This window comes from Helianthus annuus, chromosome 3 (genome assembly GCF_002127325.2).
Source record: "Helianthus annuus cultivar XRQ/B chromosome 3, HanXRQr2.0-SUNRISE, whole genome shotgun sequence".
NCBI classification, from domain to species: domain Eukaryota; kingdom Viridiplantae; phylum Streptophyta; class Magnoliopsida; order Asterales; family Asteraceae; genus Helianthus; species Helianthus annuus.
The window spans coordinates 172,434,472-172,495,419 of record NC_035435.2 but is presented as its reverse complement, the minus strand read 5'-3'; the positions used below and the strand labels follow the sequence as shown (position 1 = coordinate 172,495,419).

At 38.1% G+C, this 60,948-nt stretch overlaps 4 protein-coding genes and 2 long non-coding RNA genes across 9 annotated transcripts; 2 read left to right on the top strand and 4 right to left on the bottom strand.

Moving 5' to 3' along the window:
* The first annotated feature begins 381 nt into the window (after positions 1 to 381).
* On the top strand, positions 382 to 1,307 carry LOC110930883 (protein LIGHT-DEPENDENT SHORT HYPOCOTYLS 4). Its single transcript, XM_022174275.2, has one exon. It carries the CDS (start codon positions 585 to 587, stop codon positions 1,170 to 1,172), a length of 588 nt encoding a protein of 195 aa, XP_022029967.1. The 5' UTR covers positions 382 to 584; the 3' UTR covers positions 1,173 to 1,307.
* A 12,016-nt stretch (positions 1,308 to 13,323) lies between these two features.
* LOC110930885 lies at positions 13,324 to 15,071 on the bottom strand. The gene is made up of 3 exons (XR_002588109.2): positions 14,983 to 15,071; positions 14,406 to 14,472; positions 13,324 to 13,451 (listed from the first exon to the last, which is right to left on the bottom strand). It is a non-coding gene; the product is annotated as an uncharacterized LOC110930885 (long non-coding RNA).
* A 3,595-nt stretch (positions 15,072 to 18,666) lies between these two features.
* On the bottom strand, positions 18,667 to 19,803 carry LOC110932621. Its single transcript, XM_022175945.1, has 2 exons — positions 19,186 to 19,803; positions 18,667 to 19,143 (listed from the first exon to the last, which is right to left on the bottom strand). Exons 1-2 carry the CDS (start codon positions 19,801 to 19,803, stop codon positions 18,667 to 18,669), a joined length of 1,095 nt encoding a protein of 364 aa, XP_022031637.1.
* A 475-nt stretch (positions 19,804 to 20,278) lies between these two features.
* Positions 20,279 to 22,072, bottom strand: LOC110930884. Its single transcript, XR_002588108.2, has 3 exons — positions 21,938 to 22,072; positions 21,361 to 21,427; positions 20,279 to 20,406 (listed from the first exon to the last, which is right to left on the bottom strand). It is a non-coding gene; the product is annotated as an uncharacterized LOC110930884 (long non-coding RNA).
* Positions 22,073 to 27,184: 5,112 nt separating this feature from the next.
* LOC110930882 (bifunctional nitrilase/nitrile hydratase NIT4B) lies at positions 27,185 to 33,074 on the top strand. Of its 4 annotated transcripts, none has more exons than XM_022174273.2 (6): positions 27,185 to 27,300; positions 28,724 to 28,940; positions 29,029 to 29,208; positions 30,242 to 30,535; positions 31,201 to 31,485; positions 32,768 to 33,074. In XM_022174273.2, the coding sequence occupies exons 2-6, from the start codon at positions 28,802 to 28,804 to the stop codon at positions 32,902 to 32,904; spliced, it is 1,035 nt and encodes a 344-aa protein (XP_022029965.1). In that variant the 5' UTR covers positions 27,185 to 27,300; positions 28,724 to 28,801; the 3' UTR covers positions 32,905 to 33,074. The 4 variants fall into 4 exon arrangements, with proteins under 4 accessions (XP_022029965.1, XP_022029966.1, XP_035843670.1 ...); XM_022174274.2 differs by having other exon boundaries at positions 27,198 to 27,300; positions 28,769 to 28,940; XM_035987777.1 differs by lacking the exon at positions 27,185 to 27,300 and adding an exon at positions 27,553 to 27,605 and having other exon boundaries at positions 28,769 to 28,940.
* An 865-nt stretch (positions 33,075 to 33,939) lies between these two features.
* Positions 33,940 to 37,580, bottom strand: LOC110930880. Its single transcript, XM_022174271.2, has 3 exons — positions 37,183 to 37,580; positions 36,072 to 36,167; positions 33,940 to 35,330 (listed from the first exon to the last, which is right to left on the bottom strand). The coding sequence occupies exons 1-3, from the start codon at positions 37,456 to 37,458 to the stop codon at positions 34,149 to 34,151; spliced, it is 1,554 nt and encodes a 517-aa protein (XP_022029963.1). The 5' UTR covers positions 37,459 to 37,580; the 3' UTR covers positions 33,940 to 34,148.
* Between the last annotated feature and the right edge of the window lie 23,368 nt (positions 37,581 to 60,948).

Below are 60,948 nucleotides of genomic sequence, written 5' to 3'. Positions count from 1 at the left end.
AAAAAGGAAGCAAATCACTATTTGCATGAAATCTCTAAATCACAGGTTAGAAATATCTATATCTATATCATGGACATAAAAAGAATCAATTAAATTCTTATTATTTTATAGTTGTAGCAAGCATATTTTGTTAAGTCCACTTCTTTTTCCAACCACCATCCATCATCTCCCTTCAATCTTTTTCATTTCCACAAAATCCCTAATTTCAACCCTTCCTTTTCATCATCTCCCTAAGGTATACTTGCATTTATATACATACCTTTTCTTGGTATGTAAAAAAAAAATTTAAATTCACACTTGATGATCCTCCATTGTGTTCTAGCTTTTTTCATGCTTAAAGATCATTCATCACAAATCTTGAAATCTTGACCCCCCCCCCCCCCCCACCCTACCACCACCTCATCTTGATCTTAAGTTGTTAACTACTTCAAGAATCTTGAAACAAAACCCTAGAAATCTTTAGGGTTTGTTGTTTCTTGAATATTTTTCTTTTTGTACTTGCAACAACTTAGAAAACCACTTGAAACCCTAGATTTGTTTCAAACTAGATCTCTCTCTTTTTTTGTACTCAATTATACACCAAAATGGAAAAAAATTACCCTTTTGCCATGGATGTTGACTCAATGATCACAACAAACCCTAATAACACAAACATGTTGAGTCCAACATCTTCTTCATCTTCCTCATCCACTTCTCCGGCCACCACTCTCAGCCGCTACGAGAACCAGAAACGCCGTGACTGGAACACGTTCGGGCAGTACCTCCGCAACCACCGGCCACCGTTAACTCTTTCCCGGTGTAGTGGTGCACATGTTCTTGAATTTTTAAGGTATCTTGACCAGTTTGGAAAAACAAAAGTTCACACACAACTTTGTCCATTCTTTGGTCAACCTAATCCTCCTGCACCCTGCCCGTGCCCGCTCCGGCAGGCGTGGGGCAGCCTTGATGCACTCATCGGCCGGTTACGGGCAGCTTATGAGGAAAACGGCGGGCAGCCGGAGACTAACCCGTTTGGAGCTCGTGCAGTTAGGCTTTATTTACGTGAAGTTAGGGATTCACAAGCGAAAGCAAGAGGGGTTAGTTATGAGAAGAAGAAGAAGAGAAAACGGCCACCACAACTACCACCGTCGGAAACACCATCAACACCACCACCGACGCAGCCGCTTTCTTGAAAACAAACATGCTGACCGATTCAGAAACTACCTCTTCATCGGTCAGGCCTCTTAGTGGCTCAGCGGTTGCTAAACAACCCCTCAAACCTTGATATATATATTTTGAATTAGATATCACTTAAGTGTCATTATATATTATTATTATTATTGTTATTATTAATATTATTGTTGTTATCATCTTGTTAATTGTCTATATATTAGGACCCATATTATGATGATGAGTCAAATAATTGAGACTACTGTTGATGAGAGAAAAGAAGAGAAAAGAAGAGGAAAGAAGCAGTGATTTCAGTGGTAGTTTTGTTAGTGTTATTGGTTTTAAAAATAGTTTTCGAGATCATATATATCAATGATCTGTGGGACTTTGTTGGTTTCCAATGATCTGTGCCGGCTCAGTATAAGAGTAATGAACTAAAGGGTGTGTGAGTGAGAGAGAAACATTAGGAATTCAATGACTGAAGAGAGAAACACAGGGATTTTAGAGAGGGAGAGAGAGAGAGAGAGAGAGAGAGAGTTAAATTTTTTTTTAAACGGCCAACGAATCCTCCAAATGGGCTACTGGCGAAATTCACCACATCGGGATACACTCGCCTTCCGAACCGGGGAAAACCCTCACCTAGGGCCGAAGCCCGTGAACACTCGCCCGAAGGCACGACAGTGCGGTGAGTTAAATTAATTTGATAAAATGAAAGTTTATGATTTTTAGGAATTCTTCTAACGTTTGTGGTTTTTCTTTCTGATTTGCACCAGTAATTCAGTGTATGTATGACACATACAAATAATGTTATTATATAGAATTTTATATTTGTTTTTCCAGGGATTGTAGAAGAATGTAAATAAAATTGGGTTGCTAAATAGGTATTATTATATATATTAAAGTGTATTTCGTATGAATTCATGGGAAAAAAACGTGGCATCAGCTAATAATCATAATCAACTTAAATTATAATTTGTTGTTAAATAGTATGAATTCATGGGAAAAAAAAATGTGGCATCAGCTAGTACTATATGATCGATATTAGCTAGGTTAATTCATTTGTACCTTGATAGATAATTTCTCAAAAGTCATAAAACAATAATTACAAATGTGTTTCTGTTTATTACAATGATTATAATGTAAGGGTTGAGATCATGTACAAACAGTGCTAATTATAAGAACCGTAAGAACAGATCTGAACCATTGTTAATTTAAATCAAGGGTTGATATTGATTATAAATAAAACTCTTATAATTAAAAATTACTACTAACAAATTAGGGGTAATTTTGTAAAATTGCTAGTCATTTGACCATTTTCTATTAAATACAAATTCCACCAAGGTTTTTTAAACTAAAATAACTTTTATATACTTCATTATTTTTTTTAAAAATATATACCATAAAATCAAGTATTTTTTTATCTTTAATATGAGTACCATATTGCTATACTTTTTTTGTATTTATAAAAGTGTTTTTTAAAAAAAGTTAACAAAAGGTGTTTTATATTTGTGCTAATAAGGTGCTGATTATGTGTTAATTACAAAATAATACAAACAAACACCAAAAGTAGATATAATCAGCACATCTGGTGTGCTGATAATGGAGAACGATTGAAGATGTTGTGCTAATGTCGTTTATGTTGATAATGGAGAACGATTCGAGGACGATGTGCTGATAATGAAGAACGATTAATGATGTTGTGCTAATTATATAGTGTTGTGCTGATTATATTTTTTGTAATTATTTTTAATTAGTTATAAATAAATATGGTCAAAAAGTCTAAATTACCCCTAAACTAATTTTTTATTGATGGGCACTTGTCAATTATGTATTGGTTCTTATGGTTCTTACAAACTTAAGTGTTTGTATTTGATCCCATTCCTATAATGTAATGACTCTTATGACATATGTGATTTTGTTGTTATATATAAGTTTCATAGATTATAATTTACAATGATTATAATGTAATGACTCTTTATGACATGTGTGATTTTGTTGTTATATATAAATTTCATAGATTATAATGTGACTTTTTAAATCATGTACAGGAATGATTTTATGTTTACTTGTGAGAAAGTTTTGTTGTCTTGTAGTAAACAAGATTGGTTTTTGTTTTGATTTTGGTTTTGGTTTTGGTTTTGGTTTTCAAACGCTATAGGATTTAGGGTTCAGTCTTGCTCATCACAGTTGATTTTTAACCTTCATGTTTGTGAGTATGACATCACATCTTTTAAATTAGATTGATTTAACGTTAAGTTTTACAAGCTATATGTTGTTGAGATGTATCGATGAATGTCATATCATTTTTATATTTCTTCTAAATCCTTGTAAATGACACACTTGACAAAGTCATATTTATATCCGGAGGTGGCTTAGCTTCTAACCTTTGTATCTTACAAAGGATTGGTATAGTTATAATAACTAGAGTCTAGAGGAAACATTCGCCCCGCTTGCGGTATGCGCATATAATATATATATGTGTGGGCGTTCGGGGAGCAAAAGTGAAAGTGCACTAAGTTTAATGTTATTTTACTAATTTCATGCAAATAACATTAAAAGAGGGGATGGTTAATCATGCATCACGTGGTGGCGTTGATAGCCCAAAAACAAGGGGGTACATGCACTAATCGGCAGTTGTCTCAATTGCTGAGTGTTATGTCTTATGTCCAATGCTTGATGCAAAACTACTATCGAGTCGTGGGTCTCACTGAAAGCAACATCTCTATTCCTACGGGGTAGAGGTAAAGCTGTCTACATCTTACCCTCCTCAGACCCTACCTTAACTTTGTTGTTGGTGGGATTTACTAGGTATGATGATGATGAGTCTAGAGGAAACATTATTAACCTTTGCAACTCAATTTCCAATTCTCCGCCGTCACCATTCAAAAAATTCTCTGACATTGATCCCACATGGTTCACACAATCAAAACTTCCCAAATCGCCTTCATTATGTCCCAACACATAAACCAATTCAAATTCTCCAGCATAACGATTTAAGGAAGGCGATCATGATCTAGTGTTTTGTAACCGATAAGATGACGACAACATCAACATGGCGGTTCTCTGATGGGCAACGATTAACCGGAACTTACGAGTGAACAATAATGATCAAAGGAATCAACATCATGAATTGGTTAACAACAAGTATAGTTATCAAGTTTCAACTCACAGTTTAGGGCTTTACAAAAAGAACACACGGATTCTAAAAAAGATCAGGATAATTTTAAATTCGTTTCACAGCTTTATGTTACTAATTTATTTAACCATGTGAATGAATCGAGGCTTAAGAAACATTGTAATCATTTGGGATATGTGTCTCACGTCTATATTGTGAAAAGGTTGTCCAATTTGGGGAAACGATTCGAATTTATTCGCATCATTCGAGTTGAGGATCCTATGAGCTTGGTGAGAAACTGACATACAACATGGTTTGAAGATCACCATTTGAACATTGATATGGCTAGAATTGTTATACGAGAATCAAAATTGGATGATGTCATCAAGGGTAACATGAAATTGAAGCCTAATTCTACTTCTAATCAGACCCAACAACATACTAATCCTTGGAACGAAACTTCTAAGATGGGTATGCAGGTGTCTTATGCTTCAGTGGTTAAAGAGGATTAAGTGGCAACAGAATGTAGTAAATCTGATACGAAGGCCGAAGGGCTGCTCACCCTACCAACGAACGATTAAGATGATGGCAAATGATCTTATTTGATTGAACGAGTCAGATAACATGTTGTTGGTTCAGGGTAGAGAAGCTAATATATTGAACAATTTGTTTATGAAATGTCATAAAGAAGGATTCTATAATGTTGTATTTAACTAAAGTTGATATTTCTTGTAGTGTTAACTAAAAAGAAATGTAGGTCCAGATTATAATCTTAAACAAAGAGTTTCTTTTTGTAAATATGTATACGAGTGTGGAATCCAAGTATACACACCAAACCGAAGAAATATAAGATCAATATATGCAATAGATATACTCAAAAGTTCTCATTACATGAAATGCTCTCAAACTCTCTGTGTGGGTGTTAGCCAAATGTGAATGATAAGCTGTGTATTTATACTAACATACACAACTCATCAAACGACATCCAAAATGATCGGTATCGTTTGAATGACACCCCGGTATCGTTTTCATAGTTCAAACGATACCGATTAATCAAATGACAACATATACTTTCCAAACTACATCGACATATCATTTGGAACATAAATGTCGTTTGGTTGTGTTGGACAAGTCAAACGACAGGAGGATGTCATTTGACTTTGGTCAACTTACACAAAGTCAAACATTTAACAACATAAACTGTTTTATACAAAGACCATAATTAATACATCAAAACTAATACAAACTGTAACACCCGTCTAATTTTACTTGATTTTAATAGTAAATCATACCATTTCAAATAAAATATTACTTAAATAACATAACTTTCATTAAAGAAGTTCATAAGTGGTATCCACCTTAGTCAACTAACGACTAAGTTAAAAACGTTCCAAAAGTAGTTTAGAAATTGTTTACAACCCATACACAAAGTCTATTAAAGATTTAAAACATTGCGGAAGCTTCAAAATGTAGTGTTCGGTTCTTGAAAAGATGCTTGATCGCCATCCGGATTAGGTCCATCGTCACCTATGGTCAAAATCACACAAAAGATTAGTTTTGACACCTTAAATATAAGTCCGGTTAAGTTCCAAACTCAAAAATATGCAAAAACAACAAAATCCAAACACCCTGGATGGTCGCGCCGCGCGACGAGGACCACCCAAGGTGGTCGCGTAGCGCCACCACCCGTCGCGTAGCGCGACGAGTTTTGTTCTCAGCCGTGGCGTAGCGCGACGACCTAATTTCGACAGAAGGTTGTTGCTGGTTGCTGTATATCAATTCAGCATCACTAATCTCAGTTTACAACCTTAAAACTATCATATCTTTTGACTCGTAAGCCCGTTTTAGGTGATTCTTTTTCCTATGAGTCTGTAAATTCAATATCTACGTAACTATTATAAATTTGATACCCAAGAATTTAAATTTTACGGACCGAAAGATCAAATATCACTATGTAATTATTCGACCCATTCTATCCTTACACATTTTTCAACCATCTATCTAATAAACCTATGGCGCCTTATGCCCAACAACCGAGGCTTGTTATCACCCGCATTTCTTACCAATTTCATGGTTTAAATGCCATTGTGATTGTTGTCGCCATTGCCGACTACTAGAACGCTTAAAACTACAATTTCTCAACTAATAGAACCGTTGGCTCATCTTGTGGAACCATCCACTTATGATGACTACCAATTTGGTTCGTTGACTACACTAAGTCTATTAAATCATATGACTACCATAACCAACATAAATTCAACGCAAATTTCGATTCAACGATAAGATTTTACGAAGCTTATCAATAACTCATTTAATGTAACTAATCAAGTTACGTACCTTCAAAGTAGACCTTTCAAACGTGCGTCCACACTGGTTTGCCCGCTAGGTGCTCCGGCCTCCTTTCCTATAGAGTTCAATCACCTTATGTTTAGAACTCTTGGTTTCACATATATAACGCACATTTTGTCATACATCATAACTATGCGTTTTTAACTTAACAATTCAGTTTCAAGCCCTCGTTGAGGCATTTCAACAAACACTATAGAGGCAGAATTTTTATATCTTTTGTATTCAAATTCATGGCTTGCTAATTAGCTAACTTAACATCAATAAAGTCCCCATATAGCATTTAAACATCATACTTTTCTGAAATCACTTTCTGTAATCAAATTACACTAGGATAATTATTCTAAACCCTAATGTTCATCATTATCTTGTAAAACCCACAACCCACCTTTAAGGTGTTCATGAATTTTCTGAATTTGAGCATGATTTCACATGTATTTGTCTAGGTTTCATTTCTAGACACTATATTATCCCTAATCTAACCAAATAACATACATGCAACTAACAATCCAGATTTTTCCCAATTACATGAGAAATTCAAGTTGAGGGTTTTCATGAAATTTTACATACCTTGTAACCCCCTTGTGATGAGGATCACGAATCTATATTCAGATTTTGATTTGGAACAAGGATTAGCCTTCAATTGATCAATTTTGTGAGGTTAGGGTTTTTGAGAGAGTGGGGATCGCCCCCTGTGGTTCTTGTACGATCAGGCACCCTCTTTTGGGGGTGTTTGGTTTATTTTAGTGACTTAATTAACATTAAGTTTCAATTTGTACAACTTAAGCCCCTCACTTTGATTAACATTAAGTTAGTTGCATTTTTAACCCTACTATAAGTTATTTCTAGACTTGTAACTAACTAGGTTAAAATTCCTGGTTAGTAATTTCTTCGTTTATTTATACTTTATAATTCTAATATAAAGTTTTATATTTTCGGGGTGTTACACAAACTACATACATTAATTTCGTATTGTTAGACAAAACTGCACAAGTCAAAACTCAAAAGTTATTTAGGTTCAATAAATGCTTATTGTTTAGATAAAACTACAAGTGTTTGGTAATTAATTGATCATTCTAACTATGGTTTGATTTTTAGATTCAATTTATATCAAAACCATATATTATTTTGAGATTTAAATTAGGGTTTTGATTATTATATAGTGAAAATCAATTGGTCCTAACAGCTATATACACACAAATATAAAGCAGGCCGATGTTTTTTAAGACTCTAAGCGAATTAAAAAGTCAGGAGGCTTTTTAAAAAACTCTTTCACATAAATCCTCGTTCTTTGCTTGGGCTTTGGGACCGCCAATAATGAAATAAGATGTTTATAGTTGGCGGAGCTGAATTCTTTTCTTAAAGTTATATATAAATAAGTTTGGTGACGTGGCCGTGTCGTCCCGATCAGTCAAAAACCCAATTAAACCTAGGTAGCTAGGGTAAGTCGGGTATCGTATCCACAAAGAGCATGTGGTCAGTATCGCACGACCTGATCGATTGGTTATACTATTTATAAAAATGTACAAATTACTTATGAAGCTTGCTAATTTTAATTGTTTGTTTGGTTTGAAAAGAAATCGGAGTGGACCGACAAATTGCTATTATCGAAAACAATGATTTATTAACTAAGATTGCAAAACTAGTTACTTAATTGAAAACAAGAATTGGGACTACGGATCAGACCTGGTTCGATAATTGTAAGACCTAGGGTTCCTACATGTTTTAACTTGATTCAATTGCATATAGTGATTAACGAATTTCTATCACGAAGCTTAGGTGCCAATTGCTATCAACGTCATAGACAACAGACCGTAATGCACTTCGTTACCTCGGACATGTAAATCCTAACCTAAGATAAGGCATAAGTACACAAATTCATTTCGCAAAGTCAAATTTTATAATCATTCGACAATTCACAAATTCAATTCAAATGCACGACAATTATCAAAGGGTTCAAATACTAAACAACTTGTCACAAAATCAAATCAAAATACAAATGCATAAACCCTAGAATTCTTACAATAATCTACACCGGGGAAAACCCGACGAGACTAGCCGCTCATGGTTGAAGGGACGCGATCACCGGATGACGAGCACGAACATGGCGCCATGACCTTGAGTCTTGGAGGAATGATGGAGGGTAGGTGTTAGGGTTTGCTGGAGAATCGATTGGGGATGATGGTAGAGGGTTTGATGATGATGGTGAAGGTGATTCGGTTAGGGTTAGAGGTGAAGGAGAGTAGTGGTGATGTTAGAGATGGGTTAGGGATGAAAAAGATGATCAAGAATGGTTCCAAGATGGTGTTTTCAGCTTCCCCAACTCGTAACCCCCGAAAATTGGTCAAAACCCTACCTAAAAACCGTCCCCAGCTCATTAAACAACAAAATTCGCGACAAACATACAGGGAGGACGTCGCCGACGGCCATTTAGGGCGTCCCCGACACCCCCTGTAGGTGCGGATTTCCTGATTTCTTCATAACTTCTTCGTTATAGCTCCGTTTTACTCACCGTTTTAGCCAACATACTCGTAATTCAGCCCTCTATCATTCCATCTTCCAATATATTCATTTTAAATCCATTAACATCCCCCAAAACACATCCAATCTTCGTTATTAACCAGGTTTTGTTCATTTCACATCCCCGGTTGATCCTGTTCGCTCCCGGTGCTCCGTAAAGTTCCCAAATAGCTCCTTAAACTCCGTAAGACCTGCAAAACACAAATCCCATTTAAAGTAGGCTATTCGAGATTAAAAGTTAAGCAAATACATGAACTTAAACATTAACGAACACCGGTTTTCGACCATGTATCATTTGGATTAAACACTCTTTTCTAGCTTTACTTGATACAAAATGTTTTCGCTATAGTGGCTAGTTAAGCAGCCCTAAATATTACATATAATATTTCTTTTGTTAAAAAAGGGGGGCTCCAAAAATCCTAAGCCCTAGCTTCATTTACTACAATAAAGAGCCCGCCCATACACATATATATCCTTAATTTTTCCTCATCGTTATGGAAGTCCTGTCTCGATGTTTTGATAAGGCTATTGACTTGGGTTTGGTTTCGGGGGTTAGTCTCCCCAACAATGGGCCGAACCTGTTTCATCTCTTTTTCGCGGATGACGCGCTGGTGTTGGGGGATTGGTCGAGAGAGTCTCTGTTGAATGTTATTAGGATTCTTAGGGGGTTCCATATCTGCTCGAGGCTTAAAATCAACTTGTCTAAATCGAGTTTGTTTGGTTTGGGTGTTGAGGAGTCAGATGTTGAGGACATGGCTCTGTTGGTAGGTTGCAGGACGGAGCGGTTGCCGTTTAAGTACCTGGGCCTTCCAGTGGGGGCTAATATGAATCGAATCGCCAACTGGAAACCGGTTTGTGATATTTTTGAGAACCGGCTCGCTCGTTGGAAGTCCTCGATGCTGTCTCTGGGGGGATGGTCATTCTTATTAAGTCGGTTCTGGAAGGACTTCCGTCCTATTTCTTCTCGTTGTACAAAGCGCCCGTTGGGGTTATTAAAAATCTTGAATCTATTATTCGGAAATTTCTTTGGGGAGGTTCGGGAAATGTAAAGAAAATGCACTGGGTTTCGTGGGAATGGGCTGCGTCTCCTGTCGGTTGTGGCGGTCTAGGCCTGAGGAGCCTTAGCTCCATTAATAATTCTCTTTTGATGAAGTGGGCTTGGAGGTTTAAGTCTGAGAAGGAAAACTTATGGGTCCAAGTGATTTCGGTTCTTCATGCTCATAGAAGGTCTTGGGAGTTTCTCCCAGTCAGGTCATCGCTGAACGGGGTTTGGGGTAGTATTGCCAAAGTCGTTTCGAGTCCTATTGCGTATGGGAAGAAGTTCAGGAATTTTGTGAAAGGAGTTATTGGTGATGGGTCGGAGGTTGCTTTTTGGTTAGATCCTTGGTTATGTGATGACCCGCGGAAGGTTCGGTTGCCTAATCTCTTCCGATTAGAAACTGAGAAAAAGTGTGTGGTTCGGGAACGGATTGTGAGGCATATTAACAATCCCGGGGCTAGTTGGAAGTGGTCTCGTTCTCCGTCGTCGAATGAGGAACTGGCTGAATGGAGCTTTCTGTGTACGAAGCTAAATAATGTCTTCTTGTCAGGGGATAAAGATAAGTGGCGATGGAACGGAGATGACCCGGGTATGTTCAGTGTTGGTTCTGTCAAAAGGTTAATGGATAGTAATAAAGATTTCAGTGATAGGTTTGTGTGGGATAGGTGTAAGTGGGTCCCGCTAAAGTGTAATTTGTTCGCATAGAGAGCTGAGTTGGAAAGTATCCCAACGAGAGTGGAGCTTCGAAAACGGAACATCTCGGTGTCGAATGATGGCTGCCCGTTGTGTTCCGATGGTAGGGAGACTGCCATGCACCTATTTACCGGTTGTGGCTTTGCTTCGGCGGTCTGGAGCATGGTTTGCAGGTGGTGTAAAGTTTCCCCGTTAGTTGCTTTTTCGGTCAGAGATGTCCTGAACTTTCATAGCTGTTGCGGGTTGGGAGGGGTTGCTCGGGTCAAGTTTCATGGGGTGGTGCTAATTACTTATTGGCAGATCTGGTTGGCCAGGAATGACCTTGTGTTCAACGGGAAGAGTCCCAAGCCGGAGATGGTTTTTAATTTGGTCAAGTCGAACGGGTTTCTTTGGTTCAGAAGTAGGTCCAAATGTAAAGATTTATCATGGAGTGACTGGTGCAAGTTTGTATAGTTGGTTGTTGTTTGGTTGGTCGCCGGTGTTTTCGGTTGGCCTGTTTTAATAAAGTTCTCCTTTAAAAAAAAATCTTGTATTAACTTAATCTTGTAAGATTAAATATATTTGATATATTATATTTAATCATGTAGCCATTATAATCATTTATATTAAATTGCACTTTTCGTCCTTTATGTTTCAGGGTTTCTACAGGCGCTGTCCTTTAAGTTTAAAAATTACACTCTGTGTCCCTTATGTTTGCAACCTATAACAGGCGGTGTCCTTTCTTGTCAACCCAGTTAACTTTTGGTGTTAAAACCCCTCTTTGTAAAACTCTTTAACAACAGGGACCATATGTGTAATTTTTAAAACCCCACATCTTCTCCTTAATATATCTGGTAAAGCACCGTTCCTCTGTTCCACCTTCTTCTTCGCCACACAAACCAGATCCCGTTAAACCCCTGTTCTGATCAAGCCAACAACAGCCAACTTCACGATGTAGATCACGCTCTCTCTGATTTATCACAAATTCTGGCCAGCCAATAGCTTGGTTCTAGATCGGTTCGCGCAGGAACTTCGTCTTCGTCTTTGAGTCGGAACCCGGAACCTGGAAATTCACTTTCACACCCTTTCTTCTTCATATATATACACCACCATAAACCCTAGATAATTAAACTTTATCTCGCAGATCCATGTGAGTTCCACAATAAACCCTAAATTTCAAGTAATTAAAAATATAACTGAAAACAAACGGAGGTAGTAATAGATTACCGATTAAGATGAGAAGAAGCTGTGTGAAAAAGAGCCGCCGGAAGTGGATCTCCGGGACGGAATGCGAAGACCACGTGATACGCACCGCCACATATTTGTCTATGTGTGTATCAAAGTGTGTATCTATGTGTATATATGTTATATATAGGCTGCTATTGGTGAACAGTGATAGGAAGAGAAAGGAGAAAAGGAGTGAGTGCGGCTTGCTATAATGAAGAAGATGGATTGGTACAATTGTTGGGTATTATGCCTAAATTGCCATTGCTTTGATGTATATTTTTCTGGAAAAAGAAAGAAAATGGAAAAGGGGAAGGATAAATTCTGTATTTTGATCCATTTAATCAAAGACTGAATCATGAACTTCTCAAATTATTGTTTAATTCGATTAACTATAACTATTTACATAAAAGGTCCCTCATGTTTGAAGTTGAGAGAGACAAGAGATTTTAACATTAAAAGGTAACTGGGTTTATGAGAAAGGACACCGCCTGTTATAGGTTGCAAACATAAAGGACATAGAGTGTAATTTTTAAACTTAAAGGACAGCGCCTGTAGAAACCCTGAAACATAAAGGACGAAAAGTGCAATTTAGCCTTTATATTATATAGATTAAAATATATTATACATGTAATATAATTGGTTGGTAATTGTTGATGGACCATATTACATTTATTAACTAATTAGGTTTCCTCTTGGGTGTATATAAAGAGATTACTAGAGAAGGGATAAGGTTAGACTCTCATAACACCAACACACAAATTTGTCTCCCCTCCCTATCCATTCACGAAATCCTAACCCTAGATATCAGTACTACCATCAAGAATATATATCCTAAATAGGAACCAGATCAAGCTGACAATCATGTCAAACTTTGTGGTTGTATCTGTATATGGATTCTCTGTTGGTCTGTCTGCTATAACAAGTATGATTTACATGTTTTTTTATTATGTTTAAACAAAACACATCAAGAGACAGGGGAGGAACCAGAGGGGGTCAAGAGGGTCCGTTGACCCTCCGATCACCGGAACTTTTTGAATATTTATTTATAAATTTTGAGTTTTGTAACACCCTAAATATTTAACATAATTTAACTAATATTTCATGAAATTTTATAAAAATCAGAGTTTACAAAAGCATTTTGTATTTTAAACCATACATATGAGTAAAATTTTCCCAAACATGTTCAAGATAGGGCATAATTCATTTAAAGGCAAACCTTACTAGTCACTAACAACTAATTTAAAGGATTCAAAACACCATTAACAAAATCTTTATGACATGTTTAAAGTTTAGACAGAATCATATTCAGTGCGGAAGCTTCGATTTGCGTGTTCGGTTCTTGACAAAGTGCTTGATCGTCATCCGGGAGAGATTCATTCATACCTAGAGTCAAACACTAAAAACCGTTAGTTTTGACTTTAATATATATTGTATAAACAGGTTTTAATAACACAAGTGACTACAAAATATAAATTTTTACTGGGTTCCACCGTAATTTACGGTATCACCGTAAATTACGGTGAACCTGGGAATGTTATGGTTCTGCCGTAAGACAGTAGCAAAACACCGTAACACATTGTTGTCCACCGTAAATTACGGTGGAACCGTAATTTACGGTGGATTCTGCACATTTGCAACTTGGCTATTTTTCAACTTTAGAAGCTCATATTTCTTTACTCATTGATCCGATTCAACCAATTCTTATTGCTATGAGTCCGTAATAAAACTTCGGACTTAACCGTGTAAATTTTATATTGCGAAAACCGTGATACCACAAATTGGTTCACGAATTTCCTTATTACCATTATTCGACCCATTAGTGTGAGTGCATAGCACCTCTTTTCATTCTTAAACCCTTTTTAACATATTTACCCAATTACCCGGGCTCACATACTTGGTGTTTTCACGCCAATTTCATGGCTTTGAAATTCCTCTATGACTATTACTTGGTTATTCGGAATTCAAGCATTCCGTTTCAAACAATCCTTTTTCCTTTAACATTATTGTTCGACCCATATCCCGGGTTCTTATACTTAGATTCACCATTACCAAATCATTAGTATGGTAAAATTTATCATTTAACAAGATATAAGACTTTCAAGTCGCAACTCTCGTGACTCCTTTGAAAACAACATATTGACCCGTTTTGCCAATTAGTGAAAACCATCACTTCAATGACTAACCCAACTAAATACCGAGTTCTTATTTTGACCCGTTTGATAGTCGAGTGCACTTCGTCACTTATCGACACATCAAACGCATCCTTTACACTACGACATCAATTACATTTTAAACCAAAGCAATTAAACTTAATTCGACGAGACTAAAGTCGCGTACCTTCAAAGCACACCTTTTCCGCGGGTATCACCTCCGGCGTGTCCACTTGACGTCCCGGATTCCTTGCCTAAAGAGTCCAATTCATAAAAGATTAGAACTCTTTTTCATAAGCTTTAACGCATTCATTCATTACATATGTAAATCTGCGTTTTTAGCAATCTTTAACATTTTAATCCTCATTTAGGCGTTTTATCAAACACCTTGCGGGTCAGATTTTTACATGATCTAAACCAAGTTCATAACTTGAATTTATCACTCAAATCAACTTCAATTAAACATTATACACATATTTTAACATCAACAATTTCAGAGATTATCTCACAATTTCAATTTTCACTAGAACAAGAGTCTTAATCCTAGTGTTTATCAAGTTCTACTAACTTACTAATCACCCATTATAGTGATTTTGATTTCTACAACTAACATGCAAGATTTTAACAAGAAATCATCTAGGGTTTGTCCCTAGACTTCACATTACTTCCAATTTCATGTTTTACAACACATAATCAAGCTCAACCTTCGATTTCAATCTCATGCAAGAATTTGAATTGTATCAAAATAACCTAATTTGACATACCTTATGACCTTCTTGACGAGGAGATCACAATTCTATGTTCAGATTTTGATTACAACATGATTTGAGCCTTCAATTTAGAGTTTTTGTTGATGTTAGAGTTTTGGAGATGTGGGTGTCGCCCCTCTCTGTTGTTGATCGACCAGAACCTCAGTTTGAGGTGTTTGGTTTGTTTTAATTAAACAAATAATAACAATAGTTTCAAAGTTATCAACATTAGTCCCTCCACTTTGTTTTAATATTTTGTTTTGGTTAATCTAACCTTATTTCTAGTTATTTATAGACTCATAGTTAACTAGCTTATAATTTCCTAGTTGGATAAATCCTTGTTTGTTTAAACTTTATAATTTTAAATATAAAGTTTTGTATTTTCGGGATGTTACAAGTCCACCCCCCTTAAAGAGGGTTTCGTCCCCGAAACCAAATTACGTACCGAATGGCGTAGGATAAAGCCGTTGCATTTCTTCTTCGGACTCCCACGTAGTATCCGCACCCTTCCGGTGTTCCCATTTAACTTTCACTTGGTTGATCCTTTTGTTTCTCAAACTTTTCACTTTACGATCTAGGATTGCAATTGGCCTTACCGCGTAGTTAAGGCTGTTATCCACCTCGATATCGTTGTAGTGGACACGAGCAGTTTCGTCCGCTAAACATTTACGGAGATGTGACACGTGGAATGTGCTGTGTACTCCGCTCAACTCCTCAGGTTGCTCAAGGCGGTATGCTACCTTTCCAACCCGTTCGACGATTTCGAATGGCCCAATAAATCTTGGGCTCAACTTTCCTCTTTTTCTAAATCGAATTATCCCCTTCCACGGCGATACTTTCAACATTACCTTATCGCCCGCTTGAAATTCTATTGGCCTCATTCGTTTATCCGCATACGACTTTTGTCGATCCTGAGCTGCTTTTAAGTGGGTGCGGATCAAGTCGATCTTACAATTTGTAGCTCGGATTATATCAGTCTGAGCTAACCCCCGTGGACCAACTTCTCCCCAACAAACCGGGGTTCGGCACTTTCTACCATATAACATCTCGTATGGAGCCATTTTAATACTCGCGTGATAACTGTTGTTATATGAGAATTCGACTAAGGGTAAATGGACATCCCAACTGCCCCCAAAGTCGATAATGCAAGCGCGCAACATATCTTCTAACGTTTGGATTGTTCTCTCACTTTGCCCATCTGTTTGGGGATGGTAAGCAGTACTAATGAATAGCTTGGTTCCCATTTGCTCTTGGAAACCACGCCAAAAATCAGACGTAAACCGAGTATCTCTGTCAGACACTATGGATATCGGTACTCCGTGACGCGTCACAATCTCATTGGTGTACACTTCGGACATCTTTTCTGATGTATAAGTCTCCCGAATCGGAATGAAGTGTGCACTTTTTGTCAATCGATCCACAACTACCCATATGGTGTCAAAACCACGGCTGGTTTTTGGAAGTTTAGTCAGCAGGTCCATCGTAATTTGTTCCCACTTACAAACTGGAATGTCTAATGGCTGTAGCTTACCGTATGGTTTTTGATGCTCTGCTTTGACTTGTAAACAAGTCAGACACTTCTCCACGTACTTCACGATATCTCTTTTCATTCCGGGCCACCAATAATTTTGTTTTAAATCATTATACATCTTGGTCGCCCCCGGATGTATCGAATAACGAGATTTATGGGCCTCGTCTAGTAAAAGTGCTTTGGCTCCACATGTATTGGGAACCCAGATTCTCCCAAATCGAGTTTTTAATCCTTGGTTGCCGTCCTCCAAGTCTTTTAACTGCCCTACTATTCTTTCATTTTTCACATTCTCTTCTTTTATTGCTTCACTTTGAGATTTTCGAATTTGGTCGAGTAATCCCGATGTCACTATTAGTTGCATCGATCGGACTCGAATAGGCGCATAATCTGTCTTTCGGCTTAACGCGTCCGCTACTACATTAGCCTTCCCGGGATGGTAATGTATATCACAATCAAAGTCTTTGACCGTCTCCAACCACCGCCTTTGCCTCATATTTAATTCCTTCTGATCGAAGAAATACTTTAGGCTTTTGTGGTCGGTAAAAATAGTGAAATTTACCCCGTATAGATAATGCCTCCATATTTTCAAGGCGAACACTACCGCCGCTAGCTCGAGGTCATGAGTAGGATATCTCTTTTCATGAGTTTTCAGCTGCCTTGAGGCATAGGCTATAACCTTGCCTCGTTGCATCAGAACGCAACCAAGCCCCGAATGCGAGGCATCCGAGTAAACTATCATATCATCTGTTCCATCCGGTAATGACAATACCGGTGCTTGTGTCAATTTTTCCTTAAGCGTTTGAAACGCCTTTTCTTGGTCCTCACCCCAAATAAATTTCTCCTCCTTGCGGGTTAGTTTGGTCAGTGACATGGCAATTTTGGAGAAGTCTTGTATGAACCTCCGATAATAACCCGCAAGCCCCAAAAAGCTTCTGATTTCCGAAGGATTCCTCGGTGGATTCCATTTCGCCACAGCTTCTATTTTTGACGGGTCTACTAATACCCCGTTTGCGTTGATGACGTGCCCAAGAAATTGCACCTCTCGCAACCAGAAGGCGCATTTTGAAAATTTTGCATACAACTTTTCCCTTCTGAGCGTCTCCAAGACTTCGTACAAATGTCTTGCGTGTTCCGCTTCGTCCTTTGAGTATATTAAAATGTCGTCAATAAAAACTATTACCGACTTATCTAACATGGACTTGCAGACCCGGTTCATGAGGTCCATGAAGGTCGCGGGCGCATTTGTTAACCCAAAGGACATCACCAAGAATTCGTAATGTCCGTATCGCGTACGGAAAGCCGTCTTCGGTATATCTTCCTCCTTGACTCTCAACTGGTGGTACCCCGATCTAAGGTCGATTTTGGAGAACCATTTTGCACCTTGCAATTGATCGAATAAGTCGTCAATCCTTGGAAGTGGATATCGATTTTTCACCGTGAGTTTGTTCAACTCGCGGTAATCGATGCACATACGCATACTCCCATCCTTTTTCTTAACAAACAACACCGGCGCGCCCCACGGTGACACACTCGGGCGAATAAAGCCTTTGTCAAGGAGATCTTGAATTTGAGACATTAACTCTTGCAATTCGGAGGGTGCGAGCCGATACGGTGCCTTGGCCACGGGTTTCGCGCCCGGAATCAATTCGATCCCGAACTCTATCTCCCGTTCCGGCGGTATTCCCGGTAGGTCTTCCGGGAACACATCGGCGTATTCGCGCACTACCGGCACGTCTTCAATCCTTAACGACCCTTTGTTTGGTTCATTCGCGTATATCATGAATGCTCTACATCCGTGCTTCATGAGCTTGTAAGCTTTCATCATCGAGCACATAACAGGTTTTCCTTCCTTCTCACCACGTATGATAATCGATTTCCCACTTGGAGATTTTAACTTTATCTCCTTGCGGAAACACATGACTTTCGCATTATGTCGGGATAGCCAATCCATTCCGACCACTACTTGGAACTCTCCCATGGACATAGGAATTAAATCTATCGGGTATTCCTCATCATCTATGCTTATCTTACAATCTCGACATATATCACATACAAGGAAACTTTTGTTGTCACCTATTTCTACCTCTAAAGGCATAGGTAATTTTGTTAGTACAAAGGAAGGATGTCGAATAAGTCCATGTGAAATAAAGGACTTATTCGCACCCGTGTCAAATAGCACATGAGTAGGAATTGAATTTATGGCAAATATACCTGAGACCACATCGGGCTCCGTTTTCGCCTCCACTGCCGTTAACTTCAGTGTGCGCACCCTTGTCTTCCTTCTTTCCGGACAATTCCGGACACTCGGATTTCTTGTGACCCGGCTGATAGCATTTGTAGCATACCGAAACTTTCCCCGGGCACAATACAGCCGTGTGCCCTGTCTTCCCGCATATAGGACACGGCTTGTCCTTAAACCGGCACTCACCCTTGTGCCCTTTCCCACACACTTTACAGCTTGGCGAACTACTTTTTCCTTCTTGCTTCTTTGATGAGTCATTTACGCGTGCCTTTTTCGTGGGACTTGGATTAACCACTTGCGTCCTTCTTTCACCCCTCTCAATTTGTTTCTTCAACTCTATCTCTCTTTCCCGAGCGGCGTTGATGATTTCGGTGAGGGTTTCGTATTTTGAGGGAGTCATGAACTCCCGATACTCCGCGCTTAGCATATTATAATAATAATACACCTTATGTTCTTCGGTCGTCACCAATTCATCACAAAACCTTAATTTGTCAAGAAAGGTTCCCGTGATTTTATCAATGGATTCGCCCTTTTGCCTAAGCTGGATAAATTCCTCTTTGATTCGATTAATAACCGCCTTGGGACTGTGATGTTTAAGGAAGGGTACCTTAAACTCATCCCATGTCATCGCCTTCGCTTCTTCGCTACCGATTTCCTTTTTCTTATTATCCCACCAGTCTTTTGCTTGACCTCTCAGTTGACCCGTGCCATACGCCACGAAGTCATTCGCGTCACAGTGGGTTCTCTCAAATACCCCTTCTATATCACTTAACCACCTTTGGCACACTATCGGATCCACTTCTCCGTTGTAGAGTGGTGGTTTGCATGCCATAAATTCTTTGTACGAGCAACCCTTACGCTCTACCAATTTCTCCTTAGCTAAACTTGCATTATCCTCCAATTTCTTTATCCTTTCATCCACCACTGATAACACCGTGGTTTGGATTTTATCGATGAAACCCGACAAACTGTTCTCGATTGCTTTTCCTACCTCTTCAGCAATCACTTCTCTCATTTGTTCGGTGACTCTTGGCACCGCTTCGTCATTTCCCTTATCCATCATCTTTGAAACTGAAATGTTTACATTTAAACGTTAAACATTTCATTTATAACGTTGCTTCTTTTGTTTTGGTTTAGTCAAGTTCTCAACTTGCTTTAACCGTTTAAATTTAGTGCACTTCCCGGGTTTAAGTGTGTCAACACACTCTCCCCATGCACTTTAATTTCCTTCTCATTCATATATAAGACATAATTTGTTAACATGATAAGTTAATTCTTACCGGACGATCGATCAAGCTTGAACCGAACACTTTTGTTGACAACCTTAAGCTCTGATACCAACTTGTAACACCCTAAATATTTAACATAATTTAACTAATATTTCATGAAATTTTATAAAAATCAGAGTTTACAAAAGCATTTTGTATTTTAAACCATACATATGAGTAAAATTTTCCCAAACATGTTCAAGATAGGGCATAATTCATTTAAAGGCAAACCTTACTAGTCACTAACAACTAGTTTAAAGGATTCAAAACACCATTAACAAAATCTTTATGACATGTTTAAAGTTTAGACAGAATCATATTCAGTGCGGAAGCTTCGATTTGCGTGTTCGGTTCTTGACAAAGTGCTTGATCGTCATCCGGGAGAGATTCATTCATACCTAGAGTCAAACACTAAAAACCGTTAGTTTTGACTTTAATATATATTGTATAAACAGGTTTTAATAACACAAGTGGCTACAAAATATAAATTTTTACTGGGTTCCACCGTAATTTACGGTATCACCGTAAATTACGGTGAACCTGGGAATGTTATGGTTCTGCCGTAAGACAGTAGCAAAACACCGTAACACATTGTTGTCCACCGTAAATTACGGTGGAACCGTAATTTACGGTGGGTTCTGCACATTTGCAACTTGGCTATTTTTCAACTTTAGAAGCTCATATTTCTTTACTCATTGATCCGATTCAACCAATTCTTATTGCTATGAGTCCGTAATAAAACTTCGGACTTAACCGTGTAAATTTTATATTGCGGAAACCGTGATACCACAAATTGGTTCACGAATTTCCTTATTACCATTATTCGACCCATTAGTGTGAGTGCATAGCACCTCTTTTCATTCTTAAACCCTTTTTAACATATTTACCCAATTACCCGGGCTCACATACTTGGTGTTTTCACGCCAATTTCATGGCTTTGAAATTCCTCTATGACTATTACTTGGTTATTCGGAATTCAAGCATTCCGTTTCAAACAATCCTTTTTCCTTTAACATTATTGTTCGACCCATATCCCGGGTTCTTATACTTAGATTCACCATTACCAAATCATTAGTATGGTAAAATTTATCATTTAACAAGATATAAGACTTTCAAGTCGCAACTCTCGTGACTCCTTTGAAAACAACATATTGACCCGTTTTGCCAATTAGTGAAAACCATCACTTCAATGACTAACCCAACTAAATACCGAGTTCTTATTTTGACCCGTTTGATAGTCGAGTGCACTTCGTCACTTATCGACACATCAAACGCATCCTTTACACTACGACATCAATTACATTTTAAACCAAAGCAATTAAACTTAATTCGACGAGACTAAAGTCGCGTACCTTCAAAGCACACCTTTTCCGCGGGTATCACCTCCGGCGTGTCCACTTGACGTCCCGGATTCCTTGCCTAAAGAGTCCAATTCATAAAAGATTAGAACTCTTTTTCATAAGCTTTAACGCATTCATTCATTACATATGTAAATCTGCGTTTTTAGCAATCTTTAACATTTTAATCCTCATTTAGGCGTTTTATCAAACACCTTGCGGGTCAGATTTTTACATGATCTAAACCAAGTTCATAACTTGAATTTATCACTCAAATCAACTTCAATTAAACATTATACACATATTTTAACATCAACAATTTCAGAGATTATCTCACAATTTCAATTTTCACTAGAACAAGAGTCTTAATCCTAGTGTTTATCAAGTTCTACTAACTTACTAATCACCCATTATAGTGATTTTGATTTTTACAACTAACATGCAAGATTTTAACAAGAAATCATCTAGGGTTTGTCCCTAGACTTCACATTACTTCCAATTTCATGTTTTACAACACATAATCAAGCTCAACCTTCGATTTCAATCTCATGCAAGAATTTGAATTGTATCAAAATAACCTAATTTGACATACCTTATGACCTTCTTGACGAGGAGATCACAATTCTATGTTCAGATTTTGATTACAACATGATTTGAGCCTTCAATTTAGAGTTTTTGTTGATGTTAGGGTTTTGGAGATGTGGGTGTCGCCCCTCTCTGTTGTTGATCGACCAGAACCTCAGTTTGAGGTGTTTGGTTTGTTTTAATTAAACAAATAATAACAATAGTTTCAAAGTTATCAACATTAGTCCCTCCACTTTGTTTTAATATTTTGTTTTGGTTAATCTAACCTTATTTCTAGTTATTTATAGACTCATAGTTAACTAGGTTATAATTTCCTAGTTGGATAAATCCTTGTTTGTTTAAACTTTATAATTTTAAATATAAAGTTTTGTATTTTCGGGATAATACAGGTACTCTCTATAGATCATCCTATAGAGAGGACATGTTGTGTCTATAGGGTTTTCGTGTTTTTTAAGATATGTTATCTTATATGACAACATATCTCTCTATAAGGTGAAAATATTTTTATGTTTGTTTTTATTCTCTAGTTTGATGAATTATAGAAACCCTAAAAAAGATTTTAACTTATAGAGACGATGTCGTCTCTACAACTTTAAATATTTTTTCTTTTAATTTTATTTTATTAATAATCAATATTTATGAAAATTAAAAAAAAATAAAGTTTAACTTATAGAGATGACAAGTCCTCTCTATAGGCTTAAAAAATGTTGTCCCTACAAGGTTTTTTTTTTTTTTTTTTTTTTAGTGCGCCTTAAAGCTTATATGCTATAATATTTTTTTTAAAAAGTGGAGGGGCAGTGGGCACATTACTCTAACGGAGCGAGTAGTTGTGGGTTAGGTGTGTACTTGTCAGTAAGCCGTTGTAAACCCAGCAAGTAAGGGAGTGGGTACTTATGGGTTCCTTTTTGCAAGTTCTCCTATTCAGGAGACAGACGAGGAGAGTGGGTAATTGATAGTGGGTTAAGGTGTCACAATCTTATTGGATTGATGACTGTCGTAAGGGTCGTGCAAAAACCTAATTATACTAAGTAGATAGCGTATATAGGGTATTGTATCCACGAGTAATTTGTGGTCAATGTAGAAGACTTTTTAATTAATTACTACTATTAACCTAATTGGGGGTTTGTTTGTTTGTTTGTTTTAGAGTAAAGTCCTTTTTGAGTCCCTGTGGTTTGTGCATTTTAACTATTTGAATCCAAAAACTAAACTTGTGTTAATTTGAGTCCCTGCGGTTTGTATTTTTAACCCTTTGAATCCAAAATGAAACCTCATCCAACCCTTTGAGTCCCTGTGGTTTGTATTTTTAACCCTTTGAATCCAACCCTTTTAGTCCATGATTTGGATGATGTTTGCGTCTTGGATTCAAAGGGTTAAAAATACAAACCACAGGGACTCAAATCAAGACATGTTTAGTTTTTGGATTCAAATAGTTAAAATGCACAAACCACAGGGACTCAAAAAGGACTTTACTCTTTGTTTTAAAGAAACGAAAATTAATTAAGAAAGTTGTTATCAAAATGAGAAAAAGTAACATCCATCCGGAATCCCGATTGCTTGTTTTAACACAAAAACTCGTTCATAATACCACATAGACATGGCTTTGGAATTAATGATATTGATTAATTATTAGGGATAGTTTTTAAGACTCACCATACAACCTAATAACCCATTTAATTATACCTAATTACCCACCAATTTTACAACCCGCTAGCAATGCAAGGAAATTGCCAATACGCTTGATAAACGACAAACAATTCAAATATAATAAACGTTTCACAAAATCAACACAAATGGTCAAGATTTACTAGTTAACAAGAATCTGAAAAACAAAGTTTAATGCAAATCAAAGCCAACATTCATTCGGGTGGAAGCCACAAGCGTTTAGCCGCGCATGATTCTCATCCCGTGTCACGAACTCCAAAAATCTGCGTCCCTCAGTTGTCTTATTAATATCAACTAGTTATAAAAAGAGTTGCCGCGTTGCGGCGAACTTCTTTTGTTATTTAGTCTGTATTTATATGTGTTTGAAATCACTACGAGCTTGTTGCACATGAAACCGCTGACAAAAATAAAAAGAAAATGTAGAAAAAAACACTAAAAAATATCCGAAAGAAAATCAACTAAAAAAGTTGTATGGTAATGATGTTGTTCGGTAGAAACCAGTAGTCAGAGATGAGCAAATAGTAATGGGTACCGGTACCGAATTTCGTGAACCGAAAGAACCTAAGTATCAGGGATGGGCAAATGGTAATGGGTAGCAGTACCAAAGTTATCGAACTAAAAGACTATCAAACTCAATCAGGTACCGACTTTTGGCGTTTTATGTATTAGGCTGGTGCTGGTTTTAACTTCATGTACCGATAACGAACTGGTATTTTTGATACAAGTACTGGGTGACACCAAACTTATAAGCTTAAAAAGTAAAGAAAATAACAATTTTATAATATTAAAACTATAATTATATTATAATATTTTAAAAACACTATTCATTACGTTTTATTTTTAATATATAGACAATATATAGACAATTGCAACTTAAAAAGTAAAGAAAATAACAATTTTATAATATTAAAATTATTATTATATTATAATATTTTAAAAACACTATTCATGACGTTTTATTTTTAATAGAGTTAATTGCCATTTTAGTCCCTGTGGTTTGGGCAATTTTGTCAGTTTAGTTCAAAGGTTTCATTTTTAACATCTGGATCCAAAAAGGTTTTATCGTTGCCATTTTGGTCCAACTGACTTAACTCCATCCATATCTGTTAAAGCTGCCAAGGGCATTTTTGTTAGATATGGATGGAGTTAAGTCATTTGGACCAAAATGAAATGACAAAAATGCCCTTGGCAGCTTTAAAAGATATGGATGGAGTTAAGTCAGTTGGACCAAAATGGCAACGATGAAACCTTTTTGGATCCAGATGTTAAAAATGAAACCTTTGGATTAAACTGGCAAAATGACCCAAACCACAGGGACTAAAATGGCAATTTACTCTTTTTAATATATAGACAATTTTTAATATATAGACAATTTCTTTTAATCCATTCCTACAGTTCAAATAAAAGCCCATCACAATTCTGTGTGTCCACCCTCTAATCGGCCACACACCAATATGATTTCAGCCCAATAAGACACTAATCCACATGACCATGTTTCTAATTAAATTCATTCATTGGCCCATTCACCATCCTTTTGTAATATTTCTGTTGTTTTCAATCTCCAAAAACTATATATATTTTCCTTGATCTTTCTTATGCTGCTATAATATCCAACATCAAAATAAACTTAATTTCGTTTTCTTTTCATTTAATGCAATACGATATCACAACAATGTCACCATTTAATTTAATTAGGATCACTACACAAAGTATCAAATTATAAATGTAGTCTAATTCAATTAATATAAACAAAAATGTATCTAATATCGATGCATTTATATCATAATTGATATAAACAAGAGTGTACGTAAAATGCAAGACTATGGATAGTGGGTAGTTGGTTGATAGAGTCGTTTATGAGAATTTAAGTGGCTCGTACGAGCAGAAAAAATACCCTTAGGCTTAACGAATTATATAAACTATTTTTTTAAACAGCGATTAACTTTGTATAAAAAACCCTGAGGATTGAAGTCCCTTATTTGTGGGCCGATATTTGAAATTAATGGTAAAATTACAAGTGTTCAACAATTAACAAAAAATGAAGAGTGTTAGCCAAACTAGAGTGGAAAAGAATTAGAAGAAGTGAAACGGACAAAATGGACTCGAACCCGCGACAAACAAGCAAGGGTGCAAGGCTTTTAACCACCGGGCCACATCATATTTTCCATATGGTTTATTTCTCTATATTTATATATACAATTTATAAAAGAAAAAAAATCAAAATTTAGGTTCCCGAGAAAAAATAGGCCTCGGCTGGGGTGCGCTCGCCCACCCCTAAGGTCGGCCCTCTTGGTTGAGCTATGTGGTTGCCCTTTCCTATATAGGTTGAATTGGATTGTACTGGTTCAATGAGATGACACAATTCTCTTGGATGATGGTGTTGGTACTTGTGGATTGCTAGGTAAGTGTCTCCTCCACCCTTAGTAGTATTAGTATAACAACATTTTACAGGATTTAAAACATATAGGGTTACATGTTTAATGTATGTTCAGTTTGTGTTAATAATTGAATCGTTTTTTGTATGTTACATGGAAATTATAGTTTTAAGAAAAAAATTGAGCCAATGATCTCTAGATTAAGTGGTGGAAGACTTGCATTTCTCTATTAAGACCAAGCGTACTGGGGCGTGTTCCCCCTGATACCGCCAGAAAACGCCGGAAAACGCCTGGCCCCCACTACGCTAGGCATTTTGGGGCGTTTTTTTTTTTGAAAAAAAATGAGTTTGGCGTTTTATTTAAAACGTTGTGCACCCATTTCATTATCCAATCAGATGGAGACACCTGTAAATTGTGCCGGAAGGAGACGATTGTGCCGGAAATGGCTGTGTGGTTAGCCGGAAAATGTTGCCGGAAAACCTGCAACTTTGGTCCCTGTAGCCGTTTTATTATAAACGAAGAAGAAGATGGGGTTTAAAAGGTTTGGTTTTGACAACTTTGGTCCCTATAGTTTAGATATGGTTTTAAAGATGGAGATAACTTTTGAATTCTTTTTTAAGAAATTATGTGAAATGAAATTAGAAAAAATGAAAACTAGTGTTTTTTTTTTAATTTAATCGGATTTTAATTTTTTTATTTCTAGTATTGTATTTTTTTTTAATTTAATGAAGTATTTAAAGTTTAAAAAAAATAATAATTGGGAAATGATTGCATGGGCGTTATTGGAATAATGCCCCACTACACCACTTTATGCTATAATGTCTCATGCTGACTGGGATGACACGTGTCGAATAATGCCCCATGGTGGGGGCATTATAACAATTTACCACTACACATGGTCTAAGAGATGTAGGTTCAACTCTCACTTGGTGCAGAGTGAGGCATTGGTGGGCAATGCTAAGAGATCCATAGATACCTGGGTTGGATCCTTGAGCCAAACAGGTTTTACTGGTAATTTCACGGTCGTGCTTATAAGCGGGTGGGTTACTGGGTTTTCCCCGGAATTGGTGGTGGACTCGGGTTACTCTCGGAGTACTCCGTTTGTTCAGTGGGTATCCCGAGAGTGTTCAGGATTGATTATGTTGGTCGTTCAAAATAAAAAAAAAGAAAAGAAAAAATTTGAAATTGTAACACACATGAGTCAAAAAGTCCTTCGTTTGACAACTCAAAAGTCAAAATTGCTTCTCTACATCCTTCTAGTTCTAGACGACTCTTTTACAAGTGTCTTTTGCAGGAAATTCTCATAATAATCAAAGCCGTTGGCGAGTATCTTGTAAGTCTAAATGTCTGTTCCAGTATAGCCATTTAGGGGTTTCATCGAATTCTTTAAATAGTTTTCGCTATCAAACATTGTTTATGCCAATTTCAACATCTGGGTATTTTTATTTTTTAATTTTATTATTTTGTTTAACTTTCAAAACATTCGATTGGATTAATTTTGTGACAAAAAAGATTTTTACCTGATTTTGATAGTTTTGATATTTAGGGGCAGTTGATTACAATAGGCTTTAGCCATACAAACACAGCACTATCTAGACATCGTTGACCCGGTCATACAGCCCGTATTACAGGGAAACGGTCAGTGGCGGAGCTTAAACGAAAACTCAGTGGGGGCCGGTCTCTCAAAATCCAAACTGATTAGGGCCCGACTCTTAAAAATCCAACATTTTACACTACAAAAAAAAAAAAAAAAAAAAAAAACCGGAATTTTTTGGTAAAATTAATAGCGATAAATCGGTGGGGCACCCCCCCGGCCCCAATAAAGCTTCGCCAATGGAAATGGTGACATGCGAAAAAATGATCATACGGCCCCGCATCTTGTGTTTGGCCGACAAAAAAAATGACTGTTGTGATCATTGATAAAGTCAACCATGTTTTGCCGTATCATACGGCCTGTATGATATGACCGGCTCTGGTGTGTAGACTTGATTTGATATCATACGGGTCGTATGACGTGACAGACACGCTTCCTCGTTGGTGTAGTACCCTTTTGGGGGTGATTTTTGTATAGCGTCACCCTATTCAGTTTTTCATCCAAAGTTGATGTGGATTTTGTCAATCATATGCTTGGTTTAAAAAAAGCGCGCTTAAGCGCAAAGCGACCCTACGAGCTCTGTACAAAAAGCGAGCTTTTTTGGAAAAAAAATCCCACTGAGGCGCGCGTTTCTTGTACAGAAGGTGTTTTTGTGCTTTAAACTGTTATACATGTAGCTAAAATGGTTGTACATTTAAGTGCATTATACATTAATCATATTTAAACCGTATTTATAAGTTATAACTATATTTTGGGTAAGGGATGCTAAAAACCTATAGGATATATAAAAAAATATATAACCACCTTGCGCCTCATGTACGAAAAGCCCGCCGCTTTTGCGATTTGCGCTTTGATTTTAGACCCTGTCGCTTCTGCGCGCTTCGTGCTTTTTTAAACCAAGGTCATATGTTACCAACATGCTTAGTTTATGATCCTTACAATTGTTGATGTAACAATGCACAAACAGTGGCGGATCCAGGGGTGTTTTGGAGGTTCCCGGGAACCCCCTCGATTTGGAAAAAATGAAAAAAATAGTGGAAATTTTATATGATTTAAAAAAAAATAGTGAGAATTAGTGAAAATCTAGCAAAAGGAACCCGGTGAAAAAAAATCCTGAATCCGCCACTGTGCACAAAATCTTGAAACTCTAACATGATATTAGGTTTTATTGTTTGAATATTGGTGGCATCTTGAGCTGTTTTACTAGTGCTAAAAGACGCAAAACACTTGAAGAAAACCAATGGCATTAGTTCCAACAACCGAGACAGATGGTGCTGTGTTCACCGAAGTCGACATGGGTTCCTCTGATTCTAGCTCAACGGTTCGAGCCACTGTTGTCCAGGCTTCAACCATCTTCTACGACACCCCTGCTACTCTTGGTTTGGTTCACTTCATATAATAAGTTCAATCAAGCTTGTGTTTATTTATCCAGCTCGTGTTGACCAAGCAATTGTTTTATACCTTCAGATAAGGCTGAGAGATTATTAGCTGAGGCCGCTTCACTTGGATCACAGTTAGTTGTCTTTCCGGAAGCATTTATTGGTGGATATCCTCGCGGGTCAAATTTTGGCATGACTATTGGTAATCGCACGCTTAAGGGTAAAGAGGATTTCCGGAAATACCATGCTGCAGCTATCAATGTACCTGGTAAAACCATGCTTTTAGTGCTAAAAGCTGCAAATGAACCGAACGTTCAGCGAACAGTTCGTGAACCGTGCGGCGGGAAGTTCGGCTGTGTTCGTTCGTTTATTAAACGAACGAACACGAACAAGAATTTCCGTTCGTTTAGTTAAATGAACGAACATGAACAGAAGCCGCGTTCCTTAATTTATATTCGTGAACATTCGGTAACGTGTTCGTTTGTGTTTGATAGTTCATTAGTGTTTTTAGTTTTTAAATTTTACTTAAATACTTCAAAGTTCTGACAAATAAAATATTTAATAAGTATCAGTGTATTATATATTTTACTCATGAACGCTTGTTTGTGTTCGTTTGTTTCCATTTGTGTTCATGAACGTTCGTTGCCTAAAATTAGCAAACGAACACAAACACATACACATGCATTACCTTAACGAACGAACATGAACATAAAATCTCGTTCGGTAAGTGTTCATGAACAGTTCGTGAACACATAAATTTTCTTAACAAACGAACGTTCGTTTGCAGCCCTAAAAAAACTATGTTGTCAAAGTTTCAGGCGATCAGGCGTGTTTACCGGCCAAAAATCGTCTAAACCTGTTTGGAACATGTCTAAAACCCCTAAACAAGCGTGAAATTAACCCAAAATAGCCTAAACAATCCTAAAATACATGTATAAAACCCTAAAAAATTATATTTTGTGCCTCGCTTTTTTTGCGCCTTGCGACTAGGATCTGGGCGAGGCCCGTGTGCCTTGCATCTTTGACAAGATAGCTATTAATTAAATATAGGCAAAATTGCACTTTTCGTCCTTTATGTTTCAGGGTTTCTGCAGGCGCTGTCCTTTAAGTTTAAAAATTACACTCTATGTCCTTTATGAGAAAGGACACCGCCTGTAACAGGTTGCAAACATAAAGGACATTTTAAACTTAAAGGACAGCGCCTGCAAAAACCCTGAAACATAAAGGACGAAAAGTGCAATTTTGCCTTAAATATATAAAAATACTATTTTTTATTTATGTGTTTTTGGTGATAAATGCAGGTCCTGAAGTTGATCGATTGGCAGCAATGGCGGGAAAATATAAAGTTTTTTTGGTGACAGGAGTTATCGAAAGAGATGGCTATACCCTTTACTGTACTGTTCTATTTTTCGATAATCAAGGATGTTATCTTGGGAAGCACAGGAAACTCATGCCTACGGCATTGGAGCGCATAATATGGGGCTTCGGTGATGGATCACACATACCCGTTTTCGATACTCCAGTTGGGAAAATCGGTGCTGCTATCTGTTGGGAGAATAAAATGCCACTATTAAGGACAGCAATGTATGCTAAAGGTTTGTTCTACATCCTAAACTACAACCCGTTTATTTAGGGTAAATTGCATTTTACGTCCTTTAAGTTTCAACAAAATTTCAGGCGTTGTCCTTTAACTAACGAAATACAACGGATGTCCTTTATGTATTAATTTCTTTACCGCAGATGTCCTTTATGTTTCAATTTTGAGCTAATTACTGTTTTCGTCCATGTGGTTTGTCAAAAATCACTATTTCAATCCATTAGTTTAAAAATTGCGATTTCAGTCCCTGTGGTTTCACTTTCGTAACCATTTCAACGGATGTCATGTGGGGTCCATTTGGTTAGATTTAACCACAAAAAATTAACCGAGTTAGGGCTAAAGGACATAACTTGCAAGGGTTTGCAAACATCGAGTACGTTTTCTGTAATTATTGAAGATAAAGGACACAGTTTGCAATAAGTGACATACATAAAGGACGATTTTTGTAATTTACTCTTTTTTTTGTAATCTTTGTAGGGAGAAAGGCCACTGCCTATAAAGAAGTTAGAACATAAAGGACACCCGCTGTAGTTTCGTTAGTTAAAGGACAGCGCCTGAAATTTTGTTGAAACTTAAAGGTTGTAAAATGAAATTTACCCGTTTGTTTATGAACGGGTCGATTTGGATAATGACTTATCCGAAATAGGTTTATGGGTGGAACAGGAATAGAAATATATTGCGCACCGACAGCTGATTCGAGGGATGTTTGGCAAGCATCAATGACACATATAGCATTGGAGGGTGGATGTTTTGTTTTATCGGCAAACCAGTTTTGTAGAAGAAAAGATTACCCTGCTCCCCCGGAATATGTTTTTAGTGGAACCGATGAAGAAGAACTCACACCGGAATCTGTCGTTTGTGCGGGTGGTAGTGTTATTATTTCACCATCAGGGGCTGTTCTTGCAGGACCTAATTATGACGGTGAAGCACTTATTACCGCTGACTTAGGTATGCATGTCAACCTCTCGTTTTGCCTAAAATGTTTTTTTAGTTTCACTTACGCATTAGAGGTGGCAAAATGTATGGGTCGGGTGGGTTTGGTATGTGGTTCGTGTCAAAAATGGGTCACTCTAGTTTAGTGCTGTTCAAAAAGCTCACGGCTCGCAGCTCGGCTCGTAGCTCGCTCGAAAGAAGCTCGAGAAAAACTAGATAAAAAAATCAATTTGAGATGACGTGAACCAAGCTGGCTCATTTTGTAACCAAGCCCAGCTCGAGCTATGCTCGGCTCGTTGGCTCGTTCTTAGGATCGTTTAACTCCGACGTAAAGCTCAAGCCGAGTTTAGCCGCCTGAATTAATTTCGAGTCAAGCCAATCCATAAGCGCTTTTATACATTTTCGTGAATTTAATAATTATTTAGTGTTCTCTATGTGATTACAAATAGGGGTGTAAATGAGACGAGCTCCGCTAGTTTCGAGCTCTATTTCTAAAGCTCGAACTTGGTTCATGACTTCATGAGTAGTTTTTCAAGCTTAAGATCGCCTCATTTATATTTATTAATTAATTTATATTCATTTATAGAGAAAGTATAATGTACTTCAAGGCTTAACCTACATTAACATACATGACAAAAAATATAACGTGCGTTATTATCATAGAACGTGCGTGATTATAGTCCCATGCGTGATTATGTGGTCCCATGCGTGATCATGTGGTCCCATGCGTGATTATACCCCTAATCCAACGGTTACCATTGTCTCCTACGTGATGTATGATAAGGCTTTTTGTATGTTAACCTTACTCTTCATTTATAATAGGTTTTATGTACATTTATTATGGTTATATATAATTTAGTTATTTTATCATCATTTTATATATAGTAATATTTATTATATAAATTTACACTTAATATATTAATTAAAGATCATATTAATAGGCTCATTTAGGCTCGTGAGGCAGCTCAAAGTTCGATAAGTGAACCTCGGGCTCGTTTATTAAACAAGCTTATTTTTAGGCTCAAGCTTGGCGATCTCGAGTAGCTCACGAATGGCTTGGCTCGTTTGCATCCCTAATTACAAAACAATACTATTATCCAACATTTTTATTAAATAAGGGTTTTAAGAGGTTTTATGCATCCTTTGACCTGTTTCCTTTTTTTATTAAATTATTTATCTTGACCCATTTGACCCGTTAGAGATTAAACATAGCCCAAATCAACTTATACGAATTTGGCCCATTAAACGCTCCGTTTTAAAGATTCTTGACGGTTTTAATTGCTAAAATTTGTTATAGATCTTGGGGAAATTACTCGGGCAAAGTTTGATTTCGATGTGGTCGGGCATTATGCAAGACCCGAAGTGCTTAGCTTGATTGTGAGGAATGAACCAACAACTCCAGTTTCTTTCACATCAGATGGCTCTCACAAATAACTTTTTTAAAGATGGATCGGCCCTTGTTGTACGCTAACTTACGATACCTCCCTTCGGATAAAATCTAATCGACCTTGTTTTCGGTGGTATTTGTTTGTTTGTTTGTTTCTTCTCCCCTTGTGTAATCAACTTGATAATTTGATGGAAAATGGATGTGTCTATTGATGAAAGTTTTGAATATGACTATACCATACAAACATGTCACATGACAAAAATTAAACTATGTTTTCAGAAAGACAAAAGTATTTTTTTAGAAGGTGGTAAAATTGTTGGTGAAAAAAATTTACATTATTTTTATAATTTTGCAGGTTTGTTTTATCAAAGATGATACAAATAACACAAGATACTTTGCTGACTGGTGACTTATAAAAAAAAAAGTTTTAATATTTCGGACAATATTTGTAATTGATGGTTATATATATGAAAACTAGGTTATAATCTTGTGTATTACACGGGTTGAATAAAGAAAAAAATTAAATGGTTAATATTAAAGATTTAAGAATTATAAAACAATTAGGACCCGCACGTTATGTTGAACCAGTCAAACGGGAAAAAACAGACGACGTAAAAATGTTGAACCACACTCGCATGTTGCGTCGTGTTAACTCGCAAAATTTAGAACGAAACGTAAAACGAAAAAATTGCGAAAGATGAAAAGTATAGGGGAACAAAGTTGAAAGTTAAAAAGCTGTGAGGTTAAATTTGAAAAGATAAAAAGTTTGGGTTAAAGTAAAAAACAAATAGTTTTGAGGTTTTAAAGTAAAATATCATTTTTTTAAACTCCCTAATCATTAGATACAACACATATATATATACACAAATAGGTTGCTAATTTATATTTTTTAAATATTTGTAGAGGCTTTTTAAATGTCTGAATACATTTTGTGTAGCATATGATAAAATGAAATTTGGTTTGAAACTTTGAATCACTAAACCTTTTTACTAATAGTAAGGCACAACAATTTTTTATTTTCATAAATAAATACTGTCATATCTACAACATCAAAACCTATGTATGCCATATTTTTTAGTAAATTAAGTTAAAAGATTTGTTACATTTAAATACACTTGATGATATTGTTTGTCACAAACCACCCTTTAATCTTGATTTTCTTTCAATAAATCAATCATACATTTACAAACGACCAGCTCATGTTGCTTAAACCTTGTTCACATTATTTTTCACACTTTTAAGGATTGCCGGCGAAAATCCATCGATTGATCAATCAACGACACATGGCAACTTACATATACGATCCAAACTCGATAGTGTCTCGAGAGAGGTCGGAGCCACCGGACACTATACGATCCCTTAGATCTTTAATCATTTTGTATCTCTCCATTTCATCTTCGTACTCTTTCATCGACGCCAACCCTGGAGAAACTTTCTCTTCTGTTTCGTGTTTCATGTCGAGTCCAAATTCCCACTCGATGCAATCGGAGTTACGTCCCATAAGTACCTCTACCTCATTTTGTGTGTTTATCATTTGATCATTTACAACTTCACCCTTGTTCTCAAACCATGACAAACCTCGCGTTTCCACGCCAAGGGCATTTTCGTCATTTACCACTTTACCCTTTTCACTCTCATGCCATAATGTACGTGTAGCTTCGTCCCAGGTGGTTCTTCCATTTTTGTTTCCGTCCTTGTAGTTATGGCTCTGATACCATGATAAAACTCTAGGTGTTATATGATCTATGCCGTTATCCGCTTCTAAAAGTTCCTCGAGGTCTCGTACTAGAATATTCAGTTGTTCATGTTTATTCTCGTACTCGTATTTTGCATCTATGAGCTTCATGTGGACCCGTTCTTCACGTAACATATCAGCAACACGAAGCATTTCTCTCTCTTCTTCCATTTCTTTTCGAACTCTTTCGGATTCTTTTTTCAACTCTTCGAGCTCGACTCTATCTTCTTCGATACTTTGCGCCATTTTTTCACATAACTGCTCCAAAACCTCGGTCGCTTGCTTTTCCGACTCAGCTTTTTTTACGGCTTTCGCTAAAACCGCCTTCGTATTTGCAAGTTCCCGACCTAATTTCTTGTTCATTCGTTCAGATTGTCGTCTGAGTTTCCTTTCGGTCTCTAGTTCTCGTGATATGGTCTTGACCGCGAAACGGATCTTATCTTGGTCTTTGGACTCTTGTGCACTTGTCGGGTTGGCTCGTTGTTGTTGGATTAACTTGTTGACATGATACCTAGCCTTGTTGAGCTCGTGGTTCAGCGTTGAGGCTAGCGAAATGCTCGTTGGATGGCGGTGATCATGGTTTGTGTCCGCGGTCCAAACGTGAGTTAAAAGTTTGAGTAGTTCTCTTGATACCGTTAGCGAATGCTTAATTTCATCCAAACCATGAGTCGGTTTTAGCGTCGATTGCCCATCGGCTTTAGTAACGCTTTGGATCTCGCCACAAGGTTGTGATTTTCCCTGACACACACAATGTGACAATATACTTGTGAGTACAATACATTGTGTGATATATGTTATAGAATATAATTTACAATATATAAAATATAGATGAATTGTAACTAGAAAAAAAACATCATAAGGAAACTACTATTAAAACCCAATTCATTAGTACTGGCTAATAATTCAACAAAGAAAATATACATGTGACCCCACTTATTGTCTTTCTGACCTATAGGACAATGAATATTACAAAAACATCAAATAATTGATACATATGTTTAAAAATAAATAAAGATTCTCATTATGTTTAAAAAATTCCCTGTAACCATATTATTTTTATTGGCTACACTTGCATGTATGTTTTCATATAATGCTAGAGAGAATAGAGTGGGAGAGATGGTTAAATAATTATTGTCATGTTAAAACAAAATTTACAAATGTTTATGTTGTTTGAACTTTCCTTTATTTAAGGTATGTTGTGTATTATATATAAAATCCATGTAAAACATTTGTTTCTTTTAAATTTGGAGAATTTTGGGTATTTCATGTTTCGCTAAAAAGCCGATACGAATTATGTGATTGAAAAACTTAATTGGAAAGATTAATAATCATTTAATTTATGTAAAACTGAACATAATATGTTCGATTTTAAATAAATTAAATTGAAAAGAAAGAATGAAATTGAATTAAATAAGAAAAATGATGTAATTACTTAAAATGATATAAATTTTGACATATGAAAACAAAAGTCAGTATTACCTCAAATGGTTTTGCAACATAAGTCAAGGGCATTCCCACAAAGCTATTATCTTTCTCCATAAAGCTTGAAGACTGTCTGTAATGTGGATTTATTACCTGCAAAAAAAAAAAGTGTAATTTCAAACATAATTTTAAAACATTCATAAGAAAACGAGTGACGAATCCAGAATTTTGTTTATTAGAATTTAGAAAGATAAATAGTAAAAACTAATTATAAATAAAACATTTTAAACAAGGGAATGAGTTGCAAAAACACCAATCACACATATATAGAAGCCCGTTTTATACGTAACAAAAAAAATTAATAGAAAACTGCGAGAACCATATATAAGTTTGTAAATTCATGAAAATAATAACATAGCAAATGAGACGATTAAAAATTAAAACAAAATTTGTGTTGCCCATGGTTTTATAGCCTAGTGACATCTGAGGTGAGATAAGGCTTTAAGACCAATAGGTCATGGGTCCACAAGGAGGGTCTTTCCCATATTTATTGGGTTTCCTCCTGAATTGGTGTATGAGAATTATCCCTAGTGGAGATAGATATGATCCGGTGGTTCCGCTGGCGACACGATAATACTCTATGGTCCGTCAGTGATCCGAATTTGCCGTTGAAAAAAAAGCAATTTATGTTATCAATTTTGATTCTACATGTATTTATATCAAATATTTAGTTGTTGTTTTAACAATACATTTTTATTCACACTTAACAATAGTCATTTATATATTTAAAAAAAATTAAAAACAGTAATGACATTTTGATCGTGTATGTAAACAAATACACAAATTTTGATATGTAATGGAGTCACGTCCCTCGTCACCTCACCATTTTCTGACACCAAACACCAAAGCAAGGGCGTCAAGGGCTTGGGTGTGAGTGGTGGGTGTGACGAACGTGACTCTCAAACGCATGGATATGTGTGCTGGTTTAGTCTTTGAGTTTTTTTTTTTTTTTTTTGAAGGAAAACTTCATTAAAACACAAACACGGCTCCAAAACAGGTGTAGAAAGACGTCAAGAGAAAATATATAAATAATAAAATTTAGGTGTGAAGGGACTACTAATTAAAGTTGACCAATCACCACAACTTTATACAAAGCACGAAAACAAACCTCGGGAACACAAACACGACTCTTATTCCGTGATCGATCAACAACATTCATGATCGATTTCTCGACCACTTGATCACTTCCCGATTTCTTCAATGCCAACATCCCCGTATCCTCTTCTTCTTCTTCTTCACAATCACTCGGATCCAACTTATCGACGCATTTCTCATTTCGTTGCATCAAATCCGCTTTACCCATCACAAATCGTGAGCGAGTAGACGTAGTGAGCCTCCGCTTTCGGATCTTACATGGCATCTCTGAGCTCCTCCTGACTTCCATTTGCAAATGATGAAAAGGGTGTGAAGAAATAGAGAGATATGATGCAATGCAAGCAAGCAAGGTGTTTTTGATAAAATGACAAAGGGAAGAGGTGGCAAATACATGAATACAATGGGAACATTATGCATGTGGGAATGGACGGCGGGGATATTGGTTGAATTGAGGGTGCCCACATTTTATATTTTTATTATTCCTCTAACATGTTATAGTGTTGTTTTAATGTTTCAATAAATTATTGGATATGCATAATTATAATTATTCTTTGATGATTTTTGTAGGGATCTTGGTTATTAATAACATCCACTAATGCAAGAGTTTTCAAACATTCACAAACGCATCACCTTAGTTGTTTTTAATGACAAATTTATGACAAATTTGGATCATTGACGGACTACTGGAGTATTATCGTGCCATCAGCGAAACCACTCGATCATATTCATCTCCACTAGGCAATAATGTCTATACACCAATTGTTGTTATTTTCCATTCCAGCTAAAGAATTTTAAACCCCCTTGTTAAAATACGAAAACTCTACTTTTCAATGTCTCTCATTCAACAACCACATTCGTTATGAGTTGGAATAATTGGGTTCTTAAGAAGATTAATATCTCCGTGTGGAAGGCGAAGAATGACTGATTACCATCTATCTTGGCCCTAAGCAAGAGAAACGTTCAAGTGAGATTAGTTGCTTGTAAGTTATGTGGCGACTTTGAGGCAACTTTCTACGTCTTGTCATTTTGCCACTTTGGTTTGGCAATTCGTAAGTAACTGGTGTGGTATTCATTCTATTTTTCTTTCGTTGTTCATGATGTTATTATGTTGCACAAGTTTACTAATTTAGATGGTCAGAAAAGGAAAGTGCTTCAAGGTATTATGTTCATGGTATTGTTGGTGCATTTGAAAGGCGAGAAACGAGGCTATCTTCTCAAACAAAACGCCCTTCATCTCCAAAACCATGGAGGACATCAAATCTCTTGGGTATCTTTGAATTAAGAATTGATCTCCCTTTAAAAGTTTAGTTTGGAATGAATGCCGTAAATTTATCTTGTAATCTATTGTTGTTAGGCCTCTAGTGTAACAGCCCGCACTTTCGTGCGTTGTTACTACTCGATACACTCGTTACGCCTAGCACCAGAGATTCGGATCATAATGTAACTATATCAGATATATCGCTAAATCGAAGTATAATCGAATAATTACGCATATCCTATCGCTATTACAAACCTATTTTCATAGAGTATAACACTCATGATGCTGTTGAGTGAGGACTTAATCTACCCTCCTCGATAACCGTGAGGTGTCAAAACGCAAACAAGCAACGCTAACAAAGACTATCGGGTGAGTACCATGTCTCCAGCAGTCATGACGATGATGGCAATACGAGCAAGTAGTACCCCGATAATCACTGTGGCACATCACATCGAAGAACGCACTCGAAGGCACGCGTAACTCGATCGTCGCACTGAATATTGAATATATAGATACGTATATACGACTTTTTTGTGATTTATTTATAATAAATAAATAATAATATAAATATATGGAAATGTGGCCCAAACTATCGCAACGCACCAAAAACGAGGATCGAAAGGCCAGCCTATCGGACAGGACAGGCCAGCCGATCGAACAGGCCAGCCTATCGGACAGGACAGGCCAGCCGACAGGACAGGCCAGTCGACAGGACAGGCCAGCCGATCGAACAGGCCAGCCTATCGGACAGGACAGGCCAGCCGACAGGACAGGCCAGCCGATCGAACAGGCCAGCCTATCGGACAAGACAGGCCAGCCTGCCCTCCTTTCCTTCCTCCTTGCCTATAAATACCCCTCTTCACCCCCAAACACTTGTTGTTGCTGCTGCTACTCGACCAGGACGCTCTTGACCACTTTTCTCTCGATTTCTCCCGATTCTTGTAAGTTTTCAACCCAAATTTTGTACTTCTATGATCTATGTTCAATCCTACACCTTTCTACCTTTCAAATTCCAACTTTCAACCGTGAAATCTCTGGATTCTGGGGCATTCTAGGGTGATGTCACCATGAAGTTCTTATGAACTTCAAGAGAAATGTCAACCCAAGCAAGAATGACTCGGATCCAGGTGATTTCCAAATGGTTTTACATAAATCTCGCCTAAATCTATGTTTTCCAACCAAGAAGTTACAGATTTGAGGTGTTCTAGAGTGATGTCATCATGAAGTACTTAGAAACTTCAAGTGTTGGCCTCATTCCACTAAGAACAACTCAGATCCAAGGGATTCCGCAAGAATAATCAAGGTTTTCACATAAGATCTATACTGGAATCAGAGCTTATACCGACCTTCTACTCATTCTTAGTGTCGTGTTGGTCAAAGATCTGATTCTTAACGATAAGACGACCAAGTTCGGGTTAAACACGGAAAAATCACCAAGAACGGCCAGTTCTGATGGAACGGGGTGATTCCCGGCCGTTAGAACAGGTCGGAATTGATGGGGTTTCAGTTGTTCAACACGTCACGACAACGTCTCGACCAAAACCACCGAAGAACTCGCGAAAATCGCCGAAAACAGCTGGACAGGCTGGCCGATCGAGCGGCCCAGTCGATCGAGCGGCCCAGTCGATCGAGCGGCCCAGCCGATCGGCTGGACAAGCCGATCGAACGGCCCACTCGATCGAATGGCCCACTCGATCGAGCAGCCCGGTCGATCGAGCGGTCCATCTGAATGGGCCAGCTCAATTCAACTTTTCGTCCAATTTCACGTAATTCGATACCGTTTAACGCGTAATCCAATACTCATGCAATTAATCTAAAATCAGGACATTCTCAGGCACCATCCCGCCAATCCAACCGAATACGCACTGTGAGTATACTCGACCCCTTTTATCGAATTTTGGGTGTAACATACGTTCCTTATAAATCGAACTCATCAAACGAATGATTCAAATTGTTAATCTATCACTTGCGAATAACTGTTTGCATAGATATACGTGATGCTAGTTGCATGTATGCTAGGACTTATACTCGTGACGTCCCACCCAGACTAGTATAGTACTATTGCGCCCGACGGGGTCTAGTTATGCCATCGAAGAGTCGAGCATCGAGGACTTAGCTGGTAGTATCATTTTTGTGAGTATATATGTCGTGTACTACGTTTATGCATGTGGAAATTCGCAGCACTTTTAATGTATTATACTATTACATATCAAACCTGTATACTCGCCAATACTTTTGTATTGATAATATTTTAACGTATGTTGCAGGTTTAGTCGAAGTCTACATCAAATCAAGCTAGGAAGTCTATAAACTCACCTAAATTCTAGGTTGACGGATTTGAATTGTTCGAGAGGACAAGGAATCTGTGATAACTTATGTGATTGTATTGTTTGTTAGTATGGGATGACAAATGTAATGAATATTATCGCAATATAGTTGTTATGGATTCTCTTGAGCAATCTGATTCGCCTAGTGCCGCGCCCCGATGATTCCGCCATCGGTTGGGGTGTGACAGATTGGTATTAGAGCCATAACTATAGGGAATTAGGCAAGATTCGACCTAGTCCGGGTCGACGTCTTAGAGAACAACCTAGTCTATAGTCTAAGCACCCACAGGCCGCCTCGTACAAACCTAGTAGGGTTTGTATTGCGCCTACCTGATGCTTCTGGTCGAAATTGCAAAAACTATGACTTTGTGTGAACCCGGCATACTACAACTTCACACGAAGAAGCCTTTCCTAAGGCTGGAATACTACTTAGCCTTTCCTAAGGCTGGAATACTACTTAGCCTTTCCTAAGGCGGACATGATACACATGTTTTCGAAAATACTCGCATCTCACAATCGAGCGATCCAATCGAGACCAGGTGTGAAAACCAGTAACTCTCGATAGGGTTGCTCACTCAGCGCATTTTTCTAGCACGAGAACCTTTCGTTGAGTTAGGAGTGACATCCATACCTCGACGAAAGCCTCCCTTTCGAAATTCTAATGAAGCTCTCGGATTCATTCGATGAGCGTAACCACAAATTGGGAACGAAACTGTTAAGTCAGGGGTGAAACCCGTACCTTAATGAACCGTTCCACTCCCTAAAATATTTTTCAAAAAAAAAAAAAGCTCTCACCAGGGACTCGACCATCACAATGACTCGAGCCTCGCGATGATTTGGAGGATAAATGTTGTGAGATGCATCCCAGTGGAAGCATAAACCCCCAGAGTCAACGCGTGTGCACGAACTTGTTGGGTGTGATTGAGTTACCTTGGGTAGTCGACGCCTAAAACACCCGAGGCACTCCGAGTATCTTAATAAGCCTACAACTCACCGGATTTTACGAATTGATGAACTCAGTTACGTTTTATGTGTTTAATTGCGATTATCAATTTTCGCTCCCTGTTTTACAAAGCGCACAACTCGCACAGCCATCGCAATCCAAAACAAAGACCGAATGATCGCAACAAAACTAATGTCCGATTTCTCTCGCAATCCCTCCCTTAACGCGTCCTCGTGCATTCTAAACCGTAATATATGTGTGTGTAAGTATGAACTACAACTATCTATATCTAAGTACAATCAAGACATTGTGTGAAAAAGCTAGGAAGTTCCGTGTCTCCTATGTGGCTCCTATGTGAAGTCTATTTATATTACACGTTACAAGTTTCGACCGCGCTCAATCGCATCGTAAACTCGAAACCATTATGATCGAATCTCATTCCAAATCTCTCTCTGTCTAGATGCCTTCCAGCAACTCTATCTCGAAACGAATAGCTAGAAGAAGAGCCAAACGAAGCGCCGATAAGAGGATTGCCTCGCTTGTGACCAAGGAAGTGGTCAAGCTCATTCCTCAAATTGTCGCTCAAGTGCACTCTCTCAGCAACGCTCGAGCCGCGAAGGACTCTAAGACGGAAGAGCCGCAATCTACTTTCCTCTACAAACACTTCAAAGCCTGTGACCCGATGGAATTCACAGGTGAAGGAGGTGCGACCCAACTACTCCAGTGGTTCGATTCTATCGAAGTCACCCTTCGACAAACTGGGTGTCCCGATAGTTTCCGTACTACTTGTGCTACCGGGGTATTTCAATCACGAGCACTCGACTGGTGGACCGCCGAACGCAACAAACGTGGGATCTCCGCAGCTTACGCCCTCTCTTGGGACGAGCTGAAGGAACTTATGAAGGAAGAATATTGTCCCCCTCATGAAGTCCAGAAGCTAGAAAACGAATTTTGGGAAATCAAGCAAACCGAAGGTGACAATGCTGACTACACAGCAAGGTTCAAGCAGCTTAGTGCAATCTGCCCAAGTCAAGTTGACACTCCAAGGAAAGCCATCGCGAAGTACCTCCGCGGCTTACCTGAGTGTGTGGGTGATTTCGTAGAAGCTGCAAGGCCTGCTACCATCGAAGAAGCCTACCGTTTAGCCGCAGAGATCAACAGTAAACGAGTCTTGGACGGGTTCTTCTCCAAAAAGCCTGTCAAACAAGCTCATCAAGCAATCATCCTCAACTCATCCGACGATTCCTCTGGCGAATCGGACGAGGAATCATCCGGCTACTCCTCTGAAGGTTCCTCTAAGGATCGCTCCGACAATGTCTCTGTCAAATCATCAGGCGAATCCGACAACGACACTGCATCATCTCAGGAAGCTCAACTTAGCCGCAAACGAAAGACCGTGAGCCCAGACTCTTCAACAACTGGGCTGCCGCAACCCGAACCTCTCCGATCAGTCCCAGTTCAACCGAAACGTGCTTACAATGGGCCTCATCCCCTGTGTTTCACGTGCACGTACCATCACCCGCCAAAAGCAAATTGTCGCTATTGCACAAATTGCAACTGGTATGGTCATCGTACACAGCACTGCCGCGCAGGACCGCAACTCTGAAGGAAGTCAGCAACACCAACAGTCTCCGCAAGCGTCCTCCACAACAACGTTATTTTGCTTCTAATGTTGTTGTAATAATACGACTTATCGCTACCGTTTTCTTTTATATGTGAAGCTTATTTCATCTATCGTCGCATGTGGACTCTATTTCTCTTTTACTCTAGCACCATCTAAACGCTAGCACTATGTACTATATAACGTATTTTACCCTTACAACACTCTTAGAATGAGGTACAATATACATGCAAGGAACAACTAATCGCGGGTGCACACGGGATTATTTTGGTCAGTGCACGGAGATCGTAGTGAAGTTCTAATGGTGCCATAACGTTTAAAAGCATGATCAAGGGTTTTGGCCATGTCAACAAAGCGTGACACCAAAGCACGGGGCATAAGTAGTAGGGGTGACGCAAGGTGTGTTTACCATACTACCGAAGCTTCGTGAAGAAAGTGCCATGTGGAGTTGGACGTTATTAGACCTATTATATTATAATGGTTATTTTCGACACGATACAAATCGATCACAAGGCGTAACAAAACTAAAATCGCATCACTGCGAGACTTCGCGTAAGTCAGCGTACGCAACACAATTGCCACATCGATGGACTTAGGTAAGTTCACCCCGAAGAGCAATTGGAGCAACGCAAGACCGGTCGTGAGTCCATGACGCAACTCAATCGCAGTTTTGCTGGATCCATCTCGCAATCTAAATCACTCGATTATATGGCTCGAAATCACAATCGCATCATGTGTTCATCTCGCAATCTCTAACGCTGGTTATTGACTATTGTGTGAACTTCTACCGCCTGGTGTGGATCGCTTATTTCAGATCGCTAGACGAGTACCGAAAATCACTCGTCGCTTTTCGCTTTAACGCATTTCGCGCCTATTTCATCGACTCGATACTCTCATCGCGTGTCGCTATCACTCATAGATACTCGAGTTATCTGTGTTATCTTAGCAGGCACGACCTCGCTTCACGAGACAAAACTAATAGGGTCGAAACATGGTGGTGTTTTGACCATATTAGCAGACTTTCGTGGAAAAAGGCCATGCGGGCTAGCAATGGTTACTGTTTGTGGTGTATTCAACTCAATCAAATCGCATAACGTCCGCAACGCAACAATCATCACTTATCATCTATCAGGGTCTAATGCCTAACGATATTCGGTTATCGCTTGGAAGTCATAACAGTTGTATGGAATTAGGGTACATGACATCACTTCACGGGACAAAACTAACATGGGAAACGTGGTGTTTTCTATATTAGCAACTCTCGTGGAAACATGCCATGTAAGGTTTTATGTGGAACGAATCGAAATCGCATCTAGTCGAATCAAAATCGCGTCATTCGCTATCGCTTATCAATCATCGTCTAACCCAGTGTACCATGTCAATGTTTCGTATAATCAAACTACTCGCACTCGCTATCAACGCTTTGTCAGTGACCAATTCACTTCAATTCAAGACTCGGTCTAACCTCCTATCGCTTAGACCGAGGAATCGAAACTCTATCGGTGTCTTATCGGCACGCGTGACACCGCCTCACGAAACAGAGATAATATGGGTAAAACATGGTGGATACGCCGCTGGTACTTCCTATATATAAGTGTTTTAATCATATTAACAAACTTTTGTGGGAAAATGCCACGTGGGGCCCGATGTAAATTATTTTTCCGTCGTATTAAAGAAAACCAATTTTTTTTATAAAATTTTATTAAAACCGATTGGACAAGTGAAATTTCCTTACAACATGGAGAAGACATCGAAACAGTTTAGCTCCATGCCCAATGGGAGTTTCATAAGTCCAGTATTTCCTTAAAACTTTTGCAATGACAGAAAGGAATCTTCCTAAGAACGATGGCTCGACAATCGAGTTTCAGCTCGAACCCACATTGCAGGAAAATTTTCTTAAAACTTATTTTGCCGCCGAATTCTTTTAAAATGTATGACTCAAAATCTGTTATCAAACTAACAAAAACCCTCCCCATAGCGCTGGTGTGGACATCGATGCAGTTAGCGCCGCGCCATAAGGGGATTTTCCTAAATATCTTCAAAGATTAATCGATTATCGGTAAGTTTAAAATGTTATGGAATCGCTTTAGTGTGTGTTACCGCTTTTGGCTAATCGAATCGTATTTCCTCACCGTTCTCGCTCGTCAAACCTTTAATCGATCGCTCGCTTATCTAGACGCTTTTAATCGCTACTCTCATTCGCATCAACTCTTACGACCCTACTAATGGATTAATTTCGTGACAAAATTTCCTAAAGCAGGGGAGACTGTAACAACCCGCACTTTCGTGCGTTGTTACTACTCGATACACTCGTTACGCCTAGCACCAGAGATTCGGATCATAATGTAACTATATCAGATATATCGCTAAATCGAAGTATAATCGAATAATTACGCATATCCTATCGCTATTACAAACCTATTTTCATAGAGTATAACACTCACGATGCTGTTGAGTGAGGACTTAATCTACCCTCCTCGATAACCGTGAGGTGTCAAAACGTAAACAAGCAACGCTAACAAAGACTATCGGGTGAGTACCATGTCTCCAGCAGTCATGACGATGATGGCAATACGAGCAAGTAGTACCCCGATAATCACTGTGGCACATCACATCGAAGAACGCACTCGAAGGCACGCGTAACTCGATCGTCGCACTGAATATTGAATATATAGATACGTATATACGACTTTTTTTTGATTTATTTATAATAAATAAATAATAATATAAATATATGGAAATGTGGCCCAAACTATCGCAATGCACCAAAAACGAGGATCGAAAGGCCAGCCTATCGGACAGGACAGGCCAGCCGACACGACAGGCCAGCCGACAGGACAGACCAGCCGATCGAACAGGCCAGCCTATCGGACAGGACAGGACAGGCCAGCCGACAGGATAGGCCAGCCGATCGAACAGGCCAGCCTCTCGGACAGGACAGGCCAACCGATCGAACAGGCCAGCCTATCGGACAAGACAGGCCAACCTGCCCTCCTTTCCTTCCTCCTTGCCTATAAATACCCCTCTTCACCCCAAACACTTGTTGTTGCTGCTGCTACTCGACCAGGACGCTCTTGACCACTTTTCTCTCGATTTCTCCCGATTCTTGTAAGTTTTCAACCCAAATTTTGTACTTCTATGATCTATGTTCAATCCTACACCTTTCTACCTTTCAAATTCCAACTTTCAACCGTGAAATCTCTGGATTCTGGGGCATTCTAGGGTGATGTCACCATGAAGTTCTTATGAACTTCAAGAGAAATGTCAACCCAAGCAAGAATGACTCGGATCCAGGTGATTTCCAAATGGTTTTACATAAATCTCGCCTAAATCTATGTTTTCCAACCAAGAAGTTACAGATTTGAGGTGTTCCAGAGTGATGTCATCATGAAGTACTTAGAAACTTCAAGTGTTGGCCTCATTCCACTAAGAACAACTCAGATCCAAGGGATTCCGCAAGAATAATCAAGGTTTTCACATCAGATCTATACTTAAAACGATAGAATCAGAGCTTATACCGACCTTCTACTCATTCTTAGTGTCGTGTTGGTCAAAGATCTGATTCTTAACGATAAGACGACCAAGTTCGGGTTAAACACGGAAAAATCACCAAGAACGGCCAGTTCTGATGGAACGGGGTGATTCCCGGCCGTTAGAACAGGTCGGAATTGATGGGGTTTCAGTTGTTCAACACGTCACGACAACGTCTCGACCAAAACCACCGAAGAACTCGCGAAAATCGCCGAAAACAGCTGGACAGGCTGGCCGATCGAGCGGCCCAGTCGATCGAGCGGCCCAGCCGATCGGCTGGTGTAACAACTGTCACGAAAATCCATAATTAGGATGGTAATTAGGTAATAAGGAAACCCTAATTGAGAAACCCAAGTAATTCCGCATAAACCCTAAAATTTTTATAACAATCGGAATTAGGATCAGGGCCCCTAAAACTCAGGGGGGGTTAAACCCTATTGATGTTTATCTTCTAAATTGCTGTAGAAACGAAATTGATTCGTTTAACTTGCTCACCAAGGCTAGTTTGGACACGAAACAACCTAGGCTAAGAAATAGACCCGTCGCGCCACGCGACGGGTACAACCGTCTCTCTCGCGTGGCGCGAGGGAGTGTATTTTTCAGATATAAATAGAGGGGATTGGCACTCGAAGTTCGGTGTTCATTCGACGTCCCAACTCTTAATACTCTCTGAGATATAGACGAAATAGTTCACAAACACACACGATTATCGAAACGCTGCCGCAATCAGGGTAATAACTCGATCGCTATTACGATTCAACGTCCGATCGATTATAACTATCCAACGATAGTCCAGGTGCTGCTCAATTGAGCTTGTACTTTGATTATTCGTCGTGATTTCGACTTGAATATTAGAGTGCTGTTCGAATTCGGACTATGCTCTGTTATTCGTTGTGAATCCGATTGAATTATCGAGTATTGCACTGATTAATCGTTGTGAAGGTTTAATCTCGTGAATTGACGTAATTGCTGTATTAGTTACTAACCTGCCTGTGTGTGCATTGTGTTAAACTAGGTGTAATCAAGGCTAATCAGTAGGCTTATATCTATTGCTCGTTAATCTGCAATGTGAGTCATTCTTCTTTTTAAACTGTTTTCTCACCGTTTGTGAGTAAATATTACAATACCTCAAATTATTTTCAAGGTTATAGTTACAGGGATTAAGTCTTTGTAATCACCAAATTACAGCTGGTATGTGGGGTATTGTGCACATTACTGTTATTATCACTCTATGTGAGTGAATATTACTCTATGTGAGTTATTATTACTCTGTGTGAGTACACCGTCACTATTTGGGCAACGGGACCCAATAGTGGTATGACCACAGTCACAGAAATGAATCGAGTGACAAATACCCATTCTTGATAATTGGTTGATAGAAACATTGTAATCGCTCTTAATACTGTAAATTATAACTAACGGGTCGTTTTAGAAAACAGAATGATTCACTCAGTATTTCCCGCTGACAAAACCTTTTTCAAACATGTTTCAGGTGATCTGTGTGATCCAGGAAAAGTGCAGTAACGCACTATCAAGCTCAGAGAAGTGGCTCAGTGTAAATAAATGAATAAAACATGTTTTGAAAAATAAAGATTTCTGTGTGAAATCAACCTATTGTAAATTATGGGATTTATCCTTTAAACTTTGTGTAATATATTAAACGAGCATATTTCACGGATAAAAGATCCTGTTATAAAAAGACTTCCGCTACCGCATTAATTAAATACCACGGGAACTGCCTCGCGGTCCCCCGACTCCGTCCAGGGTGGGTCGAGGGGCCGTGACAGCGAAGGTGGTATCAGAGCTAATAATTAAATTGAGCTACTGATCGAGCCACTGATTAAGCCTAAATTAAGCATTTTGGACCACAGTGCTTAATTTTACTAATTATTATTCTATGATTATTTGTTTTATTAACTGGCTATTTTTAGTTACAGTATGGGTAAGCAAAAGCTGTCTGCTATCTACCACAAACTAGATGTGGCATCTTCTTCTAGAAACCGAGTAAACCTAGAAGAAGGAATTTTTGTCCGCAAAGCAAACTATGAGAATCCTCTTTCCCCAGAGAAAAGGGATTCGATACTTAAAAAGAGTCAGAAACCCCGAACCAAGAGAGTTAGGTTTAACCCAGAAGTTCAAGAATTGGGTAATAGTACACCTTGGGAAGATAAAATAGACGGGAAATGGGCAAATCTCTATATGCTAGCTACTGTAGCAGAAAATGTTAATCTCTAAAATATCCGATAAGTTGGGTCTAGTAAGAGAAATCACAATCCCGTAAATAAATAAAATCCCAGTGTGTTTATTTCAGTTATTTTTGTACAAAAAGTAATATGCAATAAAACTTCAGTGTTTGTTTGTTAAACTTTGTTCCAAAGTTTTAACATTGCATTTTTGCATATATACTATGCAGCATGAATGAGATGTCGGAAACATTCCAGAATCTCAACTTATATCCAGTACCTATCGAAGTCTCTCACGACTTTACTGGTTACATTGCTGACATAGAAGAACTTGTGGAATTCAAAGCTCCACCGCTGGAAAAAGCCAAACCAAAAAAGAAGAGAAGATACGTAGGATGGAGGAAAGTACGCCGTAGGAAAACTGCCACTAGGAAACTCCCTAAAATAGAAAATCCTGTGATCATGAACAAGGGAAAGGAAATAGAAACTGGAGAAGGTTCGAAATCACCTGAAAAAGAAATAGGAATAGATCTGAAGCAAAAGGGAATAGAGATTGGCGAAAGCTCTAAACAGTCTGAGGAAATCACGTTCCAGGACGAAATAGATCGCCTATTAGAGAACTGTGATGTTTTAGAGCCTATCAACGATAATCTCTTTTCTTACCCGGCTACAGTTCAATTCCCACTAAATCTAGGACTAGTTATTCCAGACCCACTAGTTCATACCAGACCATTAGGCCAAATGGAGGAATGGTGGACTAACGACTGGCAATTCCAAAACATAGTTAACAGTCCTTACAGTTTCCTTCCACAATTTGACCCAGAACCACTCCCAAATCCTCCCATGAGTAATAAAAACCTAGCTGAACTCCGTCAGTTCGGTGAAGAACTGATAGGTACAGGTAGTAGGATCAGGGAAATGGGAGAGCATCTAACTTGGAAGTACGATGAGAGGGAGCATCGTTACTAGAACCGTCAGTTAAACCACAGAAAGCCGTATTATATGATAGTAACTTAAAATTCTGTAAAATGGGCAATAAAACTCTGTAAGATACGGTGTGTATGGATGCATATACAATATACTAACAAAGTAAAAGTCGAGAAATCGACAATTTTGGTTATATTCGTATGTTGTGATAATCTATGTGTATCTATGTGAATTTTGTCATTGATAAGTTAGACACTAATAATTTTACCAATTAGCAGATGGAAAACGCTAACAATGAACCAATTAATGAAGTAAATCAATCTGAGCAAGAACAGGAAGATCAATATATAACTCGACAAGATATCGAGCATTTTATCGCCCAAGGGATAGCTCATGCTATTCCAGAAATTGTAGCTGCTGTTCGAAAACCTGCCGAACCACAATTAATTCCTAGTAAACGTATTCCAGAAGATAACGGCAGTAACAGCATAAATGGAGGCGGCAATCATGACAATCATGATCTGCAGCAGGCCCCACTCCCTAAAAGAATGAAAGCTGCAACGCCTGGTTGCACTTACAAAGAATTTCTTGCTTGCAAACCCGCTGAATTTGCAGGTAACGAAGGGGCAACTGCAACACTGCGTTGGTTAGAGAAAACCGAAGCAGTAATTGCAATAAGCAAATGTGCCACAGAGGATCAAGTGATGTATGCATCAAATCTGTTCAAAGAAGGAGCATTAGAATGGTGGAACACGGTCCTTCAGGCAAAAGGAAGAAGGATAGCCTATGCAATGAGTTGGGAAGAATTTAAGAGTCTGGTAGAAAGAAAATTCTGTCCCGAATACGAGAAGGAACAAATTGCAAAAAAGTTCCTAAGTCATCGTATGCTAGGAGTAGATTGTCGGGGATATACTTCGACATTCTTTGAATACACAAGGGTAGTGCCATCACTGGCTTCGCCAGAACCGGTACTTATCTCTCGTTACATCTGGGGGTTAATTAGTGAAATCCGAAACATCGTTAAAGCTGCGAGACCTCGTACTATTGACGATGCTGTAGAATTAGCTAATACCCTAACAGATGAGTTGGTACGCACAAGAGAGGAAGATCGCAAGAAGGAATTAGCTCAAAAGATTACCCAAGGATTCCGTGCGGGTAATACCAAGAAAAGAGGAACAGGGCAATCCTCATCATCTCCTTTCTGCAAAATTTGCAAAAAGAAGCATTATGGACAATGCAACATGGTTTGCAATTTTTGCAAAATGAAAGGACATCGGGAAGAAGACTGCAGGAAGAAAACAAGAGTTTGTTATAATTGCAGAGAAAGGGGACATTTCCAATTTGAATGTCCTAAGTTAGCTAAACCTGTAGTTAACCAAGCCAAACCCACGGAAGGAACAACCAAGAAAAATGCTCGTGCATTCCAGCTGACCACTCAAGAGGCCGAACTCATTCCAGATGTGATAGTTGGTACGTTCTTAGTTCACAACGTATTTGCAAAAGTATTATTTGACTCTGGTGCGAACCAAAGTTTTATAAATACTTTATTTTGCCAAGATCTTAAGTTACCTTTAACCACTCTTAGGCAAATCTTCACAGTAGAAACCGCAGAAGGAAATTCTGTGAAAATAGATAAAATCTGGCAAGAAGGAAAAATAGAACTATTAGGCCATAAGTTTTCTGCAAATTTGTTACCAATGAATTTAGCAGGATTCGATGTAGTATTAGGAATGGATTGGTTAATAGCCAACCATGCACGAATCCTATGTGACAAAAATGCAGTAGAAATTCAAACACCTACAGGAGAAGTAATTTTAATTACCGGAGATAGACCTCGAAAGCCACTAAAATTCATCTCAGTAATGAAATTGGCTAGTTATTCAAGAAAACAGGAAATGGTGTATATGATTTCAGTAACCATTAACACTAAGGATAAGGAACTTCAGGATATTCCGGTAGTGTCAGAATACCCAGACGTTTTTCCAGAAGAATTACCTGGATTACCACCTGATAGGGAAGTAGAGTTTAGAATTCATTTAATTCCAGGTACTGCACCAATAGCTAAAGCACCATATAGATTAGCACCTACCGAAATGCTAGAATTGAAAAAGCAATTAGATGAATTATTAAGCAAAGGATTTATACAACCTAGTTCATCCCCTTGGGGTGCACCAGTACTGTTTGTGAAAAAGAAAGATGGATCGATGAGAATGTGTATCGATTATAGAGAATTGAATAAGGTTACGATTAAGAATCGATACCCACTACCTAGGATTGACGATCTTTTTGATCAATTGCAAGGAGCTAGGTATTTCTCAAAGATAGATTTAAGATCCGGATACCATCAGTTGAAAGTACAAGAAGAAGACATACCTAAAACTGCTTTCAGAACTAGGTATGGTCATTATGAGTTTACAGTCATGCCCTTTGGATTAACGAATGCCCCAGCAGCATTCATGGACATGATGAATCGAATCTGTAAACCATATTTGGATAAATTTGTAATCGTTTTCATCGACGATATACTTATTTACTCCAAAAGCCAAAAGGAACATTGTGAGCATTTACACGTTCTCTTAACTTTGTTAAGAAAAGAAAGGCTTTATGCCAAATTCTCGAAATGTGAATTTTGGCTGCAAGAAGTACAATTCTTAGGTCATGTGGTAAATCATGAAGGTATCCATGTAGATCCTGCTAAGATAGAAGCCATTACAAAATGGAAAGTTCCACAAACAGCTATGGAGATAAGAAGTTTTCTAGGCTTAGCTGGATACTATAGACGATTTATCAAAGATTTTTCTAAGATAGCCGTACCATTAACTAAGTTAACCTGTAAAGCTGCTAAGTTTGAATGGGGACCTAAACAAGAAGAAGCATTTAAGATTTTAAAGCATAGGTTGACGAATGCACCAATCTTAGCTTTACCCGAAGGAACAGAAGATTTTGAAGTATATTGTGATGCTTCAAAATTAGGCTATGGATGTGTGTTAATGCAACGCAAGAAGGTAATTGCGTATGCTTCAAGACAATTGAAAAAGCACGAAGAAAATTATACGACTCATGATCTAGAATTAGGAGCCATAATTTTTGCCCTTAAGATATGGAGACATTATCTGTATGGAAGTAAGTTTACTGTTTATACAGATCATAAAAGTTTAAGATATATATTTGGGCAAAAAGAATTAAACATGAGGCAAAGAAGATGGATGGAGATGCTAAGTGATTACGACTGTGATATCCAATATCACGAAGGAAAGGCAAATGTAGTTGCAGATGCCTTAAGTCGTAAGTACCCTGAGAAACAGAAACGAGTCCGTGCTCTGGGATTAAATCTACAAGTGGATTTAATGGCACAAATTAAAGAAGTTCAGAAAACAGCAATCCAAGATGATGCTGAAGGAATGAAAGGTTACCTAAAAGAATTAGAACAAGGAAATGATGGAATTTGGAAATTCCATAAGAAACGAATTTGGGTACCTAAGCAAGGAGAGTTAAGAAATAAGATTTTAGAAGAAGCTCATAAATCTAGGTATACTATGCACCCAGGAAATAATAAGATGTACCAAGATTTAAAGAATAATTTCTGGTGGATAGGAATGAAAAAGGATATAGCCGAATACGTATCCAAATGCTTAACTTGTTCACAAGTTAAAGCTGAACACCAGAAACCTTCAGGATTACTACAACAGTTAGAAATGCCTGTATGGAAATGGGAACTCATAACAATGGATTTTGTTACAAAGTTACCCAAAACCAAAAGAGGTAATGATGCAATTTGGGTAATTGTAGACCGATTAACCAAGTCAGCTCATTTCCTACCAATGAAAGAAACCTTTAGCATGGAAAGGTTAGCACAACTGTACGTGGACGAGGTAGTATCCCTACATGGAGTCCCGCTCTCTATTGTATCGGATAGAGATAGTCGTTTTACATCGCATTTCTGGAAAAGTTTTCAGAAAGCAATGGGAACTCGACTAAATCTAAGTACTGCTTATCATCCACAAACAGACGGACAGAGTGAAAGGACAATACAAACGCTAGAAGACATGCTCCGAGCATGTGTAATTGACTTTGGTGGTAATTGGGATAGCCATTTGCCATTAATTGAATTCTCCTATAACAATAGTTATCATTCAAGCATCGAAGCTGCACCATTCGAAGCATTGTATGGACGCAAGTGCAGAACTCCAGTATGTTGGGCAGAAATCGGAGAAAGTCAATTATCAGGACCTGAAATTGTACAGGAAACCATTGACAAGATAACTCAGATTAAGGAAAGATTGAAAACGGCTCGGGATCGTCAGAAGAGCTATGCAGACAATCGTCGCAAGCCTTTAGAATTTCAAATAGGAGATAAGGTACTTTTAAAAGTTTCTCCTTGGAAAGGAATAGTACGCTTCGGTAAGAAAGGAAAGCTAAGTCCAAGGTACGTTGGACCATTCCCAGTGATTCAACGAATCGGACCAGTTGCTTATCGTTTACAACTACCAGAAGAATTATCTGGAGTACATGATGTATTTCATGTATCCAATCTCAAGAAATGTTTAGCAGATGAATCCCTGGTAGTACCTCTTCAAGATGTAGAGGTGAACGAAAAGTTGAAGTTTATAGAGAAACCACTACAGATCGAGGACAGAAAAGTCAAGTTTCTCAAGCACAAACGACTAGTACTGGTCAAAGTCAACTTTCAACCGTGAAATCTCTGGATTCTGGGGCATTCTAGGGTGATGTCACCATGAAGTTCTTATGAACTTCAAGAGAAATGTCAACCCAAGCAAGAATGACTCGGATCCAGGTGATTTCCAAATGGTTTTACATAAATCTCGCCTAAATCTATGTTTTCCAACCAAGAAGTTACAGATTTGAGGTGTTCCAGAGTGATGTCATCATGAAGTACTTAGAAACTTCAAGTGTTGGCCTCATTCCACTAAGAACAACTCAGATCCAAGGGATTCCGCAAGAATAATCAAGGTTTTCACATCAGATCTATACTTAAAACGATAGAATCAGAGCTTATACCGACCTTCTACTCATTCTTAGTGTCGTGTTGGTCAAAGATCTGATTCTTAACGATAAGACGACCAAGTTCGGGTTAAACACGGAAAAATCACCAAGAACGGCCAGTTCTGATGGAACGGGGTGATTCCCGGCCGTTAGAACAGGTCGGAATTGATGGGGTTTCAGTTGTTCAACACGTCACGACAACGTCTCGACCAAAACCACCGAAGAACTCGCGAAAATCGCCGAAAACAGCTGGACAGGCTGGCCGATCGAGCGGCCCAGTCGATCGAGCGGCCCAGCCGATCGGCTGGTGTAACAACTGTCACGAAAATCCATAATTAGGATGGTAATTAGGTAATAAGGAAACCCTAATTGAGAAACCCAAGTAATTCCGCATAAACCCTAAAATTTTCATAACAATCGGAATTAGGATCAGGGCCCCTAAAACTCAGGGGGGGTTAAACCCTATTGATGTTTATCTTCTAAATTGCTGTAGAAACGAAATTGATTCGTTTAACTTGCTCACCAAGGCTAGTTTGGACACGAAACAACCTAGGCTAAGAAATAGACCCGTCGCGCCACGCGACGGGTACAACCGTCTCTCTCGCGTGGCGCGAGGGAGTGTATTTTTCAGATATAAATAGAGGGGATTGGCACTCGAAGTTCGGTGTTCATTCGACGTCCCAACTCTTAATACTCTCTGAGATATAGACGAAATAGTTCACAAACACACACGATTATCGAAACGCTGCCGCAATCAGGGTAATAACTCGATCGCTATTACGATTCAACGTCCGATCGATTATAACTATCCAACGATAGTCCAGGTGCTGCTCAATTGAGCTTGTACTTTGATTATTCGTCGTGATTTCGACTTGAATATTAGAGTGCTGTTCGAATTCGGACTATGCTCTGTTATTCGTTGTGAATCCGATTGAATTATCGAGTATTGCACTGATTAATCGTTGTGAAGGTTTAATCTCGTGAATTGACGTAACTGCTGTATTAGTTACTAACCTGCCTGTGTGTGCATTGTGTTAAACTAGGTGTAATCAAGGCTAATCAGTAGGCTTATATCTATTGCTCGTTAATCTGCAATGTGAGTCATTCTTCTTTTTAAACTGTTTTCTCACCGTTTGTGAGTAAATATTACAATACCTCAAATTATTTTCAAGGTTATAGTTACATGGATTAAGTCTTTGTAATCACCAAATTACAGCTGGTATGTGGGGTATTGTGCACATTACTGTTATTATCACTCTATGTGAGTGAATATTACTCTATGTGAGTTATTATTACTCTGTGTGAGTACACCGTCACTATTTGGGCAACGGGACCCAATAGTGGTATGACCACAGTCACAGAAATGAATCGAGTGACAAATACCCATTCTTGATAATTGGTTGATAGAAACATTGTAATCGCTCTTAATACTGTAAATTATAACTAACGGGTCGTTTTAGAAAACAGAATGATTCACTCAGTATTTCCCGCTGACAAAACCTTTTTCAAACATGTTTCAGGTGATCTGTGTGATCCAGGAAAAGTGCAGTAAAGCACTATCAAGCTCAGAGAAGTGGCTCAGTGTAAATAAATGAATAAAACATGTTTTGAAAAATAAAGATTTCTGTGTGAAATCAACCTATTGTAAATTATGGGATTTATCCCTTAAACTTTGTGTAATATATTAAACGAGCATATTTCACGGATAAAAGATCCTGTTATAAAAAGACTTCCGCTACCGCATTAATTAAATACCACGGGAACTGCCTCGCGGTCCCCCGACTCCGTCCAGGGTGGGTCGAGGGGCCGTGACAGCTGGACAAGCCGATCGAACGGCCCACTCGATCGAATGGCCCACTCGATCGAGCAGCCCGGTCGATCGAGCGGTCCATCCGAATGGGCCAGCTCAATTCAACTTTTCGTCCAATTTCACGTAATTCGATACCGTTTAACGCGTAATCCAATACTCATGCAATTAATCTAAAATCAGGACATTCTCAGGCACCATCCCGTCAATCCAACCGAATACGCACTGTGAGTATACTCGACCCCTTTTATCGAATTTTGGGTGTAACATACGTTCCTTATAAATCGAACTCATCAAACGAATGATTCAAATTGTTAATCTATCACTTGCGAATAACTGTTTGCATAGATATACGTGATGCTAGTTGCATGTATGCTAGGACTTATACTCGTGACGTCCCACCCAGACTAGTATAGTACTATTGCGCCCGACGGGGTCTAGTTATGCCATCGAAGAGTCGAGCATCGAGGACTTAGCTTGTAGTATCAGTTTTGTGAGTATATATGTCGTGTACTACGTTTATGCATGTGGAAATTCGCAGCACTTTTAATCTATTATACTATTACATATCAAACCTGTATACTCGCCAATACTTTTATATTGACAATATTTTAACGTATGTTGCAGGTTTAGTCGAAGTCTACATCAAATCAAGCTAGGAAGTGTAGAAACTCACCTAAATTCTAGGTTGACAGATTTGAATTGTTCGAGAGGACAAGGAATCTGTGATAACTTATGTGATTGTATTGTTTGTTAGTATGGGATGACAAATGTAATGAATATTATCGCAATATAGTTGTTATGGATTCTCTTGAGCAATCTGATTCGCCTAGTGCCGCGCCCCGATGATTCCGCCATCGGTTGGGATGTGACATCTAGAGTCTTGCTAGTGTTTTAATGAAATTTTTAATATAAGTTGTTGACTTCTACTAGTCTACTAAGATAAATTCTTTGTATTAAAATACACGTCATCCATTTGGGTTATACTGCTAAGTGCTAACGAACTGAATTAATACTAACCAAACATCGGTATGGATACAGCATTATCAGGACCATATATTTTTCGCCGCATTAAGGCGAGAAAAATATTAGTTATATGCTAAAAGCAATTTCCGAAATTCTAAAATAATAATTACTTATGTCACTTGAAATATCATATGTATATTATACACACACTCACATGCAAATAATGTTATTATATGTATATATACACACACTCACACATGCAAATTAATTGAAATGCTTTTTTTTTTTTTTTTTTTTTTTTTTGTATTTTGGTACTTTTTCTCTAGCGATGATTTGACTAGAGCAAATTGTGTCTATTCATAAAGGCTAGTGACAATCGTGCTTGATTCGGATCTCTCAATCTTAGCTTCACATGCATACAAATACACATATATACGGTTAAGCAAATAGGTTAAGCCTTTGGTTAAAGGTTACAATCGGCCTACATCAATTTCCTTTCTCGTTGGCTCATCCACATTGGTAACTGCCAATGGATAAGGATTAGAGCCGTTCCAACGTTTTTGGAGACTCTAAGCGAACTAGAAAGTCGGGGCCTATTGAATTGGTATAAATAAAATCAGAAGTTGAGATTGAGATTTGAGACATTGAATAACCATAGCGATAATTTTTCCTAATTTCGCTCGATCCGCAGTCTGTTTCACATTGGTTACTCAAAAGACACCGCAAGTAACAAGGGTTGGTGTGTTGCGGCGCTGCTTTTGGATCCTGGAATGAAGCATGCACGGACACTGTGGACTTCTGGAGTGAAATCCTAAGTCTTAAGCCTAGAAACGTTGTTTAAATGAGCCCTAAACAAGTCTAATATATGAAAAGAAAAAAAATGGAGGCTCTTGTTTTTTTGTTGCCCTAGGCCTTAGCATAGCCTAACGGACCGGCCCTGATAAGGATTTCACTTTCCCCTCTCTCCTTATCACGTTGGACCGGCCCATCTTCTCTCCTCCCTCTCTTTTCCACATCGGCCACGTATTTATCCCACCTCACAACGTTGAAAATGGTATATGAACTTTATACATTATAAACCCAAATTCTTAGTAATCTTCATCCACCTACGTACCTAAGTCAAATGATTGTGGCCTAACACAATCATCTACCATCATTCATGAAAATTTATACTTAAAGTTTAGACTAAGTTTAATTAAACCAAATTAGAGTTATGATACTCTCTAACGTTTAGATAATAAATGTTTATTCATGAATACGTTAAAATGACATCTACCATCATTCATGAATGTTTCTGCTTTAGATTAAGTTGACTTGATCAAAATTAGAGTTATGATACTCTATTTGTCTATCAACTAATTTAATTAGCTTAACCCGACTCATTTAACTTGAACTTGAGCTTGAGTGAGGGTCGCTTGAAACTCTGTCTAATGTTCGAGTTCAACTTGTGGTGACTACCCACTTTAGATGTATGCTTGTTCATCAAACAAACTATACCCACTCTTGTAATTTCCCGATATGAAACGTGTGTACTTACATGGCGTTTATTCGCTAACATGTGTGATGTAACATGTGTGATGCATGTATTAGGCGACGATGCTTCACGGGATCTCAAGAATGATTATGTTTGAAGAAGTAAAATGGATGGAGATTGGTGAAGCATGACAAATTAAATAACTAAGTTTTGTCATGTGATGTTATTATTATTATTTTTTTGTGTGTGTGTGCATTTTATAAAAGTTTGTATAGATTATAAAAGTGAACGCATTTAATTCTTACTTTAAAACCTTATTTGTAATAAACAATTTATATTTTAATTTATAAATGGGCAAATACAAATAACCACAAATGTGAAGACAAACAAAACCATATTTTTAGCATCGAGCTAAGAATAATGTCAAAAAAGTTGTCATCCAAACCCATCGAGGAGGACACCGAACAACGGTAGTATAGTTTTTCCCTTATATATTCTTTTTTTAATGACAAGTTAATATACTCCTATACCAGCAGCTTGCAGGTTTTGAACCTCCACCTCTTGAATAAACGAGAGTCATCTTACCATCACGCTATATCCCTTGGTTCAGTTGCTAAGATATGGTCGTCATACAAGGCGACAAAGACCCATTTGTATTGCCAACACAACTACGTTTGTTAACAGGAAACCACGAATCTTTAAAATCCAAGCACGTAGAGAGAATTACGAAAGTTGCCCATTCGTCACCATCAACAAAGTTTTCGCTACACCTACATCCTATGTCGCTACCTCTGGCTCCACCACCACTAGATCCAAAACATCATCATCATCTCCATCAACACCATCAGTCAAACACACAAAACGTGCTAAAAAACGAATCTTTAGTTGCATAATTTTCACTTAAACCAAGTAGAAATTATGGCTCATATGCATACTACATGTGAATATATGATGGGCCAATTCGGCCATTTTTTTAGGCTTTGGGTTGTTTAGGCCCATATAAAATAACCCAATCAATCAAGAGATTAGAGACCAATAGGTATATTTAATTTTTGTGTATTTGATTTGTTATCCAAATCACTAGTTATAATGCTTTGATTGCATATTAAAAGAAGGTGGGTTGTCACTTTTGGAGTTTGGCTATGTCTTATAGGTGAGGATCCAATATATAGCTAGGCTATATGCCTACGCGAAACGGGTTAAGATGATCCTTTCTTTGATAGTCAGATAGTGAAATGGTTTAAATTTTGAAGAAAAAAAAATATAAAATAACGAGTTAACATCACACAAAACATTATCAAAGGAAAGTGCAAACTAACATTAGTTATGCCACGCAATGAAAAAACAAAAAAAAAAAACATGTATTTATTATATTACTCTCAACTTTCATAACATGAACAAGAAACGAAAAATCTACAAATTAAAAGTTTAAACATGATCAAGCTACACTACTGGCAAACAAATCATACATTTAGCATACCACCCTAAGATAAGAAAAGCCATGAATCACAAAAAAAAAAAAAAAAAAAAAAAAAAAAAAAAAAAAAAACCCACTAATTAAGCTATACCTAAAAACAATTAAAATTGTAAACACGAGAAAAGGCTTTGCCATGTAGATAGTAAGTTGGGCATTTGTGTGATGCTAAGAAGGCGTGATTATGATTCAAACTAAAGCGAGCGTGGCTCATATTAAAACGGCCAGTAAGGCCAGATTAAACGAACACATACGATGGATTAT

What these genes read in the sequence shown, in the direction of transcription:
- LOC110930883 (XM_022174275.2), top strand. Translation starts at nt 585, where the DNA reads ATGGAAAAAAATTACCCTTTTGCCATGGATGTTGACTCAATGATCACA.
- LOC110932621 (XM_022175945.1), bottom strand. Translation starts at nt 19,803, where the DNA reads ATGATGGATAAGGGAAATGACGAAGCGGTGCCAAGAGTCACCGAACAA. An exon ending in TGACGACCGAAGAACATAAG is followed by an intron (nt 19,144 to 19,185) that starts GTGTATTATTAT and finishes GAGTATCGGGAG; the next exon opens with TTCATGACTCCCTCAAAATA.
- LOC110930882 (XM_022174273.2), top strand. Translation starts at nt 28,802, where the DNA reads ATGGCATTAGTTCCAACAACCGAGACAGATGGTGCTGTGTTCACCGAA. An exon ending in CGACACCCCTGCTACTCTTG is followed by an intron (nt 28,941 to 29,028) that starts GTTTGGTTCACT and finishes TTATACCTTCAG; the next exon opens with ATAAGGCTGAGAGATTATTA. An exon ending in ACTTATTACCGCTGACTTAG is followed by an intron (nt 31,486 to 32,767) that starts GTATGCATGTCA and finishes AATTTGTTATAG; the next exon opens with ATCTTGGGGAAATTACTCGG.
- LOC110930880 (XM_022174271.2), bottom strand. Translation starts at nt 37,458, where the DNA reads ATGGAAGTCAGGAGGAGCTCAGAGATGCCATGTAAGATCCGAAAGCGG. An exon ending in GTCGTGTTTGTGTTCCCGAG is followed by an intron (nt 36,168 to 37,182) that starts GTTTGTTTTCGT and finishes TTTTTTTTGCAG; the next exon opens with GTAATAAATCCACATTACAG. An exon ending in ATGTTGCAAAACCATTTGAG is followed by an intron (nt 35,331 to 36,071) that starts GTAATACTGACT and finishes TGTGTGTGTCAG; the next exon opens with GGAAAATCACAACCTTGTGG.